The 72,089-nt window shown below is 41.9% G+C and overlaps 1 protein-coding gene across 3 annotated transcripts; it reads left to right on the forward strand.

The window, feature by feature from the left end:
* Positions 1-9,637: 9,637 nt before the first annotated feature.
* On the forward strand, positions 9,638-35,746 carry TFAP2B (transcription factor AP-2 beta). Of its 3 annotated transcripts, XM_042939030.1 has the most exons (8): positions 9,671-9,718; positions 14,159-14,617; positions 19,463-19,545; positions 25,015-25,049; positions 27,542-27,701; positions 29,338-29,456; positions 31,624-31,765; positions 34,601-35,746. In XM_042939030.1, the coding sequence occupies exons 1-8, from the start codon at positions 9,671-9,673 to the stop codon at positions 34,899-34,901; spliced, it is 1,347 nt and encodes a 448-aa protein (XP_042794964.1). In that variant the 3' UTR covers positions 34,902-35,746. The 3 variants fall into 3 exon arrangements, with proteins under 3 accessions (XP_042794962.1, XP_042794964.1, XP_042794963.1); XM_042939028.1 differs by lacking the exon at positions 25,015-25,049 and having other exon boundaries at positions 9,638-9,718; positions 19,463-19,523; positions 27,482-27,701; XM_042939029.1 differs by lacking the exons at positions 9,671-9,718; positions 25,015-25,049 and adding an exon at positions 12,910-12,936 and having other exon boundaries at positions 19,463-19,523; positions 27,482-27,701.
* The last annotated feature ends 36,343 nt before the right edge of the window (positions 35,747-72,089 follow it).

A 72,089-nucleotide genomic window follows, 5' to 3' on the forward strand; every position in this document is an offset into this window, starting at 1 on the left:
AGCTCAGAGTCTGGAGCCTGCTTTGGATTCTGTGTCTCCCTCTCTCTCTGCCCCTCCCCTGCTCACGCTCTGTCTCTGAAAAATGAATAAATCTTAAAAATTTTTTTAAAAAAAGAATTAACATTAAAAAATTAAAAATAAAATAAAATAAAATAAAATAAAATAAAATAAAATAAAACAAAACAAAAGTCTGGGGTGCCTGGGTGGCTCAGTCGGTTGAGCATCTGACTTTGGCTCAGATCATTATCTCATGGTTCTTGAGTTTGAGCTCCATATTGGGCTCTGTGCTGACAGCTCAGAGTCTGGAGCCTGCTTCCGATTCTGTGTCTCCCTCTCTCTGCCCACCCCCAAATCATGCTCTGTCTCTCTCTCAAAAATAAATAAATGTTAAAAAAAATGTAAATAAATAAAATAAAACAAGACTCCTAAACAAAAGAAAAAAAAGTAAAATTTGTCAAAAATAGGACATGTAAATACTAGGTAGAATGTGATAAGTTGCTTAGAAACTTTAACTTAGAAACAAAATACCAATTAATGTATATAGTTTCATAGTTGCGATCAAAAATCCTCATCCATCCCATTTCATTTTCTTTACTAATTCTAAGCAAGTTCCTTCTCTGATTTATCTTTAGATCTACGTAATGCATTACAAAGAAAATAGGTACTTAAAACATATTTATTGAAAGAATGAGCCCCAGAAAAGCATCATATGACTCCAGAAACTGCAATTATGATCTAACTCTAGTCCCCATTTCAATTCCCTGGAAGCTTTCCGGTAGTTTTCACGCTGAAAAGTCCATCTTTCATGTACTGACCAAAATTCTAAAGGAAATCAGTGAGAGAAAAGGGATTAAAAACTGCCCATTCTTAGTTAGGCCTTAAAATATTTTTTTGCATTTTGTTCAGGTCGTAACAGTGGAGTTAATAAAAATAATTAACCATACAGCAGGAAAAGAACATACTTCATAATTTCTTTGTAGATAATAGTGAAAGTTTTATGAAGAATCTTCACATTTCCCTACAGTTAGGAGAAATTTTGGAAAGGATTATTTTTCTATGTATCACGTGTTTATTAAATCACCTAAAGATTTTTTTTGTTGTTATTGCTGTTTTTAAATTATTTATTCTTTTAATATACATTTCCATGAGTTAAGATGACTCAGTGTAACTATAATATGGAGAGCAAATGATTTGTTTATACAAATGAACCCAGAAGTAAAAGTTACTGTACATTGTTTAGAGCAACAAACCTATAATAGTTTAAAGATTTTTGAAAATTGCTCAAAGGGAGTCTGGCTTGGAGTGTGATCATTGGATAAATCTTCAACAAAGGGTTTATTTCTTTTAGGGATCAAACAAATGTTTCTAAAAAGTGATTGCAAATGAAAGCCTAAAAGGCCCTTCATCCATACTCTAAATAAATAAATTTCTTTTTTTTCATTCTATCAAGCCACCCACAGAAACTCTATTAAATATGAGGAAAAAGTGATAATGACAGAAGCAAAACAGAGAATGACAGACCAATGAGGCTATTGAGTATCATTACTGTGATGTTATTTCTACTAATAGAAATCAGATAACATATGCAGTACATGGAAACATGGGCTCAGTAAATGTGTACAATTCCCCAATCAGATAATACTTATACGGATGCAGAAATACTGGGATCTTCCACATATATTTCTCAATGACAGTCCTTTACAATTATTAATCTGCTAAACTTGAAACACAGTATCAAGCTGAGCACATGGAGTAGAATCACAAGATTGTGGCCTTGTAATGGACCTCCCGCCCAGCGCTATACAGGCAGACCTCCTGCCCAGCACTACCCCATCCCTGACAGAGGTCATCCAGGCTCTGTCCAAATCCCTGCAGGGACTGTCAGTTCAACACAATCAAAGCTGCTTTGTCAAGTACTTCCAATTTTTAGAATTTTTTTTTTTTTTTACTCACGCTGAGTTAAATCAGCCTCCTGGAGTAACATCTCTCTGCTGATCTTTGTCCTGTATCATTAGAGGAAGAGAATTATTTCACCTAAAATGCTCTGAGCACATTTGGGCCAGCCACTTTGCTATATGCTGGCTGTATAGCAGTGAACAAGACAAATACCAACTTTCTCCTTTCCCCTCTGTCTACCCCCTCTTCCTCAAGACCAATCCCAAATACTGGAATATAAAGTTTGCATCCTTATGTTTTCTCTGTTCTAAGAGGACTGCCCCAGTTTGCTCAACTCCTTGTTCTATGACCTAGCTTCCAGGACTTTTTAGAATCTGATTGCTTTCTTTTAGAGACCTTTTGATTTATCAGTGACAATCTCAAAGCCAGGCACTTGAGTTGAATCCAATGCCTGAAATGCAGTTTGACCAGGATATAGGGCTGTGGGATTGCAATTTCTCCAGAACTGAACACGTGAACTTTACTAATGCAACCTGGGAGCACTCACTGTCTGTGTTTATCAGTCTCAATAAGTTGTTGGATAGAATTCTGATGTGCTTATTGTGCTCTGGAAACCATAAGGACCCTGAGCAGTGGATAACTATGGCAATTTTCTTACCTTCCTCTGTCAGTTTCTGATTTTCCACTTTACACTTACATTTTTGCCACTTTTACGTTCGTTAAAATTATAGATTTGGGGATTAGCTCCATATTATTGGCCTGTCAAAATATTTTTTATTCCTTATCCTGTAGTCAAATGTATTGACTATTCTCCACCATGTTTAGCACCTGAAAAATAACAAACATGTCTTCTATTTCTTCTTCTAATGCACCAATATATATTTTTTTAATATTAGAATAAGATTAAGGACAAAGTCTCATTGAAACAGCTGCCTCAAATGATTTCAATTAATCAATCAACCACTTTGGAAAGAACTATTCAAACAGCTATAAATCTGTGATGGTAACAGTAGATAGAACATACCAAGTGGTTTCCTTATTCTGGAAGCTGTGATAAATATTTTATATGTATTATCTCATTTAATCATCATGACTACCTCCAGGAAATGGTTATTGCTATGTACATGTTTCATATAATTAATAAGTCTCACATATGGAAGTATGTTTCAAATGTTTCATATAAGGAAATTGAGACTGAGGGAGGTTAAGTAATTTTCCTGCTACCCAAGAGAGTAAGGGGCAGATCTGGAATTCACACACATCTGTCCCACTCCGAACCTCATGTCCTTAGTCAAAAGACAAACTGCTTTCAAATACCATGGCATCGCTCAACTCAGGAGCTAATGAGAAATTTTTGAAATGTCTATGTGAGCTCCAGATACCTTATGTCCTGATACTCTAGTAAACCTATAACCAAAGGAAATGGGAACACATGGATTGATCTGTTCTTCCTGAATCTATCTTGGTTCCTAGGGATTTCCTTTTTCCCTTCCAGAGTACATGACTAACCACTCTGACAACACAAACTGTCATTTCTCTGGGCACACATAGTATGAGTCTCCACCTGTGGTTTCTGGTACCCACCCTTTCCCCTCTTCCTGAAAAATTAAGTGCTTTCCAGCCTCTGCTATTAGGCATTGCTTCCCTTTTGCATATTTTATCAAAGGTTAGTGACCATAATTTCAAGATCAAAACCACAAACTCTTTTTGTACATTAGGATGTAATTCCTCTAGACTTAGATGCTTGACCTCTTTCAAAGTGCCTGTTAGGTACTATTAAAATTATATCCTCTTCCCTAGAGCTGTATTCTTATCCTTTCTTTGCTTTCTCTCTTCTCAGATGATATTCCTAAAAACTGTGTGTGAGTGTATATGTGTGTGTGTAATTAGTATTTATCAAAAGATCTGGGCCAATTCTCTTAACTCTCTATCTCCACCGATAGTTCCAGAGAATTGAGATTTTGCTGTAATGTGTTAAAAAAGGAACACTTTCGGGGCACATGGGTGGTTTAATTGGTTAAGCGCCCCACTCTTGATTTCAATTCAGGTCATGATCTCACAGTTCATGAATTTGAGCCCCGCATTGGGCTCTTCACTGACATCACAGAGCCTGCCTGGGATCCTCTCTCTCCCTTTCCCCCCACTCACACTCTATCTCTCAAAATAAATAAATAAATAAACTTAAAGAAAAGGATCACTTTCATTTTAAACTTTTCATTAATTACTATTAGATGCTTTCATAAATCTCATAAAGTCCATTTCTAAAGAAGAAATTTGAATATCACCCTATAAATTTGTCTCATTTTATAGATAAGAAAACTGAGATCTGGAAAGGTCAAAGGACATGCCCAAGGTGACATGGTAAGTGGAAGAAGCATCTTATGTTAAGGAAATAAAAAGTCATAAAATGAATATCATTTTCTATTTTTATCAAAATGCATAAATGTGAATTTTAGGAAATAGTTCCATGGTAATGTTAATTTCTCCCAAATGTCCCTTGTACTTAAGAGACATTTCAGCCCTGATGTTATACATTGTATGTGTTTATTCATGCTTTAAAGGTTATATTTCTGCTCTACATCTTTCCACGTCTTTATTTGCAAATTTTTACTCACAGATATGTATTGGTCTATTGGTTGCATTTTGAAACCAAATTGTTTAGTGTTCTCACCCTTTCAGATTGCTCCTTCTTAAAGCAATAATATGGAAAATGTCCACAATGATGGAAATACCTGTCCTCCTGCATTAGTCACGCCAGCGAAAGCGCGCACCTCTCACATTTTGTATATGGAATATCCATTGGTATTGGGAACAACTGTGCTGTGTCTATTTGCATCATTTACTCCAACCCCCAACACCCCCTCCCCCGGCCCCACTCCCCACCTTCCATTTCTTAACCTCTTTATCTCCAGGAGATAGAAATTTGAAAACTGTCCCCTCAGCAACTTCATACCCCCACAATTATACAGAAAAACCAAAGAAACTCAGAACATCTAAAATATGTGATGAATTTACTACTACTCCTCAAAAGTCCACGAGAAAGTAGGAGTTTCCACAGCCACAGTTATTTCCATCCTTACAAGTGATTTCAACTAAATATCGCTTTAGAAATTCATAAGAGCACCGCTGACTATTATGATTAAAATAAGAAATGCTATTTCCTTTCCAACGCTTACCTCAGTCTGTATGATCATGAAAAGTCAATCTACAGATAAGTTCATCCTCATTTAATTTTTTAAAACACTTATGGAAGAATTAGCTCCTCCGATTTCGTTTCCTCATACTCAGATCATGGAAACCTATGTGGTATCCAAGTCCTATAAACCAAAGGCAGGTGCTTGAATTGTGTTTTCATACATTTGACAGTAATTTTTCCAAATCGATGTTAAAATATATTATCAAGGTCACCTGGGTGGCTCAGTTGGTTAAGCATTTGACTTCAGCTCAGGTCATGATCTCATGGTTTGTGAGTTTGAGTCCCGAGTGGGGCTCTGTGCTGACAGCTCAGAGCCTGGAGCCTGCTCCAGATTCTGTGTCTCCCTATCTCTCTGCCCCTTCTTCACTCACCTTCTGATTCTCTTCCTCTCAAAAAAAAAAAAAAAAAAAAATATATATATATATATACACACACACACAAAAGCAAGATTCTTGAAAGAATATGATCATGAAAAAACTTCTAGAAACATGTTAGAAAAATAGAGTCAGACTGTCACCAGTGAACAGTGCAACTGTCATGTCTTATTAATCCACTCGGTGGACAATAATGGTTCTGATGGGTAATAAGTGGGGGTAGAATCTGGTATGTCAGAGTAAGTCAATGCTCCCTTTTCTCTTCCTTTGCTTGTTTGTAAATCCAGGACAAGAATAACTGCAAAAACTTAATCCAAAAATAAAGTCTTCTTAATTTCAGAAGGAATGTTGGAAGGAAGGAAGACAGCATCATGGTGCTGTTAGGAAAGTGCTGAGGACATAGTTGAAGACCTGAATTGGGATTCCCACCTCCGCTTTCCAACAGGGAGCTTATGCAAGGCCCCACCACCTAGAATGAGAAGGGTCAGCGTCTTGACTTGAAACAATAATCCTAATTCTACGTCTTTGCTTTTTCCATTTTATTATTTTTTGTGTTTGTGGAAGATAAAAATAAAGGAAACCCAGGCAGCCCATGTAATGTGTAAAAGAAAAAGTAGTCCATCAGGCAGCTGCAAAGGGAGATAGTTTATGAACCTTAAATCATAGGTGTCAAGGTGAGGAATAAGGGAACGAAGGAAGTCTATGAAAATTAGATAATCCATAATTATGTTTTTAGAAAAAATAAAATATGAGAGTATTAATAGTTGATCTTGATTTAATATAATGACGTTTTTCGGTAACATTTAAAAAAAAAAGTTTTAAACCTACTCCGAAAACCGCCAGCAGAGGGCTCTATCCTAGGTGCATTAGCTTTCCCTTAGCGCCTCCCACATTTATGGATAATACTCCCTCCGTTTGAGGCTAAGAGGAGGGCGTTATTAACTGTCCTCTCCGCTGTTATAAACGGAAATAAATATAAGTGAAAGGGTAAAATACGAATATAGCTATTTTGGATGTCTCCAGCAAGCTTTTTACCTAGGCGAGCGTGTACGCGCCCTGAAAAAGAAATATAGGCATAAGGCAAGACGAAATGAAAAGTGAAATGATGAAAATGCATATTTTACTCGTTTATCTCCCATTCCAAACCAGAGTGTTTTGCTTTTACGTTTGCTTTGTTTTGCATTTATTAAAAGGAGATCTTTTCCTACACCATGTGACTGGAAGTTAAAGCGAAATGCAACAGACAGGAGCAAGAAAAGCAGGCTCAAGTAAGGAAAATTGTCTCAGCAGTGATCGCGCTTTCAGTTGTACATTTTTTGAGACGTTTGAACTTTTTAGATCCTGAAACAGTGGTTTCAAAAATTAGTAGATATATTAAGAGTTGAACTTTAAAAATGCTTTAAGCGATAACAGGTTTTCAAGAATGTAAAGAAATCGCTAAAAAAGAAATCGAGCGGCCGCGCAGGATTTGCTTGTATAAAATCCCGACAGAGGGCGCTGTTGCCCGTTCGATGATCTACGGAAGACTCCGAAGGAAAAATTTCCCTTGCAATTTCTAGGATTTTTTGAATAATGCCCATGTTGAAAAATTGACTCGGGTTTTAATTATCGTTATGTACTTCTTTGCGTATCCCTTTATATTTATGCTTCATTCTTTATTATTTATTAAATTTATGCTTCATTCTTAATAAACCAGATTTGGGTTTTTTCAGTTTTCCTAAAGAATTTATATAAATTTTAACCAAATATTTAAAGATGTTCCTAATCTTAAAAATATCTAATATTAGCATAAAATAAAATTACATATGCAAATGTTGAAATTAGACATATATAAGGCTATGAAATACACTAACATATATTTTTAGTAGTTTTGCATATAAAGTATCTTTCTTGGGTTCTTGTTTTGTTTTGTTTTAAGCTATAGAGTTTATTTACTTTAGACTAATCAATGACATACCAAAAAAAATATTTAAAAGGTTTCAGAGGAAAAAATTAAGATTTTTTTTCAAATGCTTTCTATTTGGGTTGAAATGATCTTTAGACTTAAATAGATAATGGAGTTATTGACTTGAAGGAAGAAGACAATTATTCTCATTAATAAATTTGTGTCTAAAGCACCTGAATTTCCAAGTCTATAATATTTGTCTTGCAAAATATTGATCTGGGACTGATTTTAGTTATGGAAAGGGTGGGAAGGAATGGTCAAACCTGTTTCAAGTCCTACCACACAATAAAATTAGAAAGAATGCCTTCCCATGTCCAAACCAGCTCTGGGGGCAAAGAAGAAAATCTTGGCTCATACTCCCAGCGGGAAATCGGTATAGATTTTGTATGGTTTAAGGTGTTAATATTTAAAGTAGAGGAAAAGAAGAAGTAAGGAGGGACGGAAGGAAGAGTAACAGGGTGGAAGGAAAAGAGGAGGGAGGGAGGGAGGGAGGAAAGGAAGGAGGGAGAAAAGGAAAGACCAAACATGAAAATTACAACTGGAAATGAAGAAAGGGTTTATTTCCTGAAGTTCTTTCTGAAGCACCTTTTTTTGGTGTTCCTTTCATTTGACTTATCGTTAAGAAATTAAATTTAAAACCTGCAGAATTGTTGGGTCTGGATTGTATGGAGCTTGTCCTTGGTTTTTATCGAATCCACCGCGGTTGTCCGGAGCCCTCTCCTGGAAGAGCGTCCTTCCCCGCGCGCACACGGTAGCGCTCAGCAGTCGTGAGATTTACAGACAATCGCCCTTTGCAGATTCACTCTTATCAGGTTTAATAACTTCCACCCCAAATTGCCCCGTCCCTCCTCATTCCCTCCTGTCATTTATTTTCTGCCCGGGGGCAGGGATCCTCCACTGGATTTCCCTTCTGGCTGTGGGAATCCTTCCGTACCCTGAGAGGGAGTAGAAAAATAGAGGGGGTGGGAAAAAGGAATGAGGTGAGTATTCGCTTCGGGATGAAATTCGTAAACCTTGTGCCTTTTTAGGGCTCCCGTTTTCAAGGTTTGGTTAACTTTGTTATTGTTGTTGTTTATGTTTTCCTTCTGGAAAAAAAACAAAACTAGACAATTCACCTCACTAAGGAAAAAAAAAACACTCAGAACAAAAACAAACAAAATCCATACATGCTAAAATATTTTTCACTATTTCTTTTAAGAACATCCTGCTTAAATCTTCCAAAGGTTCAGGTGACCATTTGTTGACTGTCCATGATTAAAACCACTTAAAAGTTACAGACAACAGATGCAGATATAATGTCCTGTCTCTACAAAGAAGGCTCGAAATTAAGATTGTGTGAATGTCTGCATGTGTTGTTCCCAACATCTGAAAAAAAAAAAAAAAAACCAAACAAAACTTCATAATGTGGAGACTCTAGCCAAGAAAAGAATGGCACATAGAATTCGTTGAAAATGCACACAAATAACCCTTAAAATGACAAACAAGACAGATTGAGGTGTTCATACAGTATTTAAGTTTCCAAACATGTAGGACAAAATGACCAAAAAATATTAGAAATGGTCACTGTGGTGAGCTGGCTTTTTTGGTTCTATTCGGACAGAGATACAGTTAAAAAAAAAAAAAAAAGTTTGTAGACATCAATACAGAGAAATTGCCCTAAAAAATCCCCAAATCCAGCTTTCAAAATACCCTCCTGCTGAACACACATGAATAGGAGCTTTTGTGTTTAAAAATCTCAGTAATGGTCCCCCTTTTAAAATCTACATAGAAAATGGGGGACTGCTGGTCCCCTGGTTTCTCATTATGAATTGTAAAGACTTTAGTCAGTGGCTACAATGATTCATCATTTTCCATATAGAGGTTTTTAAATGTGTATGTTTCTATTAATCACACTGCACGCCTATCTCTCCTTTAAATGCATGTTTAGAGTCTGTAGACTGAGTGACCCAGGGGTGCTTATATAACTCAATGTGGGTGTCTGGGTGTAAATACGTGTTTATGATTTTTATAATATATATGTCTGTGGGTTGCATCTAACTCCTGTGTGTGTAATAATGTTTTTCCCTCTGCTGAGGCTTACTTCTCCAGCCTATTGTTTGAGACAACAGATATAAGTTGCGATGGGAGAGGAGCGTCGGATTTGGTGTGTATCCCCCATTTCCAATTATAGATGGATCATTACAGACAGCGGAGTCCTGAGAAGCCAGACATCTGCTCCTCACATGAATGCACTCACCTCCTAGAGACCAGGCTGCCATCATGCTCTGGAAGCTCGTGGAGAATGTCAAGTACGAGGATATCTATGAGGTGAGCCGACACCCCCAGATGCATCTTAGAGCTTTGCAGATACAGAATTTGAGCTTCTTGACACCCCAACTGATATATATTTTTCAGCTATTTAGTCGTAGATTTCTGGTCGGTTTTCTCAGCTTTCCCTAACTTTTAGAAAAGCTGGCTGGGGGAGAGACTTCAGTATTCGGAAAAAGGGACTTTAAGGTTGAAATCTGGCTACTTTAAAGTTAGGAAATTTCTCTCTTTTCGTTCTTTTTTTTTTTTTTTCTTTTATTTTTCTTTCTTTCTTCTTCGCCCCCCCCCCTTAGGTTTTGATGGGGAATGTGGTGCTACTCAATGTGGGCAGAGAAAATAGAGACTGATCAAGGCAGAGGCTCTCCTGGGTTTGAGTGTAGGAGAGAATTAGATGTTCAAGCCTCATTCGTAACAGACTCGGGCTTTTAATTTTTATTTTCAGTAATACTTCTGAAATCGGTAACAAACGGATCCAAGTAGAGGACGGAAAATTAGAAGGAGGGAGGTAGATAGCTAGATGGGTGTCGATAGAGCAGAAGCTAAGGAGTCCTAGCAGACCTTTTTTTCTTTTTTTAAAAATCTTTTTCCTTGTGTTTTGCTTTTTTGAGAGTCAGTGCGTCCAACACCCCGTTTGGGGGTATTTTTAACGCAGTGTTCTGCCCTTGTTGAGCGCGCACGGCTCTCCAGCGCTGGGGTTGGCGCAACTCTTCTGGGGCGGGGGAAGTTGCCCGGAGCCCGGCGGGGCCGGGGCCGGGGCCGCGCTCGCCGCTGCCCTGGTCGGCCTCCGGCGCCGGCTGACGCGGCGGCGGGGCGGCTCCGGGGCTGGCGGGCGAGGCGGGCGGCCGGGCGGGGCGCGCGGCGGGACGGGGAGGGGACGGCGGCGGAGGCCCGCGGAGCTCCGCTCCGAGCGGAATGGCCTCGCAGACCCCGACTTGGGTGCCGTGGGGAAGAGGGCAGCGCAGACTCGAGGAGACGTCGAGGGAGGGAGGACGGAAAGAAGCGCTCGGAGGGAGGGCGCCGCACAGTTAGGGAAGGGGGCAGGGGGAAGCTGGCGAGCCGGGCGACCGAGACCGTAAAGCGGAAAAGTTGGAGAGAGGAGGAGGACGGGAAGCCAAGTCCTGGGCGACCGGCGCCAAGTGGCGCTCGCTCGGTCGTACGGAAAGGTCGCGGTGGGACGCACAGAGGTGCCCCGAGCCGGTGGGGGAGAAAATGCCACCCCGGCACTCCGGGAAGATTCTGGAAAGCCCGGCCGGGAGGCGCCTGGCGGATACAGGGAACCGGCCGCGCACAGAGGCGGCCGCTAAGCCCCGACTGACGCCGCGGGCCCAGCCTCACCCCCGCGGACTGGGGCTCCGCGGCCCCACCGCCGCCCGGCCGCCGCGTCCCGTCCCGCAGGCAGCCAGTGCCCCCAGCTCCGGCCGGGCCGGAACCCTAAGAGAGTGTGTGTGTGCGTGTGTGTGTGTGTGTGTGTGTGTGTGTGTGTGTTAGAGAGAGAGACAGAGAGAGAGAGAGAGACAGAGACAGACAGAGACAGACAGAGACAGACACAGAGACACAGAGATGATGAGGGTTTTCCTTTCCTCTTTGTGGCGGTGTATCGACTGTAACGAAGAGCCGCGCCTCCGCCTGGTGGGGCTTGTTTCGGTTCGGCCTCCTTTTCTTTCTTTAACAGGCGGGATAATGGTAAAGTCGAAGGCGCTAGAATTATCTTAAAGAATGTGAGCGCCCGAAGTGAGCATGACACTCACGGAGATGGGGTCATGGTGTGTGTGAACAGCTGGGAATATACATAGAGGGATTTCAGTGGGTTCCCAAAAGTAAGCAGGATAAAACTTGGTCTCTGCTTACGAAAAGTAAACTGGCTAAATGAGATAGGAGGGAGGGACAACAGAAAGAATAGAGGGAAAGAGGAAGAGGGAGGAGTGGAGTGCAAGAAGGGTAGAGAGAGGAGACCAAAATGGGAAGGAGGAGGGAAGAGAGAGAAGAGAGGGGAACTGAGAGCGAGGGAAAGAGAGGGAGGAGAGAGAATATTGCAGGTACCCTTATCTGGCTAAATTTTCTGATCAAAACTATAGGAGAACCAGGAGCCCTGTGGAAGGAACCTTTTTAAGTCCGGAGGAAGGTTGAACTTTAACAGAAATGGCAGTCAGGCCAGTTGAACGGGTTCCTGAAACATCCCAGAAGGTTTTCTGTTGCCCCTGGCTTTGCCTGGAAAGGATACATTTAGTGTACTTGGAGATTGATTGCATATATTTTAAATTGAGGTAAAAATCACAGACTGAGCAGTGAAAAGGGACTGGTCACACAAGGGATGAAAAAAAAAGCCCCATCTCTCTCCAGTCCTTTAATAAATCAGCATAATCTCCAATATTCAGTGCAAATCTGCAAACGTCACTTGTAAACAACCAGGCCCACCGGTTTACTTTTCTCTCCCCTCCAAATGATGAGGCAACGCCTTTCTATTTTGTTTTTCTAATCTGCACACAAAGCACCTAGGGCGATCAGTTCTTCCCATTAGGAAAGTCCCTCTCCAGGAACAAGGACACCTACATTCTGTACAAGCCCCCAGCGATGCTCTCCCTCACTGCCTTGTCCAAAGTAGCAGGGGCTGCCTTACGCGTGTCCCCGGCTCAGTTAATTGAAGTTCTGCCTCTTTCCTGCTAAACTTTTTCCCCAGTCTGCCTTTGCCAGCCCCCTCGTCTGATTACATCTAGTAATTCTCCACTGAATGAACGTCATTTACAATAGTAGGGGAGCTCTGCGCTCGCTGCTGCTTCACGCTCCATTTGTCCTCCATTCTCCCTTTAAAGTACTCGTGTAATATTAATAGTCATGAATATCAATTATTATGAGGCGGTGTAGGCAAGCGGAGGGAGGAAGGGGCGCTGGAGCAGTCTGAGCCCAGCTTCGGGTGGAAGAGGACTGTATCTGGAGCCCCGAAGAGCGGCAGAAGAAAAGAGGCCAAAAAGACAGCAAGAGACCCGATGAACAGCTCTGTCTGTGTGTGACAGGCATCGCCAATCTTGTTTGGGGGTGGGGGGGGATTTTTTTTTTTTTTTTTTGATGGCTTGTCCTGGAAACCCCTCAAGCTCGGCTCCTGTGTCCAGCTCGTTTCTCTGCTGGACTCCTTGATTTTTTTTTTTTTTAAATCACTGTTTGATTTTGAGCAGTAACCAGGCTTTTTTTTCCAGATGTTAGTCCACACCTATTCATCCATGGTGAGTTTGGATTCACGTTGTACCAGAATTGCATGCTCCCCCCTCTCACTGTCTCTCTGTCTCTCCGTCTCTGTGCGTGCGTCTCACTCTCTCTGTCTCTGTCTTCCTTTGAGCGCCTTTGGCTTGGTAATTTAGCACCATAATTGGAGGAGGCTGCAGCTGCTTCTCTCTGCATTGTGTGTTCTCCGTCTGAGCTCCATGAGTCAGCTGGGGAGGGGGGAGGCCGTAGAGAAAAACTTTTTATTTGCCACTGCAGTTTGGAAATTTAGGTGACAATTTCTCCAAAAAAGAATCACGGGGACTTTACCAAGGCACTTCCACAAAGGACAGGGAGAAACTTAAACACCCCTCTCTCACACACACCTCCCCCTTCTCCTTCCACTCAGTTTGCCACTCCAGACAGAACCAACAGTAAGTTGTCTGGGCTTTTTCTTGTTTTTCCCTCCCCAGGTCCTTAATTTTCACACCCTGGAGTATCATAGCATTAGATACAGAAAAGCAACCATAGAAATAACTCCTTCGAACCACGACTCAACTTAAAGGAACGTGGGTTCAGGATGTAATTTCAAATGAGATCCATTTCAATCAAACAGTATTTAAATGATTTAATTCCTCTTGGGGAGGGAGGGGTGACTGGGAACTCAGAGTAGGCAGATTTCTCAGAGCTCCTGGAATTATCAGGTTGTGTGGGGAGCATTTGGTCAGCTGGCTGGGTTGCCAGTGAAGGCAGAAGTTGGTTTGGAACAGGAGCAGCAGCAGAGCAAACAGTATGAAGTTTTATTTGTTATGCTTTGCACCTCTGGAAGAGTTAGAAAAGATAGTTTAAAACACCCAGAAGAGGAAACACTGTACGGGAGGCTCCTATATTTTTAATTAAGGAATTTAGAATTCCCCCCATACATTCAGTTACTTGACCCTTACCCCTTTTGCCTGCTTTGCACTCCCAACAGAAGGCTCAGATGTTGGTTAAGTGGGTGGTGATTCTACCCACTTTTCCCCTCAAAGCCTCGCATTTGGAATTGCTGAAATCATGTGCCCTCTGAGTCAACCTGGGAGTATAAGTTTCAGACTCTTGCTTCCCCTGTCCTGGGAAGAATGTACAGAAGCGGGGCTTCTCCATTAGTCGCTTGTATTTTTTTTTTCTTTCTCTCTCTCTCTGTCTCTCTCTCTCTCTCTCTCTCTCTCTCTGCTTCTGTCTCTCTCTCCTTCTCTCCGCTCCCAGGACCGGCACGATGGCGTCCCGAGCCACAGTTCCAGGCTCTCACAGCTGGGCTCGGTGTCTCAAGGACCTTACTCCAGCGCCCCGCCGCTGTCCCACACCCCGTCGTCAGACTTCCAGCCGCCCTACTTCCCGCCTCCCTACCAGCCGCTCCCCTACCACCAGAGCCAGGACCCCTACTCCCACGTCAACGACCCCTACTCCCTGAACCCACTGCACCAGCCCCAGCAGCATCCCTGGGGGCAACGGCAGCGGCAAGAAGTGGGTTCAGAAGCCGGCTCTCTCCTGCCCCAGCCTCGGGCCGCCTTGCCCCAGCTCTCGGGCCTCGACCCCCGGAGGGACTACCACTCGGTCCGCCGGCCAGACGTGCTGCTGCATTCGGCGCACCACGGCCTGGACGCGGGCATGGGTGACAGCCTCTCGCTGCACGGCCTCGGCCATCCCGGAATGGAAGACGTCCAGGTAACCACAAACAAACAAATGAGAAGGACAATAAATAAATAGTGAGTGCCCCGGGAGATGGGAGGGGTGGGGGAGGGGCACTCTGCATCCTGGTGGGGGGAGTTTCCATCTTTAAAACAGGACTAGCTGGACACGACTTATATAACTGTTTATGTGTTATGCATGTAGTGGCGATTTCTGGAGGTCCAGTTATGAAAGCTGGAACCACTAGAAATGAAATCTTGAAGGAGAAAGAGATGCATGTACGGGCTGATAGTTTAGGGTCATCACAATCAAGGCTAGTTGTTTTTCCTCTTGCCTTAGCTACTTCCTTTTTCTCTTGTACTTTGTGCTAGCAAGCTAGGTACCCTCCCAACCACCACTGCCCCCCGCCATGCACGTTCCATAGTGGGCCTGGCCCCTGACAAGGCAGGTGAAAGCTTGGGCTGCTTAGAGTCTGGGGCTTCAGCATAGAGGTGCAAGGGCCTCTTGGGCTCCAGAGGTTCCTGCTGGATGTTAAGCATGACAATGCACATGGGGCAGAAAAACATGTGCTATGATCATCCAAACCAGGTCCTACTTTGAATGTCCCATAAGCTGCTGAGCCCTTTTTGAAGATAAATGAGTTCCAAAGTCATCTCCGGAGAAATGGAATAATTGTAGGGGTGGGGGTGACCCAGAAAGCCATAATTCTGCCTGGGAGTCCAAGAGGACACATACCATTTTGGAGAATTGCTTTCACCTCTTGGTGCATCAGACGACTATGGAGTAGTATTCTCCACATCCCTCCTCAGTTCTCCGCTCCATTAATACTCTCCTCTCCCCAAAGCCACCATCCCAGTTAGACAGGCATCACGTGTTTGTTTCTTAAAACAAAAGGCTCAAAACACTCCCCCCACCCACTCCCTAACCCATCTGCAACCTACACAATGGAGCCTGATTTGGTTGAGAATACTTGGTTAAACTAAACAAAGAAACATCAAAGAAATGATTTCGAAAAACTGTCTGGGTGATTCTGAGCAGGTCTCCTTTTGCTCCCTAATTTAAATAGTCTGCAGAAAGGATAAATACGGTTGAAAGGTATTTGACACTTTGGTCTCATTGTCATAGTTGTATATATTATGCATCGTTTTAGACGTACCTCTAAAGCAAAGGAAAATGAAATGGGAAAGGGAAAAGTCCTTCTGTTTTACCTTACTGGGGAAAATATACATTTATTTCGGACAGTTAAAGTGTGGTGACAGCGTCAAATGCTGCCTGTGTGTAGCCTGTAATGGTTTATTGTTTTAGAAGAAATTCAGTTATTTATTATTTCCCAAAATAATGGGATCACATGATTTGTGGCTGGATTTACCCATAGTAACATGAACGATAGTTTTGTTGGTTTAATCAAGCTTGATGATCCCTGTCTGGAGATACTGCTCATTTCAGAATACCATACAAGAAGGAAATATTTAATAGCTTTTTAAAAAATGTATTGAGGTAATATGTGTCTGGGAGGGGGCAAGTTTTTAAATTAACCTTTCTGAGTATGGCTCAAAGTGCTAGATAATGAAAGTGGACCAACTCATCACCACTGCTGTTGGCAATGCTAACGCACTGGCCGTGTCACCACCACCCTGCAGGCCCAGTGACTCAGTCATTCTAACCCAGGAATTCTCTCAAAAGAGGGAATAGATTTCTTTGGTCTCAGTTTAGTTTGGTTTTAGTTTAGTTTAGTTTTTTAGTTTTTTTTTTTTTTTTTTTTTTTAAGATAGAATTGTGAGGGGTTTTGGGTGTTTGGTCAAATGCAAAGGACGAGAGAAGCACAGGACCAGTTCAGGGTGTATTGGGGAGAACACCCGCATCAAAGCGTCGCGCGGCAGGCTGAGTTGTTGCGTCGAAACAAGGACTGCGGAGGTGCAGAGAGCCCAGAGGAGAGAAGGTGCAGGCCCCGGCCCACGCATGCTCCCCACCTCTACCGAGTTCCTCCCCCAGAGGCTTCCAAACCCGTCATCTGGCGGGGTGGGGTGGCTCGCAGGACTTTTTCTGGACGACCTTCAGTGCACGGGGTCACGGGGGATACATCCTGCGCTTGTCCCAGGCTGCAGGGAGGATCTCTGTCTCCGCGGCGGCGATGACAGACCTTCTGAGGCAGGGATGCGTTTGACACGACAGGGGGCAGGTGACAAAGAAAGACGGGGGAGAGATGTACCTAGGACCGGGCCCCGAATGCAGGGGCTTCGCCTGAGCTGCTCCATCCCGAAGGATCCACTCCGAGTTGCTGGGGGGGGGGGGGGGGGGGGGTGCGGGTAGGGGTGGGGAGAGGGGGGAGGTGAAGTTACCCGAGCCGGTGGGGATTTCACCGTTTCCTGCAGCTACGGATTGGGTTGGCTGCGCCTGACCAGTCTTTAAAAAGGGACCAGAGGGTGCCTCGGCCTGGACCTCAGTCACTTGTACGAACTCGAAGACCTAGTGTGTGTTCCGGATCCCTCTCCCTGCCCCCTCCCAGCCGCGGACCTGACAGGTCCCCAGGGCGCCGCTGGGCCAGAGGGCCTCACCGCGAGGGGTACTCACCTGGCCGAGGGTTGGTTTGTGGGTATGTCGTGTGACCCAGACACACGCGGAGGGCCACCGCCCCGACCGACCGTGAGAGAAGAGGAGGGGAGCTAATTAACCAAATGCTTCTAATATTTTTTTAAATGAAACTATAAAACCCTGTCAATTTCTATTTCAATTTACTCACAGGGGCTATTAAACTAGCAAATCGCAGTTTGGGCTCTGGGTATGCTACATTTCACCCATTTGCGTGTATGTGTGTTGGGGGGTGTGCACTGTTAAAAAAAAAAAAAAAAACTCCGGAAAAACAGCATCAGAGAGAAAGATGGAGTGAGATGACACCTACTTTGGAGTTTAGTTGTCGTGGAACCCCTCTTTTCTTCTTCCAGTCTTTGCTCCCTAACCTCGCGTCACCTCTACTACCCCTGAGTATAAGCATATAAGGACGTTGTCAAACCCCACCACACACACACACACACACACACACACACACATACACACACCAGTGTCTTAAAGCAACCCCTGGTATCACTTTTAACTAAAGAAGTCTAGTAATTACGAGTCTGAGTTGTTTTTCTGCGCTTCCGCATGCAGTCCTAATTAAATCTTTACGATCCTCCCTGTGACGATTAAGCGCCAGCATGCTGCGTGAATATCCTGTACAAAAACCCAGCAGGCGGCCGTAATTAGATAGAAAATCAGACAAGAGCCTTCTCATTAACTACCACAACTACCCCACGTCGCTGATGAGGCGTATATACATATTTACGTATCTGCGTGAGGGTGAGGTGTGGGGGCGCCCTGGGTCCCGGCCCCCGAGATCCGGGGCCTGCCCGCCCACAGTCACCGACGACTATTTTGGTCTTGAGTGGACGCCTCGCACTGTAGACACGTGAGCATGGCAAGGCGTGAATCGTGTGTGTGTGCGCGCGCGCGCACGCGGGTGTGCAAGGTGGGGGTGTCCTGAGGAGTTCCGAGCAAGTTGTATGAAGTATTTGCTAAAGCGTTTTACTGTTTCTTAATATGGACATGGCATGTTGCAACATGGAAAACGGGTCTTACGGGGAATAACAATTTTCCTCACCTTTCCGACAACTGAAGAGTGACTCTTAAAAACGTAAAGAAACAAATTAACATGCTCCTCCCCCGCTCCTCGTGATTAGATCATCTCGTGTCTAATGTGCTGCTTGTTTGGGGTAGACAGTCTCTTCCTTGTGATGAACACACACCCTGTCTGGGGATGAGGTGTGAGTGGGTGGGAGGTGCTGTGAAAACACAACCTCACTCCCAAGCCGTTTGCTTTTCCTTCTCTGTAGAGTGGGGGACAGATTGGTCCGAACGTAGGTTTCTAAGAATCAAGGAAAGAAAGCAGCGGTACATTTCAGAAAGACCTAGCATTTATTTTTCATTTGTGGGGTGGGGTGGGGAGAGGAGGGAATACAGTGCTTTTGGATGCCCTGGGACGCACAGCCAGAACTTCTGTATTTGTACATCCTGACAGTAAGAAACTCATCCCAACAGCCATTTCCCCTCAGAAGTGCTGCCAACACCCAGGGTTGAAACTCCCCTTTAGGATAAGACTGTGGCACAGAAGATGAATGCTCTTTGCCAGAACCTAGGTGATCACTGGGAAGATCGGGGGCTGTGTGTCTGTGGTTACTGTGGCCCTAACAGGTGTGCTTCTTGCTGGGAAGTAGCAGCAGCAGGATTGGGAGGGGAAGCAAATTGTGCAGGTTCCTCTGAGGGATTATCAGGCAGCAAGAAATTCATAGCACACAAGGACGTGTACGGACTGAAGAGTGTGTGCGGTCCTGCCAGCTTGCAAACGTGTTCCTATGTGTTGCTGTTTGCATTCCATTCCAAATTGCTCAGACTTTAATTAAAATCCCATAATGTAAACTATTATGTATTTGTAAAGTGACTCTGGGGTTAAGATGTGCTGGGATAGAACTGAAAACAGGAATTATCCGTACTTATATTGGTGAAAATCTTTCAGCTGTTGCCAAATTTTCACAATTCATAAGAGCAAGTAATATGAAAGTTTATATGTCTGTGTAACATCTATGTTTAATATAATAACTAAACCAATACTGCATCCCAGATGTCTCTCGCAGTTTCCTTTTTCCTCCTCTTCCATTGGAAGAATTTATAATTTGGGTGACTTTCATTTCTATGTTGATTTGGAGGTAATAATGATAATAATAAAACCTCCCTTTGTGAATTAATATAAATGGAAATAACAGAAACTCCAGTTTGGAATGACATGATTTATGTGTGCAATTCTTTAATATCCAGTCAATTTGAATAGTGATGTTTTTATATTCACAGTCAGTTGAAGATGCCAATAACAGCGGCATGAATCTATTGGACCAGTCTGTCATAAAAAAAGGTATGGATTATTCCTCCCAAAAGTAAGCAAAGTTTTCCTGTGCAGTCATGTCTTTATGAGTTTTCGCTTTGGGGGAATTCGTTATGTTATAAGAGAGAAATGTTTGTGCACAATCACAGGACAAAGGTGTAAAAGGCCTGGGTGTAAAAGGCATGTTGGGAAGAAGGAAACAGGGAGGGGCAAAGACAGAAACCCAGATGAGAGAGACAGAGGGACAGAGACTGTTGCCACTTTCTCATGGTACATTTGGCAGCAATTGTAGACACATCTTAAATAATCGAACTACCATCGTGTGTGGAACTGGTTAGGAAACACTGCTTTCAAAACTGTGCTATAATTATTTCATTTATGACTGGAGTTTGCTGAGCTAAACCCTAACCTAGGTCATTGAGACAGGTCCTTCTCTTGTTTTTGTATTTGATTTTTGTGTGTGGTAATTCTGTTCCCAGTTCTCTTTTATGAGTTCTTTATTATTTTTTTAAAAAAATCCTGCGAAATGTGTTGCTAAATATGCACATCCCGAGAAGTTGAGACAGCCTATGCACATTTCTAAATCTTCCTACATATGCATTCATGATTTAGTGTGACTGTGGAATCACCCCATACTGTTAAAGGGCATGTGATATTAACAAATGTTTGCAGTCTCTTGTACAGCTGTAAGCAAAATAATTAACTAATTAAACTAATTAAATGTAATTACAATAACTCATTTCGGGCGTATTGCAGCTGCTTAATTTTTCCCCCTCTCTTCTGACAGTCACTGAGAGAATGCCTGGCGATTAGTGTGGCTGCCGAAAGGCCCGAATGTCACTCACATGCCACCAATTTAGGAGCTTGAATGTGTAAACAGTGCAATCTTTAATTATCGCTAGAGCTGGTATTTGGAGATACAGTTTTAACTACTGTAACCCTTTCTTATCAATTCTGGAGAAGGCCCGTCCTTATATTTGATGTCAACAATCCCTAGCTTCCGTCAGTTATGATTAATTTGAACCACATGACAGTCACAAAAATAATTAAAGAAAAGGTGCTTTGGAAAGGAATGCAAAGTCAAGCCTGGTACAGTAGAAGGGTTGTGAAGTAAGGATTCCAAACAGGGTGGGGTATTCTAAATTATCTTCCTTTACAAAGACAGAAAAAGAAGGATGGGAGTTGGGGCAGGGGTGGGGGGAGCTGTACTTGAATAATGCCATTTGGCTTTGGAATGTAATATCCTGAAGAAGAATGGTGAGATTTGGGGCAAAACTATTTATTTTGAGTGTTGCTCCAAACATCTCTCCCTATCTTCTTTAGATAGTGTCATTTCAGTTTTTAATGCCAGCTTTTTGGTTTGCTCGGACACCCAGGCTTGGTGCTTAGATTTGCAACTGTGCTGACAGCTCACTTTCACCATTTCCTCTAGGGTCTTCTCTTTTGGTTAACTGCTAGTTGATGGGGGCAAGGCGGGGAGAGTGGGGAGGTACTTCCCCATTGGCTTTTCTGTTTCTTTTTTGTTTTAGCCCTCCCTCCCTTTTCACCAGAGGCTAGAACCCCTTATCTCAGGGTTCTGTATCCTAGAAACAACATTTGGGCTGTCAGTGGGTCATGCCCGACAGATGACCAATCAGAAATGTTATTAATAGGCAGGCCAATAAAAATATTCGGAATTTAGCTTGCTTAACAAAATGGACCTGAAAATATTCTTAGATGTATGCTGCTTTGGTTTCAGGGCTAGTATATGTTTGTCAGCAAAATATGAATATTTATGTATAAGGGTATCTCCAGGAATAAGGAGAATATTGACTAAAGTGGCTGGTTCTGTTCGAAAACATGCAATACTTTTTATGGCCTCTAAAGCCTTTTTAATTTTTTTTTAATGTATAGCTTAAAACATCTAAGTGGCACTCCAGTCACTTTATTGATTTAGGGGGCATGGTATGAATATGAAGTGTTAGGTCAACTCCATTATTTAATACTTCAGGTATTTCCTTTATTAGATGAAGAAAAGATCTGAGTATCATATATTTATCTTTAGAGAGTCATGGGTAAAATAGAAATAAGTGGTTGATTTACTTTTCTAGATAACTGTGAATCATTTAAAATAAGGGTATGGATTTACTTGCTTCTTCCTGGCCCTCTGGTCTCTCGTTTTTGTCCCCTCCCCAACCCTTATGAAGGATATCTCCCAGAGATTAATTTCATAAAAGAGGAGGTGAGACAGTTTTCAGAACTAAGTTTTATACATCTCAACAATGGGCAAGGGACTCGGTTGCTTAATTTATTTTCTAATGGGTTTTTAGAGAGATCTTTAATTTTTATTTTTTGTAGAGGGATTTTTAAAAGTCTACCTCACTAATAAAAGTGCAGCCACTGGCCCAGGTTTCGCTGTCTCTGCTATTATATATACTGAAGCCAGAAGACCTAGGCATAAAAGATAAAGGTCTCTATGTCTGTCACTGTCTCTAATTATGGACTCTCTCCTAAAATTTAACCAATTTTTCACCCGTGTTGATATCACCTCATAGATTATAGGCTAGCTCTCTTGTTATGTTTGCTATCTGGGCTTAGCTGACATTTCTGAAGTAATTTAGTTAAGAGGAAATGAGTTGTTCCCAGTAGAGAGAGCAAACGAGTGGAGTGAAGGTAGCCAGCGTGATAAATGGCTCTTTCATTTGAAGATCTCCAGAGCTCGTTTACGGCTAATTTTCTGTATTGGCCCCCTTTGAGCTATTAATGCAATCGGCAGGGACCGTGGCCCCTCTCCTCTTAGCTGCCCCATTAGAGCTCCCATTAAGCTGCCGAGTCTCAACTCCGTGGCAGGAGTGGAGGGAGTAATGAAAGGTGCTTTTTAAACTCTCCTAATCTAAACCGGCAGAGGGTGGTTAATACGATTTGAAGGGGGCTGGTCAATGAGCAATCAATAAAGTAATAATGAGAAGGATTCGGTACATTAACAGTCTAAAAATCCAACGAGACATTAAAAAATCATTCTTAACTCTCAGTTCCATTAAGATTAGGATTCTGGGCCGGGGAGGGGCTGCGTTGGTGCCCAGCTAATATAAATGATCACTGCCACCATCCTATAGCCTAACTAAAAAAGGCTCACCTGGGCTTTAAGAAGAAGTGTTTGGTGCATTCAGAGGCCAAAATGCAATAGGTTTGACACCTTAGAGAGCAGAAAATATGCTGGGATTTCTTGGAAAGGCTAGTGTGGCTGGAGTCCAAGGTTCAAATGTGACTGTGGGGCATTTTCATTGGTCTTGGGGATATCCTGTTTGGTTAGTTTCAGTTCAACCTCAGTTCTTTCCCACTTTTTTCCCCATTAGTTCTGGCCCCTTCCCCATATAAACACTTTGATTTGGTGTGGATTTTCTTTGGGGGGGGGGAGGTAGGAAGAAATTGCCAATTTCAATTACAATGTTGGGATTCTTCCTTCTGACCTAGAAGGTAAAAAAGCACCGAGAGTTATGTCAGAGCCTCTGAAAGGGTTTGAGTTTCCCCTCAAAGGAAGAGGTTCACATTTCCAGAGCTGACTTGGATCCCAATAGGTATTTATTCAACTCAAGACTCTGAGATACATTCCAGCCACCCAGGGAGTAATCAGAGTTCACAGAATTTTTAAAAATTTTTATTTATTTTTGAGAGAGAGAGAGAGAGTAGGGGAAGGGCAGAAAGAGAAGGAGGTACAAAATCCGAAGCAAGCTCCAGGCTCTGAGTTATTAGCACAGAGCCTGACGCGGGGCTTGAACTCACAAACCCGTGAGATCACGACCTGAGCCAAAGTCAGATGCTTAACTGACTGAACCATCCAGGTGCCCCAAGAGTTCACAGAATTTCAAAGTTGGAAAGCTCAGACACTCTTCTCCAACTCCCACCCTCCACCCCCAGTGGGGAGGGGGGCGGAACTGAGATGGAGAGAAGATAAATGACTTTCCCAAGTTCCCACACACCAAGTAAGTGATGGGACCCATTCAGTTTATAGCCTCTTAGACTTTGCCCCTAAAGGATGCTAACACTGGATGTTCGTAGTTCTTTATATGCCAGCTTTCTTTGTGAGAATCCTTTTATTTTTCTTTCCAGGATTTCAGTGCTCACATTTATAGATGTGTTGTATATCCATGTGAAATAATATTTAGCCCTCAGGTAGATGAGAGACAATGCAAGTATAAAGAAAAGGGTGCTCTGCTGGTAAGAAGTACTTATTTCAAGCAGTATTCAACCTCTTGTTGGCTTCCTGGTGTAGCTTACATATTTAAGTCTGAGTACCTTTCAGAGGGACTCACCTTTGAATCCATTAGATGGGTTCATTTCTTCCTTTCTTCTCCACCAGCGGATCAGACCCACAAAGGGTCTGTTTGCAGTCAAACACAGAGATCTCAAGGCTACGGTTTCATAGTTAAGTTTAAAAAATACACATTAAGAGCTAGTCTATTAACACTTTGGTTCTCTATAGTCCACTAATGAATAATATTTTCTGTAATCAGTTTTCCTTCCTCTCTCCTTAAATAAAACTCCAGTCACTCTAATGAAATACTGATTGGGTTTAAACCTTTTTTCTTCTCCCTAATATAATGCCAGGAAAAAAGGAATGGAGCAAGTTTTGTGGATGTTACGTGCAGAAGTTGGCCATGATATGCAACTGAGAACTGAATAGGAAAAAAAAAAAAACCAACCAGTTTTAATGTATGCACAGAAAATTGTAAACATGTAAAGAACTGAAAGCTTCACGCTGAGTTTTGCTATGCTCCATTTCCTTACCATTTCCTGCTGTCGCTTTAAACCTATCTTAGTCATCTCTGGGTTCCATGAGCAGGAACAGTGTGCTCATAATTACTAACAAATCAACCGGGTCCTGTTGCTCTCTGGGTTTATTGATAAGCTGGAGGAAAGCAGAAGGGAAAAGACAAAGAGAATAAAATATGGGGTTAATCAGCTGAGCTAAGCAGGTGTGAAAGTGGAGGGGAAGGTAGATAACACTGCTAGGGATTTAAAGGAAAGTTAGGACAAGAAATGTGTAGGGTCTAGTCTAAGATACCAAGATTAAGGTCAGAGTGGGAGAGGGTTAGAACCTGAAGATGAGGGAGTAGAGTGTAGGAACATGATTTATACTTAAATTAGAAAATGGAAGGGCACCTGGGTGGTTCAGTTGGTTAAGTGTCCGACTTCAGCTCAAGTTATGATCTCAAGGTTCCTGAGTTCAAGCCCTGTGTTGGGCTCTGTGCTGACAGCTCAGAGCCTGGAGCCTACTTCAGATTCTGTGTCTCCCTCTCTCTCTGCCCTTCTCCCACTCCCACTCTGTCTGTCTCTCTCTCAAAAATAAATAAACATAAAACAATAAATTAGAAAATGGAAATATAACCTGAAGCATATCTGCTCAAATGGCTTGCATCTTTGGGGGGCTGGGGGAACAACAACAAAAGAGGACAACAATGTGTTGACAGAAGCTGACTGGATTGGTGATATTTAGGTGATAATGCATTTGAGGAAAGGTACAGTCCATGGAACGGAAGAGAACACTATACATTCCCCAAAGGAAATGGCTGTTAGGTAAATCAGGCAATTAACAATAGTGAAATTAGAGGGCAGGTTATAAAGTGTCTCTAAAGGCTTGGCTTTTCAAGAGATTTGGCATCTGGGACTCTGAGAAGCAGGTAAAATTCCAATCCTAAGGGATATTGGTTGTTCAGTATGGGAAACAGGAAATGAACTTAGTATTTTCAACTTAGTAAGGTTTTTTCTTCTGTTAAAATATTCTATAGTGAGGTTTATTTTCTGTTAAAATATTCTTTCCAAATAGTATTTAAATATGAAAATATTGCTGATGTCAAAGATGAGATTTTTTTTACAACTTATTTCTATAGTTCATACCATGTTAAAATTACAAAATTATATCTATATTTTGGAGAAAAGTTTCTCCAAGGTTACTTGAAGCTAATTCCCATGATCGTAAATTATTTGTTTATAGATCTTGAATACAAATCTGAAATATGGAAATCAAGAGTGCTGTGAAGAATAAGACAGATCAAATTAGATGTGGATGTTGTGTAAGAGAATTAAATGACAGGGTGTTTCCACCAAAATCACTGTCTTTTAAATGACTTTAACTCCGTATTTTACTCAAATGTAATTAATACTCACACTGTGACTTTTCATTGGTTCACTCTCAAAAGGGAATATGAGAATGTGATGAGGGGAATCAGAAAGAAGAAAACATGTTCTGTAGCCCCCCCGCCCCCAACCAGGACAGTGCAGAAGATCCACTCTGTTACCTAACATCACTCCCTGTTCTGAGACAGGGCCTTGAACTCTGCAGATCCAGAAATACTAAAACATCTAAGGAGTAGCAAAAGGAAATGCTCCAGGACCTCCATCCATTCTCCTAGGAAAATCCTTTTCCATGAGATGTTTGTAAAGGGCCAAACTGCAATTCCTAATAAATAAGAGATTTGGGACCAACCTGGCTTTCAGGAGTCTCCAAACAATCATGGAAGTCTGAATGCTGGAATCTGTAGTAGAGAGAATAAGCTGTTACAAAAATACTCACTGTTGGTTATTCTATACAAGAGAAGTTGTACAACTTGTTTGACATGTAGAGTTTTAGGCTCTGGATGGTGGAAAGAGCATGTCTTCCCCTACCAGGATGATAAGATAAGACATAATCTTTATTAAAGAGAAGGAATGGGAGCCTTCTTTTTCATGCCAGATGCATGTTTCAATAAATCCCCTGAACTGGTGATCAACAAATATTGTTTGAAGATTTGGGGGCTTCATATCCCATCGGAAGAAGCTAAGGTGTAAGGCAAGCCAGGAAAAGTCACCTGCCCTGTGGCTTCTAGAGCCTGCAGAAAGAAAATGAGCTTCAGCAGTGTAGAAGTCCAAAGGAGCAAGACTGCCCGGGAATTGGGAGATTGGCCATTCATTGTTCCTCATTCCCAGCCCTTTGGTTCTACTGAGCCCCGCCTCTTCCTGAGGTGCAGATGACACTGAAACACAATTAAACAGAAATACAGGCTGGAGAGACTGAATGCGCCTGGGTAGCAGTGGCAACCAGCTGTCAGCTCTTATTAACTTCTGCATAAAACATACCTTGAGTGCGGTTTGTTATCAATTACTTGCCGAAATGAAACAACTGGGGCAAGGCAAGACCTCCGCTCACATGAATTAGAGTGATTGGTTGATTGATCAGGGCACCTGTTGTAAATCATAACTGCTCCAAACAATCACCAGCCGGTGCTTTAGTTAATTTGTAAACAAAATTCATGTCACTGTGGAATTGCTTTCACTGGAGAGGAGCATTTGGGTTCATTTCTAAATGAATATGTTGTTATGATGTAGGAAAGAATGAGATCCACTTTTACAGAAATGAGCAGCTCTTTCGAGCCCAAGCTTAATGGTATTACTTGGCTGTTCTTGAGCAGTGTCTGAAAGAGCCCACTCTCCAGTGCTCTCCAGTGATGACCATATATTTGAGTCCAATAAGAAAGGGGGGAGGGGTTCTCATACAGAACATTGGTATTACCATTTTATATCATTGATAATGTAATCACTCCCAGGCTTCAGCACCAAATATGATTATTATCCTTAGGGGATGGATGAGGAATCTAGGATTTAGAGAGGTTCACTGAGATATCTAAGGTCACAAGCTAGCACATGGTGGAATAGGATTTGCCGGGTTTCACAGCATAATTCAAACTCTGGGCTGTCTGTTTTGATTTTGTATAGTAAGTGGGACTGTGGCAAGGGGCACTCATAGCTACACACATGGGGTAAGTTTCCAGAGGAGTGATGGCTTTTCCATTTGTTTGTACACAGTGCTCTGAACGCACCGCAGCCCCATTGGAACAAACACTTCCTCCTCCAGCTTTCCACTTGGCGCCTGTCCTGTGGCCTCGCCCCTGCGCACGCACCGACACATTCTATCAGCCGGTCACCAGGATCGAAACCCGGTCACCTTTATGGCATATTTTTTTTCTCCCTAGTTCCGGTTCCTCCCAAATCTGTGACTTCTCTGATGATGAATAAAGATGGCTTCCTGGGAGGCATGTCCGTCAACACCGGCGAGGTATTTTGCTCGGTCCCGGGCCGTTTGTCTCTGCTCAGTTCAACTTCAAAGTACAAAGTAACTGTGGGAGAAGTTCAGAGACGGCTTTCGCCCCCCGAATGCCTCAATGCGTCTCTCCTCGGCGGCGTCCTCAGAAGGTAAAACCCCCAAATCGGTTATTACGGGGTGAAGGAAGAGGGCGCTCCCGCAAACCAACATATAGCCCGGCGCAGTTGCCTAGCAACCGGGCGTCCAGCGCGCGGCCCCCCTCTTCCCCCCCTCCCCCCCAGCTGCGCGTGCGGAGAGCTAAGGCCGCCACGTGCTGAGGGCAGCGCGCGCAAACGCCGCCGCCCCGGGACCCACGCGCCGTCAGCGCGCGCCGCCTCGCCCTCCCGCTGCGATCGGTGGCTGGAGCCGCCTACTTTCCCTGCCCTGTGCCTGGCGCGGGACTCCTTCCCATCCCCGGGACACTTCGAGGGCGTTCTGTAGCCTGAGTGAAACTCAGAACCGACACACACTTATCTAAAACAGACGTTTCATGGAATAAACCACTTTGTACCGGTAACGTACTGTGATACTTCTCTGGTTTGTTTTAAAGTATGTTTGGCGGCCGACTAAATCGGTCACTAGCCACCAAAGCATTGTTCCCTCGGCTTGAAAAATTCTGCACTAGACTTGCGACCTCTTGTCTTCAGTAAGAACATCGCCAATAATAACAATGGAATATTAACAGTTATCCCGTGGGGGCATTCAAATGGTCCTCAATATTGGAGGACCTTGTGAAAAATGGAGGAAGAGGTGGCTTTTATCTTAAGATTTTAAAGCCTCTCCCCAGATTCTCTGCCAGTGCCTGGACAAAGGACACTTTGGTAGTGTCTCTGATAGGAAGGTGACGCTGTAGGAGACGAACTTTTCAAGCTGGCCTATTTGGGGGGTTGAAAGTCCCTTTCTTTCCTAAAAGTGGCTGTGTGAACTGTACCACCAGAGAGGTCAGAGTAACTGGGTTTTTTCTTGTATTTTTGCCAAGACTTTAGCACATACAGGGAGAGATGAGGGAGGAAGTAAGGGGGTGACTCATGGATTTTTCTCACTTTGAATCCTTTTGCCGTGCTCTCCAAGTGAGTCCTTTGAGTCCTGGAGTGTGGAAGTTTCTTTCATTCACCCCCTGGGCATTGAGTGTGTATAAAACTTGCTATGAGATTAAGTGAGATAATCAATATACAGTGCTTATCGCATAACTAAACTCCCTAAAGTGTTAGTTTAACTGTTATTGCGATTACCATCATCATGTTGGTTTCATGTTTCAGTCTTCCTTCCCCTTTTAACCGAACTCCATCTTACAGCAATTCTTGACCCCTTCCTTCCTCGAAAGGCCCACCTGTTTCAGCTAGTGCCTTCTCTCTGAACCACCCAGTTCTTTCCTTCTTTTTGGCAAGGTAGCGCTTGCCCAGTTTCTACTTACCAACTAGCTCCATTACGAGGAAAGAGCTTGTGTGTTTGCATGTGCAACTTCTACCTTTTCTGGACCCACAACCTACATCCTAATTATTCCCATCTGGTATCATTTTATTTTCTCACGAGATAAAAAAAAGACTCAATTTTTTTATGCTCTGTATTGCAGAAATTAAGCAAACCTCAGCAAACTATCAGCAAATAACCACAAGGAAAGGGGGAAAATGTGCTAACCTCAAGTTAAAACCTCTTCAAGCTCCACTGGGCTTTAGATTGCTAAGTCTAAACTTTGTTTCAGGAATACTCTGAGGTTAATCAGAATGTTAATTCTTGCAATTTCAGAGCCAAATCGAAAAATGGGGGGAGATCTTTGCGAGAAAGGCTAGAAAAAATCGGTTTGAATTTACCCGCGGGCAGGCGCAAAGCAGCAAATGTCACGTTACTCACCTCCCTGGTGGAAGGTAAGCAAGACGTGTGGCCATTTCACGAAGTGGCTGAGTTTAACTGTTGGCTGAAGGCTGACATTTTACACGTTTCATGATTAACTGGAAATCACTGCAATTGTTGTGCCCTTATGAGTCGAATGTCAAGAGGCTGCCTGAGAGAAGTTCAAAGGTCCTTTTACTTAGAGGGAACTGGCAATTGTAGAGAGGCCAAAGGACATGTGCAAGAGTCCCTAAGCTCTGGAGAGTGCTCAGGTCCAGACTCTAAGGCAGTGCAGAGGTCACTTGTACCACCATGTGCAGGAGACAGTGTGTGAAACTCCCTCTGTATGAATTCTCGCAAGAGTAACTCTGTAAGCAGCAATCCATTTTATATTCCTCTCCTTCCCAGGTTCTACCTCTGAATCGTCAGTAGTAGAAAGCACATTGTCTTTTTTCATAAGGAAACTATTATTGCACTCCTGACCCCTAATGGTTATTTTAAAACTCATGCCACTCCCAGGGTTCTATCTCCTGCTGATTACCAGGGACTTATTATTATTATTGAAATATGGCTTAATAAGGCCAATGACGCCTAGGAGAAAACAGGGTGCAGGGAGGTGCTGAGGAAACATGGAGGGGAGTCACGTATGATCTTCAGTGTAGATTCATCAATTGTGAATTAAAGGGCCACAATTATGACAGGCACATTCTAATTTGCTCATCATTTTGGGGTTGGGGATGATATTTATGGTATGTAATAAACAGGAACTTCTACACAGTTGAGAACAAGAGGATCTGCAGTTAATTTGTGGGACGGGGAAGGGATAGGAAATACAGCCAGATGGTCTTAATGAAGGAAGTTATAGAATTTTCTCTAGAGTCTAACATGTTGGTCTTGGTTTTTTCTTCTATTTTTATGGATGTGATATTATGACACTCCTGTGGGGAATTGGTTTTTGGAGGAGATCTTAGAATATGTAAGCAGCAACCATAAAGTCATCACATTTACAGGCATTGCACTTTGCCATCTTTAAGGCAGAGTTGCCTGGCCCAAACTTACCCTCTGGGGAAGCAGTCACCAAATTTCCAGATCACACTGATTAGCAGTTGATTCTCAGCCTGGGGGGTTTAGTTTTTGCCCTTCAGGGATTTGTTAGTATCACAATCCTCATTTTAAAAAGCAGTCAAGGTTATCTCTGCCTAAGACTTGAATTTGGGTGTAGAAGGAAGGAAAACTGTAAAACTACTGAAGTTACAATAGTTAGTTGGCAATTTTCAGTTTTATGGATCTGGATCGTTGTAAGCACCATGCCTGAAGTCTTTTGTTGTTACTATGATAATGATGATTAAAAGTAAGTCATGCTCCTTAAAAATCACATAGCTATGGGATAATTCACCATATCTCTTTACCATGTTCAGGATCTTCCCTGGAACACCTAAGGCTGTGCATGAAGGGCTATTAGTGTTTTATTTGAAAGGTCTTCCACATAAGCTGAGGACTCAGATGTCCAGGTTTTCTATAGTTGCTGTGTCATCTTTCTGCAGTAGAAAGTTCTTGAGTAGGAGAATGATGACAGGAACCTCTGAGGAGAGACCTGAAACCTATCAGGGAACTGACAAAGAATACATATTTCATTGTTGGACAGAAACACTCATTCCTTATATGTTTCTTTAATATATGTGGACATGTTCACACGTGGAATTGTTTGTATATATTTGTTATTAATAAGATATTTTTTCCTAATGCAATCATAGGAAATACAAAATATAACACAAAAGATAGGAATACTTTTAAACTTTATTTAAAGCAGGTATAACAGGTGCTTTTTAAAAAGGGAAGGGGGAAATCTGGCTTGAATGTCTAGCCAACTGTCTAGGTGCAATTGTAAGGTGGCTCCTGAATATATCTGCCCTTAAGTGAAAGCATGGTGTGTAGGAGACCCAAAGCTTTTCAGGGGATGTCTAGCTAGGACTTGGCTAAAAGGATCATCAGAGAGAGGCTGGAAAGAGCAGCAGGAGCAAAGTTTATTCCATCAACTTTATGGCTTGAGAATCCTTTTTATCTGGGCATCAGTCTCACCTTTGGTTTTGCCCCCAACAGCTGGCCTCTTCTATAAATAACAACGGTTGACCAGGGACCGTCTCCTGTCCTAGATGATCAGGGACTAGGTGCTGATTATTACCTCTACTCCCGTCTTTTCAGGAGAAGCTGTTCACTTAGCTCGGGATTTTGGGTATATTTGCGAAACAGAGTTTCCTGCTAAAGCTGTTTCTGAGTATTTGAATCGGCAGCACACGGACCCCAGTGACCTGCACTCCCGAAAGAATATGCTGCTCGCTACAAAGTGAGTATCCCAGACCCTCAGCCCTCCTCTCTGACTCCCACCTTGCTGCCTCCCCTCGCTTGGGAGGACAATGCAGACCTCATTTGTGGGGCTGGGAAGCAACTCAGTGGTCCAAGTAGCTTTTGCAGCCTGTGGATTGCTGGCTAGGATGCCCTCCCAGCTCCACCCTCTCTCTTCTCTCCCCCCACGCAAGTTGATTAAGGGCTGTGGGTTTGTCTTGATCTCCTCTATTACCAAGTTTCTGGGGGGAGAATGGCTTTATTATTATGAATCCAGGCTTTTTACAGTTCTTATCCCCAACCCTGGGGATCCCAGGCAGGAGTTTTCTGGGTCTTTCCTGGATCCAGATCTTCCCTGGATCCCTAGGTGCACATTTCTTCCTGGTTTCACATCTCCCGTCATAGGCACACTCAGGATGTCTATATGTCACCCACGTGTACCCATCTCCACCCGCAGCTCTAATTATTCTCTTTCCAACGTTGCTGTTTGGCATCTTCCACAGACGTAAAATTTACTACAATTCCAGAGGGGAAAATAGTAAATCTCTGGCTAAATTTAGGTCTAGAGCTCATTTGAACTTTTACAGTGGGTTTTCTATTTATTTGATTTACTCCTGTCTTTGGCTTCGGTGTCATATTGTTGGTGTTTTATGGCCGACTCAGGCCTGCAGTGGGCGGCGCTGTGCGCGTCCGCACGTTTCTCTCCAAGGCTCGGCCCAAACAGCGGCGCTCATTTATTTAGTGCTGGAGGACGCAGTTTGTTCCGTTGACAGCGTAATTTAAAGAAATATATGGAAGGCTGAAAAATCATTTGCTCAAATTTGTCCAGATGTTTTTGAGACGTGATTGGAATTTGATTGCCCCTTTCCGCAGGGTCAAAAAATATTAATGTCCCAGAACTTTAATTGCTTACAGACCCTGCTTTGGGCTTTGAAGATTTAGAATGTTTGACTCTGAGCATTTGTTCCCCCCAGTTCAGAATTTCTTTTTTGGCACTTTGGTAATGAGTACAAACTTAAGGACAGACTTTAACCATCTCCTTCTATGATCAAAACTTGGCTCTTGTCCTGTTTTTGAAAGTTTTTCTTCTGATGTACCAGCTAGCAGTATAATGGATCTGTTGCCCTCCTACCCCTTGCCCTGCTGTCTGGTGGTGGGGGACCTGTTGGTGCTTTATAAAAGAGTAAATGTACTTTGGGGGAAAATAAAACTAAAGTGTATAAATTAGATAATAGGATTTCACCCACCAACTCTTATTTCCCGAAGGAATCCTTGTAACTTCCTCCACCCCATCACTCCTTGAAGCCCTGTGGCTTCACTTAGGACAGCACTTCTTAACCTGGGGTGAGTATCAGAATCATCTGGGGAGCTTTTCCAAGGTATTTGTGGACCTAGCCCCAGGCCCTCTGAATTGGAATCATGGGGTAGAGGCATGGATACATGCATCTGAGCCCCACAGGTGCTTCTGAGGTGCCTAAGAACTGCCCTATTTACTTCAGCACCGTCAGCACCGTAACCTATTTCTTCCTGGTTGTGAGGATGTAGATGTGCATTTTGAATGGAGTAACCAGTAGAGAGAGGGTAGAGAGATGCCTGTCAGTATTATCTAACCACCAGCCTTAAAACTAAAACCTTTTCACCTGCTGCAGGTGGGGGTGGGGGACGTAGTCTCTGTCTTGTTTAGTCATTACTCTTCCTGAGAGTAATCCCCCTGGCAAAGGATGCCCCAGGGTCACTGATAAGGGCCTCTGGGTAACTGCCTTGTTTACCTGTTGGCCAGGCCACGTGTTGCCAAGCGTCAGGCCACACTGGAGGTGAGGGTGGGGGGTGGGGAGGGACTGGGACTGGAGTTGTATAGACCCATGGACTGGTGGAAGCAGGTTGACAGGAGAAGTTTGCCAGTCTGTGAAAGGTCGTGGCCTTTGGGAAGCCATGCCACTGGACCTTCTGGGCTAAAACCATCCTATATTAAGCCTCTTGTCCATCTCCTATATTAAAAATTTCTCAAATAAGCTCAATTCGTAGGCACACAGGATTTCTAAGGCTGAGAGTTTCCTCTAAATTGTAGTTGCCCTGAGGAAATAAAAACCTTCAACAAATAAAAGTCTACCCTCCCCAGTGTCTTACCCATCTACCTGTAGGTTTTATTTAAACAGTGTAGGAATCCTTTTATATTGACAACAATCCTGTTGTACAAAGATTTTCAGTAGCCTGTACTTAAAAGAAAGGGAAAGGGGGGAAAATACCTTCCTTCCCAAATACTGCAGGTAAACAGATTTTTGCTTTGAATGGAATCAGCATTCTGTCCTGGAATAAACAGTTGCTTGCCCTGGGCCATGCAAGTCTCTGGCAATCTGCTTCTGTGCCAGGGACGGGCTTGTGGTTTAGGGGCCTAAATCTTTCAGGGCTTTTTGAGTCTGATCATCAAGAGGTTAGAGAGGCAGAGGAGAGGAGGGGGAAAGGGCTTAAAAAAAATCTGCCAGGTAAGAGCCAAAAATGATTGAATAGTAAAGATCAAACGCTAAAGCCTAGCGGATTTCCCAAGCAGGGTTTAGGCGGTCCTGGAATGAAGGAGGAAAGACTGGATGTGGGGAGAAAGGCAAGGCTTTGGGCTGTAAGGGGTGCATAACTTCCCCACCCCCGCTTTCCTTCTCGTCCCAGCTGCTCTAGAAGGGAGAGTGCCGTGAAGGGAAACAGAGCGGAATCGTCCGCATTAGCCTCGCTCTCCGGCTCTATGGTGACCCGGCGCCTCTGGGCTAGTGTGCGCGTCTCCTTTCTAATGCCAATGACAACGACACCGAGAGTGATTTTTTCTTCCTCTCCCACCTCTTTGCAGGCAACTTTGTAAAGAATTTACGGATCTGCTGGCGCAGGACCGGACGCCAATCGGGAACAGCAGACCTAGCCCTATCCTGGAGCCGGGGATCCAGAGCTGCCTCACGCACTTCAGCCTCATCACGCACGGCTTCGGAGCCCCGGCCATTTGCGCCGCACTCACGGCCCTGCAGAACTATCTCACCGAGGCGCTCAAAGGCATGGACAAGATGTTCTTGAACAACACCACCACTAACAGGCACACGTCTGGGGAAGGCCCAGGTAGTAAAACTGGCGACAAGGAGGAGAAACACAGGAAATGAAAAATTAAAAAAAAAAAAAAAAAAAAAAGAAAGAAAGAAAAATGTTTTAAATACAAAAGGAAAACAGAAAAAAATTTAATTTTAGCTTTAAAATGTTGGATTGGCTTTGGAAGAATTAATTATATTAGGTAGAATACACATACAATCAAATTTTAAAAAAAGAGCTAAATAACTTTAAAAAAAAAACTGAGGCTTACAACGGAGCAACAATATCGGTTCTCAGTGTCTATTTCAAGATACACTTGGAGACAAACGTCCGGATTTTCCACTTCGGTTCTTTCGAGCTTAGTAATACTGATAATAAAAGAAAACCATGATTTTCCCCCTTTGGAAAAATAAACATAAGACTAAACATGAGAAAACGCTAACTTATTGGAAGAAAATCGGAGAAACGTTGGTGTCAGTGCTTTGAGAGTTGGTTGACTGAGACGCACGAACTTTTTAATTTTTAATATTTTTTTAGGAAACTCTCGCAGTCCCCGCCCTTCCCCCTCACCTCACCCCTCTCCCAACCACCCTTTTCTATGTTGCCCTCCCTCCCTCAAGCTGTCACGGGAATTTTCCGGGATGAACATGAGTGTGGTTAGCCCCTTTGCGTTTGCCCCTCGGTTACCCCCGCCCCGCTCTGCGCCCTGCGTTGTTAACTCACCGGTGCCCAGCTCCCGTTGGCACCCTTCGGGGAGGGCGAGGGCGGGCGGGGCGGGAGGCCCGCCGTGGTGCCGGCGGTGGCTGCCGCTTGTGTGGGCCCGCCGAGCAGAGAGGCTCCTGCGGCTGAGGAAAATCCGGATCAATAAGTTGATTCAGACTCATCATCAGTTCCTTTCAGAAATGTTACTAATTCCCAGCCTTGCCAGCACCTGCATACAGAGAACCTTGCATTTGTTATGTTTGTGTCATCTACCAATTTTAAGAACAATAGTAAAAAAAAAAAAGCACAATATGAATACGTTGATTAGTATGTAATTCCTTCGGAGGGGTATGTACCATTTCATTCTCTTCTGTTTTCCAAAGCTTTGCCCGCATGGTTTATGAGCTTCTTCAAAGAGGACTTGGGCTTCCTACACAATCTATAAGGTACAGAGAAAAAAAAAATCCGATCCTTTTTTAATCAAAGCCTGTGTGTCAGAATTCTGCAGGTGCACTTCTTTAAAGAAGCTCAAAGGGAATAATTTAGAAAGTGGCCAATAAGAAATTGAAGCAGCTTTGAGTCTAGTTGCTAACAGATACCTCAACACGGAATTCCAGGGGAGGGGGGAGCTGAAAATGAATTTTAGGGGAGAAAAGTAAGGGTTCGTGGAGTCCAAAAGCAATATTGCCCTGCCTTTGAAATAGATTCCATTTCCTTGGGCTCTTTGGTGATTGCTGTTTTAGCGGGTAAGGAAGCAGCTTTTCGAGTGGTCCTGGGCAAGAGGGTGGTGCAAGCTTCCGTGTTTCAGCAACAATTGTTTTCTACAAGATGCTTTCTGAATGAGGCATCACCCCCCCCTCCCCAAGACGTGCACTCGTTTTGGCATATGATGGCAAAATAATGAATGCAAAGTGAAAGGAGATGTATTTCAGCTTTGAATTTTACCGTCTGTATACACTGGGACTATTATTCCCAGTGGATAAAGTTTCATGCATTTACTGTGTCTCATTCTGGCAGCCCAGCTCCTTTCTTGGGCTTCATCTGGGCATTATCGTGAAATAAGATCTGGAACCTATTGTCCCCACTCTCCCAAAAGCAGTGGGGAAATCCACCCCCAGTAGTCTAAATTTAGTGTTGATACACGCACCTCTTTATACAAAGTAGACCTTAGGACCTTTGCAACATCCCTGGAAGTTAAAGATCCAGATGTCTGTTCTTCAGGATTCACAGTTAGAATCCACTGGGACTCTCAGTTCTGCCGCCCCAAAGGGCTTTGGCCTTGGGGGTGGGGGGGGTAGGTTGGAGGATTGGGCTTTAGGCACCTGCTGAGAGCTTTGCGCTGACACTTTCATAGGGAAGGGAGTTAGGGAGCAGGTTTTAGGTCACCTGGAAGGTCCAAGCAACGGTTACTGTCACTCCCCAGCCCAACTACCGCTAGCTCCTTTGGGGTCCTCTGGGTGTGCAGGGCTCAGCCCCAGACCGGGTGAAATACAAAGGCCGGGAACTAACCCCTATGGAGAGTGTAGACACTCCATCTCTCCCCAGCTGAGAAGCCTGCGCCTTTGTCCGAGGGCCTGGCCGCTTGCATTATATGTATTCTGGTTGCAAAAGGCCAGGAGAAACCACACTGAAAACCATCGTCTCCTTTCCTTGCAGGGCAACGCGCCCCACGCGTGTGACGTTCGAGAGACGCGATGGACGCGCCTTGCTCTTACTGTGCAGGTCCTGAGAGCGTGTGGGCCACTGACGCCCAGTCGTGTTGAGGACATAGAATCAGCCGCTGGAGGGGCCGCGGGCCGCGCGGGCCCTTTTCGCTCTCGGTCTCACCCTAAGGGCTAAGGCGACCGAGAAAGCCCCATTCTCCAGTAGGTAATGGGGCGGCGCCACGGGGCAGCAGGCGGGGAGGGGTCTCAGCGCTGCCTATGCCCTTTGCTACCAGCGGCCGCTCCGGGCACTTGCTCCCCGGAGGCAAGTGGCCTAGAAATGTCCAGGGAATCGGAAGCTTCCCCCGCCTTTGCCAGGATGAAAACTCTCCCCCTCCTCACGCTTCTAAAGGCGGGTGATGGGATAGGAATTGTGCTCTTTGGCTATGCAGGCCCCCTTCAACTCCCTCCACCTTCATTTGTGTGTTCCTCCGCGCCCCCGCTAAGTAGAGCCCTTTGCGCCTCCCCTTCCCCCCTCCCCGCGTGGAGAGAGCTCATTGCCCCCTCTCCCTCCCTCCCTTCTCCTTTTTAGGTACGACCCCCACCCCTTTGCTTTCGTTAGCCAGGCCCGCTACGTTTATCTGATAATTGAGTTATTAAAAGATTTGGTTTCCTTGGGCCCATAAATCAATAAACAGTAGGATTAACGCAAGAGTTTGCCTTTTAAGTCAAGGGAAACGTTTAAAACAAGCTCTTCTGAGCTTTGTTTTCAAACCAAACAGGTGAGTTGCAGCTCTTCCTCCACCCCTGCACTTTTTAGACAGCCGCGTGCCCCCCTCCCAAACGCTCAGTCCCAAACCAACATAGCTAAAGATAGAAAACGGAGTCAGGATGTGGCAGCGTTGCCTTCACACTTTCCACTCTGCAAGTTCCTTTGGAGTTTCCAGAGGTCGCCTGACCATTCTCTGTCCGACCCAGCCTCCCCTTACAGGTATTATGGGTCTCAGGGGGAGAAACAAAACAAAACAAACAAAAACAAAAACAAAACAAAACGAACAAAAAAACGGCGGGGGAGCTGTCCAGGAAAGTATTCCACCATCAAAACGATCTTTAATTTTTCCCTTAAACTGGGAAAGTGACTTTCTCTCACCACCCCCACCCCCAAAATTATCTTCCATTTTCTTTCCTTCTCTCTGGCTCCACATCCTTAGCTTTCTCCACCCCCACATAAAGAACCGAAGAGGCTTTCAAAGACCTGGCTGTTTTATTTTCTTTGGCCAAGGAAACCACTTTCTCTCAAGCAATTATTTCATATCCTATGAAAACTTTGGTTGAATGGAAAACCTGAAGCCTCGGACTTATCTACACACTGTTCCTCTGGTACAAAGCCTTACTTAAAAGGGCAACTCCTTCTTACTTAGAGTGTTTATAGAGAATTTGTCATCACATCTGATATCCTGTATGCGTAATACATTATGTGGAAAGGAAATAATAACCTTAAACCATCTGATGTTGCCTCAAGAGCCCAAACAGTGTTTCCCCTCCTGTGCCAATATATGTTAAATTATCGGGGTAAAAAAGAGAAAGAAAGAAAGAAAGAAGAGTAAGAAGAAATATCAAAATTCATTTTTGTTTTCTTTCAAAAGGTGGAATGAACACTATTCTTTAAATGCCAAAATTGACTCCACTGTTGAGTTGGTCTCTAATTCACTAACATTGTTTTTGCCACACAATCGAGAAATATCAACCTATTGGCTCTTCAGAAGAAGAGCTCTGGAGGGTATCCATGTTAAGTTTGTATATATTTATTTATGCTTAATTTAATGGGAATGTGTAAATATGGCAAGTAGTTTGGGATTATTTATCTGTGAATCTATACCTCTGTGAATGGGTGGTTAAAAAAAAAGTAAAAAAAAAAAACCCAAAAAAATAGCTTGCCCCTAGGTAGAATCCTATCTGAATTTTTCTGTTCTTTATAGACGAGCTGTTATGGTAATGGGTAGAAATTGGTTTATTGTCCAGTGTTGATCTGATTTACACAAATAAAAAGACTGTTGTGTTTTTGTTGTGTTTTCATCTTCAGTTTCTTGAATATGGACATTGTTTAATTCTACAGACAGAAAAAGTATAGCCAAGAATTTTTTTTTTCTTTTTGTCCCCTCTCACTTGAAACACAGGCAATGTTTTCGTTACAGCATAAATACAATAAATTTTGCTTCTTAGAAAAACTGACACTTTGTTTTCACTAGGAGGTGTTTTTTATTTTCTTAATTCCAAGTTGACACTCTTCTCTCTTATTTCGAACTAGATTTTCAATAAAAGCTCATGTTAACTGCATCTCTTGGTTTATTTTGCCCTTTAAAAAAATGAGGCGTCAAATTTACTTCCCAGGCAACTAAAACACTCTGTGTCCCAGTAACTAAAGGGCTCTGGTTACAAGTCAAAGATGATGCTCCCCTCCCACTGCTAATGGGATAGCATTCTGGCATGGTGTTCCTTGGAGGAAATGGCGCAGGAGATGCCCACAGGGCCAGGTATGGGCTCCTGCACCCGACACCTTGGGATTTGGAGGAGTTAACTGTCTTATTTCAGGATTGAACCCAACCCTGACCTCACCAGCTGTGCAAAGCCCTCCATAAACAAATGAGGAACAGCTCCTTTGACCCAGAGGAGGAAAAAGGCATAGTTGTCTTAGGAAGTTAGTTCTTACCTTGGGCTCAGAGGCTGCCTAGAGAAGCCAGAGTTTTTCTCATTTGGGTTAATGGGCTGCAGCCCAGCCCTAATGGGCTGCAGTGATCAAACATCTTCTCAATCTGTATTTCATCCCAAGGCTAGGGTGTCTTCCCTAAGGCAAGGAACGTAAAGTCATCCAAGATGTTACACAGTCTGGACAAGTCACTGTTTCTCTTTGGACCTCAAGGTCTTTATCTGAAAAATGTGGGTCTCCCAGGGTCCTTTCCAACATCAATATTGCCTAGTTTAATTACAAAAAGCAGAAACAGTAATGTGTATATACATTTAAGGATAATCAGCAAAGTCAAATCTTGGTAACTCCAGATTATAAGAGTACTTAGCATATAGTTGGTGCTCAGTTAATTAATTAATAATATGCCTCCCATATCAATTTTCTGTTTTTCAGGTGAATCATTCCCAGTTGGACTTCCCTATAGGGAAAGACAGAAGGGACAATGGATCTGCTTTATGTGAGATTTTCCACTTCTTGCCTTCCTTATTAACTAAAGAAAGGTGGGGAGGGTATCATGGCTAGAACTATAAATGACTAAATCAAGACCCCACCCCCCCCCAAAAAAAAAGGAAGGGAAGTAGAAGGATGGAAAGAATTGCAAGGGAAATGTGATTAAGAGGGCATGCAATCCATTTATCTATAATAAACATAGGTGTATGTATTTTTCTCTGGCTCAACTATATTACAGAGTTTCCTTTTCATTTGCTTTTTGGAGAGTGAGAGCTTGGTTACCACTGGGATTATACAAAGTGGGTGGTGAGTAATTTCCCTTTCCTATAGCAAATTTTCCTACAGAAGCGTTACCTCCAACTCTGGAGAAACAGACCTGCCTGCCATCTATTATCCTATAGGTAAATTCAAAACCCTGCCCCCCCCTTCCTACCACCATTTGACAAGGCGAGTATGTATCCCAGACAGTCATCTTTGCTAGGTAAAACTCAGGATCTTGAATGTCTGAAATGCGAAAAAAGAATTAGAAGGCATGGAAGGAAGAACTGGAAAGAGAAGGAAAGGAGTAGGAAGCCTGAGACGGCCTTGTCTAACAAAATGGCCTTGTCACAGCTTCCCACTCCCTTTGTTACTGTTTTACCAAGCTGCGGAGGGAGTATGGCAAGCCGCAGCTGGAACCGCTAGGTCCTGGATCCTGACCACAAGCCCAGCACAGGGACCCTAGGTAACTTGGAGAAAGTGTCCCTGTCCACCCCACCCCTCCCTGCCTGACAGGGGGCAGCCAGCCCATTTGAGCGGCTTAGAGTGCCCCAGAAGCCCACCTGCCCGCCGGTATTAGAGGCTTAAGGGCCCTGATTAAAAATAATGCTAGGAGGAAGACGATTACTTTTTTATGAGGCCACATTCTTTTCCTTCGTTTGCAAATAACAGCCCCGTGGGGTCCCTGCCCTGGGACCCGGGGGCAGCCAGAGCTTAGAGCCACTAGAGAGATGCTGGCCCGAAGGGATGTGTCCCTTCCCGAGGCTGTTCACGACTCCCGACTCAAGCTGCCTTCCATGCTTGGACTTTGAGGGCGGTTGTCTGTCATGTAGAAGCCTCAGAAATTAAACGCGCAGCTCACAAGTCCATTAATTTTAGCTTCCCATTAATCTATTTATAAGTGAGCCAGCGCTGGCTCTATAAATACAGTCCTATAAAATTGAACTCCTTCCCATAAATCTTCCAAGTTGTTTATTTACATGTATTCCCTCGCCATCTAACGAGCCTCGTTTAAACTGGGGGAAGATTCAGGCTGACTTGACCCGCGATGGGGTGTGCTTCTCCGCCCGCCCCAGCTTCCTCGCTGGAATTGTGGGCTCTCGGGGAAGGAAGGAAATGCATAGAGACGGAGGGGGTGGGGTGGAAAAAGGACGGCGAAAACTCATTTTTTCCTTCTTGACTTTGTTTCCTTGTTTCTATCCCAAATTCACGCTCTCCATATTTCCCATCACAAGCTCCACGTTGATTTATATCGTCATAAACAGCATTCTTGAGACTATAGCTTCTTTTATAGCTTGGGGTGAGCTCTTTTTTCACTTCCCTAGCAGCCACTACTTTTAAATCAGGGCTCATAAATAACCCCGTCGCTTCTTTAGGATGAGGTCAGTCAAACGTCTCCTCCGGTCCACTTTCTTGCTTGGATCCCTCCGTGCCCTCCCCCAGCTCACTCTAGTTGGCACACTCCCACCGCCTTTCAGGCACGTTTGCAAAACGCAGCCGCGCACAGCAACGTGGAGGCTGGGCACCACCAGCGCGGTGACACTGACACCCCAGCAAGGTGTCTGCGTAAGCCTGTACCACGCGTGCGCCGCTCCTGCCTCCGCCGAGCCCACGCACACAGAGCGGCTGGCCGAGTCTAGGCAGGCTCTCCCGGTGGCAGGGCAGCGCGTCAAGAAGCGCGCACGCGCGGTTGCACGCGCACGCGCCGCGGCGCCCCAGGGTGTGACTCCAGCCCCAGCTTCTGCCCGGGACAGGGCACAAGCTTGAAAAGGTTTTTGCTGTGAGCCTTTGGAACCGAGGCAGCGAGTTTGCAAAATCGGCTGCAGTGTAGGCAACGGTGTGTGTGTGTCTGTGTGTGTATGTGGTTACGTTCATATGGAGGGAGCAGTTTTGTCACAGAAGTTCAATACGTTCCACGTTGGTCACAAGCTATCAAGGTCAGGCGGCGATTTTTGCCCACCTGTTCGAAACTTATTGGTTCTCACCACCCTGCTTCTTTTCGCTTTTTCTCTGCTGTCTGAAGGGCTGCATCCTTCTGGAACTGATTCAGGCGAGAGGCGTCCAGACCCGAGTAGGGGTCACACCTGCTGCTGGGAGAGGCCTCTGCATAAAAATGCTCTTTAAAAATTTTAAAAAGCAGTACAATAGCCAATGGACTTAGCAAAGCGTGACTTGCCCAGACCGCACGGAGGGCAGCTCCAGCAGTCATCTGTGACTCACCCACCAGCTAACGTCCTGGACGTGCCTGTTAGTGGAGATATTAGCCAACATTTCTAGGATGCGGCTGTCGGATGTCATTAGCCAATGCACTTAGCTGGAGGGGGGGGGGGGGCGGTGTGTGTGTGCATGGCCACGGCTTATAAGTGTGGAAAACTTTTGGGAGATCAGTATGCCCTCTGTAACAGTCAAATGTTGCTTCTTGTAGGGAAATTTATCAAATGACCAGAGAAAAGCTGGCACAAAAACAGTGCGGTATATAGACATGGGAAGGGGAGCTTCTTTGGGAAGGAGACTGGGCGTGAGAATCTTTCTGGGGTGGAAACTTGACCCAGGTCAGACGTGTATACTATGTAGACTGAAGTGCAGGAGGATCTAGTCAACCTAATGAGTTCTAGTGCTCACTATGTGAACCATCGAGTCCTGAGCGCTAGAACCTGGCATCCAGCTGCTCAGTTAGAGCCTGGGCAGCTTGGGAACACCTGATTACGGAAGGGCTGGTGGCTGTTTAAGTGGGAAAAGCAAGTGCGACCCTAATCTGAGTTTCCAAGGATAGGATTTTAGAGTTTCTACACAGCGGTGGTTTTTACTGCTGAAATGTCGACCATTCTAGGTTTGGAGAGGGGCCAGGAGGGGTTATACAAAATGGCTGGGAAAATCACAGTCAAGACAAAGAAAACAAGCATAAAACTCATCCAAACCTCAGTGTTCTATCAGCACCACTACCACAACCCCCACCCCCCAAATGAAGGAGAAGGAGAAACAGAAGAAGAATCAGCAGCAGCCAGCGCTTTGAGATCAAAGTATTAATCTTGGACCAGGATGGATTTTGTGTACATGTTAGCTAACTTTATAAATGATTCTGCAAGGAAACTAGGTAAGAGACCTTTCTTGGGGGGGGGGGGGTAGGGTGGGTTACAGTTAAGACTATTTATAGACACACACACTATTACAATATGGGAATTTCCCAAGAACTGGACTAAAGAAAACAGCCTAAACAAAACAACATTTACCAATGTGAATTTTCTTTGCCATGAGAGTCCCATGTGTTGGAAAGATTTAATCTCATGTCTTAGGTTTTAGGGATGTTGTTTTCAAGATAGAATTTTTTGGTCAGAGATTCCTAAAGATAGGACACTTCCAAAAGTTAAGGCAGAAGCCAATTTATTTTCAATGTGTTGCTTCACACACTTACCCTTTTGTTGTCTTTAAGAAGCAGGGGGCATAGGCCCAAGCCCCATCAACAAAATGGGCCCACTGAGTGATTCGTTCACTTTTATGTTCAATTTAAATATTCTTTTCTTTTTCAAAAAATAAGGGCCTTTGGGGCACCTGGGTGGCTCAGTCAGTTGAGTCTCCGACTTCAGCTCAGGTCATGATCTCACAGTTTGAGCCTTGCATTGGACTCTCTCCTGTCAGAGCAGAGACTGCTTCTGATCCTCTGTCTCCGTCTCTCTACCCCTCCCCTACTTGGGATCTCTCTCTCAAAAATAAAAAAAAAAAATAGAAAAAATAAGGCCCCTTCAAGACAATGGGGCCAATTAATACAAAGAAGGATCAAGCTGATCTGGGTCTCTGTGACCTTTTACCCTTCTTCTAATCCTCAATAGTGAACATCTGTGTTTGGCAGCCAATGTCTGAAAGTAATAAAGACAATTAGAACATTTTATTTTTTCTTGGGGGAGAGGGGTTTGGTTGTCAGTGTGAAGAGGTAAAAACCTTGTCTATGACACTGTTTTGCAGGATAAAACAAGGGGAAATATCAGCCACTAGGCCTTACTGCTCGATAGGCCCTGAGGAAGTGAGCATAGTAATTACCGAAACTGAAGTTATAGGTAATTCATATTTCTCCTTTGTTTCTTAGTTTGTGGGCAATTTTTTATTTTTAAAAATTTTTAAAGTTTATTGATTTATTTTGAGAGAGACAGAAACAGTGTGAGTCAGGGAGGGGCAGAGAGAGAGAAAAGAGAGAATCTCAAGCAGGCTCCACAATGCCAGCGCAGGGCCTGATGTGGGGCTCGAACCCACGAGCCAAGAGGTCATGACCTGAGCCGAAACCAAGAATTAGACACTTAACTGACTGAGCCACCCAGGTGCCCCTGTGGGCAATTTTTAAAGATAATCCTATCGTTTGTCAACTTAGCATGAAAAGAAAATAATGTCCACCTGTCTCTAGCCTTGTTCTGAGTTTACTTCCAGTTGTGAGCACAGTTCAGTTAGGTTCTTGAATGTATACATGCTCCCTCTCCCACCCCTTTTGTGAAGACTCTTCTCTCTCTTCTACCTAAGAACAAACTAGCATAAAGCCAAACCCAAACAGCTCGACAGAACACAAACACCCACCACATGTTAATTAGTTGAAAAGCATTTTAGCTTTTGGTGTGTAAAACTGTGAAATCCACCAATCTTGAGGCCATTAGACAGGGTCAAAAAGTTCTGAAAGAATAAGGTATTCTAGAGATAATCAGAGAAATTTATCTCCAAACAGATGTCAGCAGTGAAAGCAGGTGTTGGTTTTCTTTGTATGAGCTGTCCTCTTGGCATTCTGCTGTGGGTTTTTGATGATCTAAAGGTTGCTTCCTATGAAAGACATATATCTGATCTTGAAGGAGCAAACCTTTTATAGCATCCATGCGTGAAACTACATCACAGTTTAAAACTCTTGGGTGAAGTTGAAGTTCAAAAGTGACTATATTATAGAGTATATTATATATAGACTATTATATATTATATGTCATATACGTGTCTCCTGGAAGCTCAGTTGCAGTGAAGCTTTTTTAAAATGGAGATCATTTGGAAACATTTTTAATGTTCTAAAATTTGTAAAAGGGTGTGTATTTAAGAACCGGAACATGGAACTTTAAAATGAGGGTAGAGTTTTCCTGCATGGCTTCTCTGCATATCATCACTCTGATGTGTACGCAGAAACATGAGTTTGTGGTTGAATTGTTCTACATTTAATCACATATGAGCATAGGCACACACAGAAGACTGTTTTCATTCACCATTTCTCCTTGATGTTAAACATGTGTTGGGAATTTTGGAACTCTGGCTTCTCTAGATCGTATTTGTGACTTTGTTCTTACACATGCAGTTTAGAAACCTACAAGGTGATAACTAGGTTATTCTTCCTCTCTCTCTTTTTTTTGCCGTTAATAACTCCTTCCTTCTTCCTTTTCTCTCCCCCACTGGTTTCACCCCTCCCCAGCATTCTGTCAAGCAATAGGCTGTAAAATAGTTATCCAGACCAGCAGCCAGGCAAGTGCCGTTTGAGAGTAATTTCTGCCCCAAGCATTTAGCCCAGGGCAAAGCAAGCGTGCTCTCTAACTGATCAACCTGGATATTTCATTATTCATTAATTTACTGTTTAACCAAATCCCACTCATTATCAGAGGCAACGCTTGGCAGAGCCCAGCGAACAGTAGCAGTTGGTGTCAGGCGTGGAGAATTGGCCCATTTGATCCTGGGCTGTTTTATTATTCAACACCACTGACTGAGAAAAAGGTCCATGAATAATAAAGAGCCAAAGCGTGTTTGAACTGAGAAGCATGACACAGCCTTACAAAACAGCAGTTAGAAAATTAAAGGCAAGGTGGCCCAGACTTTGCATTTTTTATCTTGGCTGTGGGCACAGACATTTATATCCCTACATTGTTTTCAGTGATTTTTTTTTTTTTAAGTCCTTAAGACAGAGGCATTGGTTTCAGTCAGCCTCACCCTTTCAAAACAGACCATTGAAGAACTCAGGAGCAAACTTACACAGCAAGAAACAAACATGCCTCCAGATGGGAACTTGAAAATGTAATTTCTAACCTTATAATCAGTTAAGTCCTTTGTGGCCTTTCCCAGCTATGGGGAAGATTTGGGTGATTTTAATTCTCCTTTGGACCTGCCATGATTCATACCCTGGTTAGTTTAATAATATAATTCGTGATGCTGATCAAACACATATTAAATTCCTTTTCTGTCCAACTAGTTCCTTGACAAGACTTTGGTTCCATGAGTACCTGGCCACAAAGATCACATAGCAAGGGTTTTAGAGATCCTATAGGTGATATCTAAATTCTTGTTCATATGGGAGAAGGGCCTATGAAATATATAGGGATGAAAGGAAGAGTTTATGCTCCCTCAGAAGCACACTTTTTGAGCTTACAGAGGCAGTAGTGGTCAAGAATTCTTTCAGGCTCTGTTAGGTCTGTAAATGCACAGTTGAATGCACTTGTTGGATCCATTGGTTGTGGCTTAAAAGTATGACTGCCTTTCTCACTACCTGTCCTGTCATACATGTAATCCTTTTTACTCATTGATTTATAGTCTTTGGAAAAGCATGATGAGATCTAAAACAGTCATGATTATAGTAACTTTTGTATGTTATATTAGACTAGTAACCCCTTCACTTCACCCACACACAGCCATTCTTATGCAGTGAAATAGAGCACAGGGGGTGTGGCTCTTCCATTTAGATGAGCAATAGCTGTGTAGGAAAAAGTTTCTTGAGACACGTAAAGTCCATGGTGCTAAGATGACACATAAAAGACTATCCAGAGATGTTGATGGTGAGTCAAACTTTGAGTGATTTTTTTTCTTCTTTAATATTAGAATCAGTAAACAAAGTTTGAAAACACTAGGGGGAGGCTTGGCTTTTTCTTTCCTCAGGATATTCTCTTGCCTGCCTGGGATGCATTTGGGAACTGTTGTTAATATGTTGGATTTAAAGCAGGACAGGATGTTAACATGGAAAAAGTTCTTTTAACATTATCAACCTGAACAATTCATTTTACAGATGTTTAGAGAATGTGACTCATCCAATCTTATATATGTAGCTCCTGGTGGAACCACAATTAGTTCCAAAGTATTTTTCTTGTATAGGAAGTCTTAGGACTTTGGTTTTTTTTTTTTTCTTCTAGATGAGATTGTTGAATTTTTTCTACATGTATTCTAGTACTTTTGAAGAAGAGGCCTTAAAAACATTCTGATCCCATACAACTGAGATATGGTATTTTGAAGAACACATCTCTTACAATGGATGTTCTTTTGGTATTGCAATTTTTGCCATTATTTATAAGAAGAGGGTGAAAATCGTTCTTCCAACTTAGTTGGGATTGGAGGGTCAGGATAATAAGATAAAGAACGACATTGTTTTCCTTCCTAATGTGGTGGACCGGTTGTTCACTTTTAAATGAAAGTGACGTAAGTGTGAACATGATTGAAACTTATGACAAAGTTAATGCCTTGACTTCTCAGATCATACCAGCTCTTGTTAAATCATAAAACCACACACCCTTGAGTATGACCACATATAAAGGCCTCCCCAAGTGAAGAAATTAGGCAATATCAGGCAATTCATCCACTTGAGAATCACAAGTTTCCTGTTCTCCGTTTTCTTTTTTTTTTTTAACGTTTACTTATTTTTGAGACAGAGAGAGACAGAGCATGAACAGGGGAGGGGCAGAGAGAGAGGGAGACACAGAATCTGAAACAGGCTCCAGGCTCTGAGCTGTCAGCACAGAGCCCGATGTGGGGCTCAAACTCACGACCGTGAGATTATGACCTGAGCCGAAGTCTGACACTTAACCGACCAAGCCACCCAGGCGCCCCTCTACCTTTTCTTTCTTGAGATATTGAATCTTACTCTCTAGTGAATTGTATTTAGGACACTTAAGACTCACTGATGCCCCTTTAGGTCCTTGGCATTTAGAACTTCAGAGGGTCTGGAAAAGCAGTCTATGGGAGGAGCTGGTCTTCATAGTCCCTGAAGAGGAGACCCTGTTTGAAATTTGGAAACAGAAGAAATCTTAGCGTTTTTCTGGGCTCAATGGATCATAGGGATAAACAGGCCTGGTATAAATATCACCTTATCTAAGAAAAATTTCTTTCCTAACTCCTTTACCTCCTGTTATAGTCTTCAGCTTCTCTTCCCATGGTTGTTGACCCTGGCTGCACATTAAAGTCACCTAGAGAGAGTTTTTAAAAATACTGATGTCCAAGATCCACCCCCTGATGTATTTGATCTGAGATACTGGCATTGCTTCAGAAGATCTCCAGGTGATTCTAATGTTCAACTAGGATAACAAATCAATGCTTTATGTTCTCAGAGAACTTTCCTCCAAATATGGCACCTACCACATTATCTTATTATAAAAGTTTCTCTCTGCCCACCTTATATTATAGTTTTTAAGTGTAAAGACCATGTAATCAACTTATATAAAACATGGTATACAGTAGTTGCTAAATCATCCAATAGATTTTATTAGGCAGTTATTAAGTTGTAGGATTTGAGGATAAATCAGTAACAAGATAGATCTGGTCTTTTACTTTGTGAAATTTACAGTCTTTTGTTCTTGAAGGCAAGTATGTTGATTCCACATTTGTGAATCTCTCTAGGATTAGCTGATAGCTGGCCAAGAGACATCTTAGTACAGCAGGTTATTGTTGGGTGCCTCCTATGTGCTAGCCATTATGCTAGGTCCTGGCTACATTACAGTAGATGAGCCAGGCTGCAGAGGCTCTTAGTTTAGGCACGCTGTTGTATATTCTCTTTATATTGGCCCATCTTGTGTGTCCTAAACTCTGTATACCTGTAAGATTTTCACTTACCTATATAATGAACCTCAGATTTTTTAAATCTAAAAGAATTCTACAAATTGCTAAAATACCTATGGTTTCAATCCCTAATGCTGCACTGTAGGTGGTAAATAGAATGAGTAGGTGTTTGCGTCAATTCCTTTACTGTAGTTTTGCTCCAAGCCAGGACATAGTATATTTTTCAGATAATAATGAATTTGAACTTTATATCTGGATATCTTAATATGGTTGGTATGCCTCATCAACATTTCCTTCTAAATCAAAGATAAGTATAATTATGTAGATAAAATATTTGTATTTGCATTTATGCAAATGATTCATTTATGAGGTATTTTCATTAATTTAAGTAACAACATTTAATTTGGGTTTGCAACAAGTCTGAGATGTAAGATAGGTACTAAAACACCTCTCTTTGTTTTACAGGTAGGAAACTTAAGCTCAGGTTGAGAAACCAAGCTCACCTTGCAGGAATGTGGCAGAGTGTAAGTTCCATGCTCTTTCTATCATTCCATACTGCCATACTTAATGTAAGCATGTATCCATACATGAAACAGAAGTGCACAAATACTTTTTCATAGTATTTAAAATGCAAAAACAATAAAGCTAGCATATATGTATAATAGCATGATATATATTTTAATAGGTTACTAATTTACATCAACTGGACAAAAATGTGCATACATTTGTAAGAAGTTTGAAATACAGAGTATTTTAAAAGGATGCAGCATTACCTCTTTCAAGTATATAGAAGTGGACCCGCAATAATTAAATCTTCCTTTTAGAAGTCCTTAGAGTGCTAACTTTGATTAATACATAAGATTGCTTTGTAATTATACTCTCAATTATTTGTATGTAAATGGGTGCTCCCTGAGTGCTTGAGGATACTGAAAACAGTGTATTCTCTTAAACAGTTTATATACTCTCTCTGTAATCTTTATTTACACTAGCAATTTGTTCAGCAAGTCTTTTCTCTATTGATATGATAAAGACAAACTTCGCTCAGCCAGATCTTTGTTAGATCAGAAATTCTGATTTAAGTGAGTCTGAATTAATAAGTTTTACTTTATTTGCAATGTAATAAGTTTTCTACCATGTATCCGCCTTTACATACATGTATAACCTTATTAATATGTTTTTATACATTTAAAAATATTCTCAGAGTTAATGCCTTGATTTATCAATGAACCTGAGATGTTTCAAATTATTTTATAGCTTCTTAGTATAGATTTGCCTTAGTCCATCTGTAGTAGTGGAGGAAAAATTCTGTTTCCTTAAGTCCTTTTATGAGGGTGCCAAAAGGTATAAAAATATGAAGCCATTTAATAGCCAGCCTCTTTGAAAGTACCAAGCACACACAGTGTGCATGCTAAGTTTAATCATACTGATGGATTTACATGTAATGTCTCAATTCCAGACGCCCTCATTAGTGCAGTCAATCTTGAAGTTCTCCCCGGTGAGTGAGGGGTGAAGGTGACTTCAACACCCTGTGAGAAGTTGGCGGGATGTTGCCAACACCCAGAAAAAGACAGTGGGAAAAAGCTCTACCATATGAGGCTATAATCCTAGCTGTGGTCAATGTGTTGAAAGCTTTATATTTCCTGACCACAGGATCTTTCTATAAAATGAACAGGGAGGAGGGATATTCCCAGGATTAGCCAGCTGGCTATTTCTATATGCTTATTAAAATTTCTGGAAGAAATGGTGGTGCCTTTTAACTCTTTAAAAATATATCTGCTTGGGAAATCATAAGCTTCTCCCTCATCCAAACTATGTAGTACAAGAGGATTGGATAAAATAGCTTCAAACTTAAATTTTGCAGCAAAAAAAAAAAAAATGAGAATATAGAAAATGGTGGTAAAAACAGCAGTAGTAGCAGAAGCAGGGAGAGAATCCAGATGTCACCTTCATAGGAAATCTTTTTCTGCTCTAAGGACCCGCAGGTCAGGCTTTTTAATTTTGGACAAAACACAGTTTCATTCTGTCCCATGCAGGGTGCAGGGATAGCCTCATCTTTTAGAGGCTGCATTTGGAACCTGCTGCCTCTTTGTATTCAATATCCACATGCTATTCCTCTAGCTTGCTGAGCGAATCCCTGCACAATAGTGGCATTAAGGAAAGCAAAGCACAGGCAATGCATTTGGCTCTTTCTTTGAGAAGAAAAACAAGCAACTTAACACTTAACATTCATTAAAAGACACTGGGTCATCATGTATACTATTGAAGTAGCAGGACAGTTGAGTCCATTGTATAAGAAGTCCTCAGAGTTTTTAGTCAGAACTGTGTGACCAAGGGGTATTCTATATTATAGTTCTTCCTCTTCCTCTTCCTCCTTTTCCTTCTCTTCCTCCTCTTTTCTCCCTGTCCTGCTCCTCCTTCTTCTTTGAGAGAGACTTAGTAAATAAAGCCAAGATGTGCTGTCCCTCTCCCTTTCTTTTCCTTCCTCCCCAACTTTATATATAGATATAAATATACATGAAAATAGATACATAGATACAGGTATATAAAATGCTCTTCTCCATTTCATTCTTCCTCTTCTCCTTTAAATAGAATCACTGAGCTAACTAAATCTTCATTTTCACTTGTAGGGATCCCAAGATATACGTAGAGGAAACCCAATGTACTCCTAGTATCTTGAAATTTTATTATTCCAGTTGAGACACTTTTTCTTCTAACCTTCAGAACCAATGCATAACCATGGCTATTAGATTGGGACTTTAAACAAACTCAAAGACAAATCTTCTGTTGAAAAGAATAATGAAAACAATAGTTTATGTTTGTTTAGCTTTTTACACTTTATAGTGGGCCTTCACCTATTCTGTTTTACTCAATCTCACCCAATTTCTCTGAAATATTATGGAACTCATAGACTTGGTTGAATAAAGGGAGGTTGGAAAGTTAATAGGTTTGTCCAGTAACAAGCAATGAAGAGATTCTCAGCTGATTCTTTGGAAGTCTTCTAACTGGCAACAGATATCCTGCTACACTAGAGTCTTCTAAATTGTAACAGAAAATACACACATAAATTTGACTATAATAATTTAGGTGAATAGTGAAATAATGAATTAGATGACTTGTAAGTGTGTGTGTGTGTGTGTGTGTGTGTGTGTGTGTGTGTGTGTTTGCACTTATCTAGTTCCTAAGGCGGGCATTGTATGTTGGGTCAAGAGTAGAAGTACAGGAGAAAGAGAGGCACTGATTTTTGAGAAATATTTGCTTTTTGGCATGTAACCATTACAAGTTTGGAGCATAGGAAGACAAGAGTAGATTAAATGATTATCCAGGGAAGGAGTGAATGATGGGTAGAAAGGAAAGCAAGATAGAAAGAAAGAAGAAATAAAGAATGGATTAAGGAACGGGCAAGTGAAATGGCTACTAATGCCATTGTTCTTTCTTACCAAAAGTCTGGATGTTTAAGACCCTAAAATGTTATGTGTACATTAGAGTTAGTCAGACATTTATTACGACTGACATGAGAGAAGTCTTCCTTCTTCCTTCCTCCTTCCTTCTTCCTTCCTTTTTCCTACGTCTTCTACTTGATTTTTGATGCCAGAAATGTTCTTTTTTTCTTTTTTTTAAATTTTTTTAACGTTTATTTATTTTTGAGACAGAGAGAGACAGAGCATGAACGGGGGAGGGTCAAAGAGAGAGAGACACAGAATCTGAAACAGGCTCCAGGCTCTGAGCTGTCAGCACAGAGCCCGACGCGGGGCTCGAACTCACGGACCACGAGATCATGACCTGAGCTGAAGTCTGCCGCTTAACCGACTGAGCCACCCAGGCGCCCCTGCCAGAAATTTTCTTAACAAAGTTTTTCAATTCTCTATTATAAATTAAAGATTTTAAAACAAATACACCAGTAAAACAGTTCATAGCATGAATGGTTTTTAATCAAAGTATAAAGGATGATTTCAACTTTTTTACTGTTTGGATACAGGAGTATTCTCTTTGTTTATGTTTATTTATTTTGGGGGAGAAAGAGAGAGTGTGTGAGCGAGGGAGGGTCGGAGAGAGAGAGAGAGAGAGAGACAGAGGATTTGAAGCAGCTCTATGCTGAGAGCCAAGAGCCTGATGTGGGCCTCTAACTCAGGAACCACGAGATCATGACCCGAACTGAAGTCAGACACTTAAACTACTGAGCCACCCAGATGCCCCTAGGAGAAGTATTCTTAATAATATATTCTTTGTGCCTTGGACAATGAGATAGAGCTGTCATTGAACTGAAAAATAAATGGATAAAGTCAGTGGAGACTCATCACATATCAGTGGAGAAACCTGGTTAGCACCATTTTAAACCAGTGCTATGTGCCTCCTAATGTGATACACTTAGAAATGTCACTTACATTGTCACTATGCCTTTTGACATCCAGCAAAAAAAATGTGCATAATCTGAATTTGATAACAAGGAAACATCATATAAATCCAAATGTAGGGGTCATGCATATAAGAAGTGGTATGTGCTCTTCAAAAGTATCAGTGTCATGAAAGATAAGGAATGGCCAAGGACCTCTTTCAGATTGGAGAAGACTAAAGAGACATGCAACCAAATGCAAATTATGATCCCATATTAGGATGTGGATTAAAGAAAAATTTGCTACAAGGATTTATTGAGGAAACTGATGAAATATAAACATGGTTACTGTATTAGAAAATAGTATTGCATCAATGTTAAGTTTTGTGACTTTGTAATTGTACTATGAGATTGGGTTGTGGTATGTGCAACTCATTCTCAAGTAGTTCAGGAGAGAAAGAGAGAAGGAGAGAGGGAGGGAGGAAGGTGACAAATGCAGTAAAACTGAATCTAGGTGAATACAGAAGTTCTTTGTTCTATTTTTGCAATATTAGTGTAAGTTTGATAGTATTTCTACATAAAATTTTTTAAAGTAGAGAAGGCATTTTCTTTTCAGAGAAAGCTCCTTCTGTTGGTGAGGAAATTAACTTTTGCATTTGGGCTGTGTTTCTACAACTAACAACTTAGCAGCTCTTACTGGTGAATAAGAGCAACACACTTAGATATTGTCATATTTCTGGGGGTAAAGCTCAGTGGTACAGCATTTGACTGCAGATAATGTCATATTTCTTCATGTTAAATTCAAATAGACAATTTTGAAGATTCAGGTTGGTCAGACAACATAGCTCACACATTTGTAATATGTTAACTAATAGTATGTCCTCTGCATAAAGTTATAAGATATATTCACACAGAGCTAGACCTGGATCAGACATCATTTTGTTTAAAATGGTTACCTGGGTATAAAGAGCTTGATTGAAAACCTAATTTGGGATATTTTAGTAGAGTTTACTCTCTTTAAAATGATGCAATGTTTATAGCAACACTATCTACAATAGCCAAATTATGGAAAAAGCCCAAATGTCCATTGACTGACAGATGAATAAAGAAGATGTGGTAATATAATGGAATATTACTCAGCAATCAAAAAACATGAAATCTTGCCATTTGCGACAACATGGATGGAACTAGAGTGTATTATACTAAGCAAAATAAGTCAGATAAAGATAAATATCATATGATTTCACTCATATGTCGCATTTAAGAAACAAAACAGATGAACATAGGAGAAGGGAAGGAAAAAAAAAGATAAACACAGAGAGGGAGGCAAACCATAAGAGACTCTTAAATACAGAGAACAAACTGAGGTTTGCTGGAGGGGAGTTGGGTGTGGGGATGGGCTAAATGGGTGATGCACATTAAGGAGGGCACTGGTTGGGATGAGCACTGAGTATCATATGTAACTGATGAATCACTAGATTCTACTCCTGAAACCATTATTACACTATATGTTAGCTAACTTGGATTTAAATAAAATTAAAAAAAAATTAAATATGATCAAATGGAGTTAAAGTATTTTAAAATATTTTATTTTATATATATATATATATATTTTTTTTAAATTTTTTTAATGTTTATTTATTTTTGGAACAGAGAGAGACAGAGCATGAATGGGGGAGGGGCAGAGAGAGAGGGAGACACAGAATCGGAAGCAGGCTCCAGGCTCTGAGCCATCAGCCCAGAGCCCGACGCGGGGCTCGAACTCACAGACTGTGAGATCGTGACCTGAGCTGAAGTCGGACGCTTAACCGACTGAGCCACCCAGGCGCCCCTATTTTTTATATTTGAGAGAGAAAGAGAGACAGAGAGACAGAGAGTGAGCAGGGAAGGGCAGAGAGGCAGAGACAGAATCTGAAGCAGGCTCCAGGCTCTGAACTGTCAGCACAGAGCATGATGCGGGGCTTGAACTCACGAACAGTGAGATCATGACCTGAGCCAAGGTTGGACACTTGACGGACTAAGCCATCCTGGCACCCCTATTCAAAGTATTTATAAAGATTGTTTATAAGTATTATAATAATTAAGGCAATTCAATGCTCATAATAGAACGAAATAGATGTGTTTACTAAGTCATGAATATAAATATGACCTGTAGATAAAAACAAACTCTGTTATATTTGGAAATATATTGTACTTTTGTGTTATCTCTCAATTTCTTCTCACCAAATCCATGAGAAGCAGCAGACATGGCTAGGAAAACATCTCTGACCTGGTTTAGGTCCAGCCATTATTTTGTTTTTGTTTTTGTTTTTGTGTTTTGTTTTGTTTTATTTTTTTAATCACCTGCTGTCCCATTGATTATCGGTGATGTATTCCATTTTATAGTTGCCAATATAGACACAATATATATGTGTCAGGGCTGATATACAAATTATAGAAAATTCTTAGTCTCTCAATCTGCCACGACAAAGTTTTTTATTACTATTTGTTTTAGTATTTGAAGTGCAAACTCCTTATGTACTGATTTTCATGACTTTAGCTAATTACTTCCTATCTCTTACTATATGGATTCATGTTAATGCTGGAAATGTGATTATCTTCTGGTTTGGTACTTGTTTAGTTATTTCATAGCTGCCTGGGCAAAAATATCTAACCTTTGTAATAGCAAGGAAGAGGTTTTGAGGGGTGGGAAATGGAACAAGCTTCAGGATGAGCACTAGTTAAAAAATCGTCTCCACCACCACTTAGAAGTCATTTACTTTATTGTTGCTTCTTGTGTTTTGCTATCAACGACCACCACCCTCCCTCCCCCCACTCCCCCCCCCCCCCCCGGCCCCATGACATCAGCAGCCTTTGATTAAAAGCTGTTCACTGGCTGCCTTCACAGGCTTTTGCTGTTTAACTGTTTCATGGCTACTTAAATATGTCATATATACATGCTTCCCAGTGATTTCAGTGGGTTTCCCATGACATAGGTCCTAGGTCTGGATTAAAATCTGTAAAGACATGGATGTTTTTAAAACTAGGAGGTTTTGAGTTGAGCTATAGGAAAAAAAGTAGCAAATGCACAGAAGCTGTGGGACTCTCACAGTAAATTTTTTTACAGTCAAATTTCCATCATAATATGGGACACAGCTGGATAGTCCAATGACAGTGGGGATTTGGGGTCTGGGAAAGGGGAAAATGGGGTGTTTCTGCTTCTGTATACTCATCCCAATCCCTGCTTTGTACCTGGGGAATTAAAGGTTGTACAGCTATCCAAGCCTCTACCCAAGAATGATTTCCACTGTATATGAGTTAGCTTTGTACCAGCATCAGTCAGAACACAGCCATTAGCAGGAGCTGTCACAAATGTGGGGGCAGCAACACAGTGAGAGAGATTCTCCCTTTAGCAGTAGCAGTTCCTTGGGGTCTCTACAAACATAACCTCCTATCAGGTTGGTTTACAGATTGCTATAGTGTTTACAGATTGTCCTGAAAATGAGATGTCATGTGAGGGGATCCCGGGGTGCAGCTCTTGAAATGAATTCAATATGAAAAATTAAAGTGATGTGGGATCTTATTATGAGTCAAAAAACCTATGCAGAATTGTAGATGAAAGGAAGTTAGTACTGTAAATTATGTTATCATGGATGGGGAACATTTATATCAATCATCAGGGCTGGAGGATGTATTAATATAGGGGTAATTGATGAGTCACATTAAAAAAAAACTAATGTAGATAATAAGTGAGTAGAGAATAATACCCCTGGTGTTTGGGCCTGAAGCTGTCCTTTGGGTCACAGTAGCTAACAGTCAAGAAATTATTTTTAACTGTGTATATAAGAAAATGCTGAGTACCTTTTCCTTTAGACATCCCTGAACATCCTCAGTCATTACAGGTGCCAGAGCCATGTAAGGATTTTAAAGCATTACTTCCAGATTCCACAAGAGAAATCCTGTGTGGTCTGTTTTACTGCAAGCACAGTAAAAATTAGTGGGCCCTATTTATTCATTACTAATCTGGTGGCAGAGATGTATCTTAATTCCTCATGTGCTTTAAGTGCTGCTGTTATTATTTGCTGGGAAATTTTCCCTTTTTTTTTTTCCTATTAAATCTTCATCCCAGGAGTTGTGTTTATTTGGCACTAAGTTAAAAGGAGAGGATGTCGTTAAAGGAAGGGACCACTTTACTGTTCCTATTAACACAGCATCTCACTCCCTACTGCTACTAAAATCCAATTGATTCAGTCTCTGAAGTCTATCATCAAAGGGTAATTTGCAAACTATTAGAATTCACAGATATCATTTTTAATTTAAATATCATGGTAAAATTTGTACAACATATTTTTTTCTAGGTTTTGGGAATATGATATTAGCCATATCATATTTAATTTTATTGTTTTGCTATGGTATTCATAGAATACTTTAGAATTTCTGTCCTAGAGGTACAAATGAGGTAAAACAAGAGAAAAAGAAGAACTTTTATTGATAAAGAGTTCTAGGTACACTGACATGTACAAGTAAGAGTATTTCAAATTGGACAGATGATGGGTAACATCTGAAGTGTCGAAAGATTAAAGTGGATAATAAGGATGTGTCTGGCCATGTTTTAAAACAGAAGTAAACAGCATGAACAAACATTTAATGAAATCCAAAGAAATACTAAATAGTACATTTTCTTCCCAAAGAGTGATAATTTATTTCCTGAAATTCCCCTTTCAAAGAACTTAAGTGACTACTCAGGTTATGTTTATTTGTAGTACTTTAAACTTCATATGACATAGGCATAAGTGAGGGAACTCTCCCTCCAGATTCATATGTTGAAACATGACCCGCCTCCCCAGATGATATTATCAGGAGGTGGAGTGTTGGGGAGGTAATTAGGATTCAAGGCGGTCATGAGAGTGGAGCCCTTTTGAACTGGGGGATTAGCACCCTTGTGAGAGTCATGAGAAAGATTGCTTTCCCTTTCTGCTCTCTGCCGTGTGAGGATATAAGGAAGAGTCAGCAGTCTGCACCCTGGAAGAGCGTCTCACCAGAACCTGACTGTGCTGCTATCATGATCTTGGATTTCCAGTCTCCAGAACTATGAGAAATGAATTTCTGTTGTTTGTAAGCCATGCAGTCCATGCTATTTTTGTTATGGCAGGCCGACCTAACACAGTCCCTGAGATAACCCTACTTTTACTTTTTAAACCTAGAGTGCAAATTGATGTTTCCTTCTACTACGGGCAAATTTACACCTAGAACATTGTATCTCACCAGTCCCTACCTAACTCCCCTGCTCAGTTAAGGGTCTCAGAAAGACCCCTTATAGTACTGGCCTATTTTGTTTTGTTTTTTTTTTTATTATAATTTATTGTCAAATTGGTTTCCATACAACACCGAGTGCTCATCCCAACAAGTGCCCTCCTCCATGCCCATCACCCACTTTCCTCTCTCCCCCACCCCCCCCCATCAACCCTCAGTTTGTTCTCTCTTAAGAGTCTCTTATGGTTTGCCTCCCTTCTTCTCTGTACCTCCCCCCACCCCCCACCTTCCTGTCCCCCATGGTATTCTGTTAAGTTTCCCAAGATCCACATATGAGTCAAAATGTATCGTATCTGTCTCTGACTTATTTCACTTAGTCTAATACCCTCCAGTTCCATCCACATTGCTGCAAATGGCCAGATTTCATTCTTTCTCATTGCTAAGTAGTATTCCATTGTATAGACAAACCACATCTTCTTTATCCATTTGTCAGTTGATGGACATTTGGGCTCTTTCCATAATTTGACTATTGTTGAAAGTGCTGCTATAAACATTGGGGTACAAGTGCCCCTATGCATCAGCACTCCTGTATCCCTTGGGTAAATTCCTAGCAGTGCTATTGCTGGGTCATAGGGTAGATCTATTTTTAATTTTTTGAGGAACCTCCACACTGTTTTCCAGAGTGAATGCACAAGTTTGCATTCACACCAACAGTGCAAGAGGGTTCCTGTTTCTCCACATCCTCGCCAGCATCTATAGTCTCCTGATTTGTTCATTTTAGCCACTCTGACTGGTGTGAGGTGGTATCTCAGTGTGATTTTGATTTGTATTTCCCTGATGAGGAGTGACGTTGAACATCTTTTCATGTGTCTGTTGAGTACTGGCCTACTGTGATCTCAACCTGAGTTTCATCTGAAATGATAATAACCACATAACTGTATAAACTATATAAAAATAGAAACTATTATAAAACTATATAACCAGTTTCAACTGGTACTATTTTTGAAGGTACTTGACAGAGTCAGGTGAGTACTGGGGTTTGTTGGCTTCTCCCTCTGGTCACAGGCCTTCTGGAGGTAGGGAGCAATGGCCACTCAATGTGCCCTGGAAAACTCAGGGTAAGGAGCCATTTTATGTTTATCTAGGGTAAAAAGTTATTTTTGACTTATGTTGGGGATGCAATATACATTGATTTGGCTGCCAGCCCTTTCCTTTTCCTTGCAAGGGCTTTCAATGACCGTGCAAAACAGTATAACTTGTCCCAGATAGTAGTTTTCCTTTCACTTAACCATCTTCATTTTGTTTTTTTCCTGGTTCATATGAAATGGGCTCCCCAACTTGGGCTGCTCTGAGGCTTGATGTAGAGGCTGCTGAACTCTCATGGCTACTCCAAAGACTTTCATGGCACTGTGTCTGCCCCCTCCTATCTATTCTGATGTTCATACATTCAAGAGATGTTCAGACATTCTTGGATATAAGTCTTTATTTTTTGTTGCTCAGCAAGGAAGTCTTGTATAAGAATTCAATTTATTTTAATAGGAAAGGAATGCCTGTTACAGGTCAAGGATTATGCACAAAAATGAAGACATGATAAAAGAGGAAACATGCTGCATCCATGAGATACTAAGAGAGCAATATGAAGCAATGAAAACTAGTGCTGTTATGGTCCAATATGTAGTTTCATTTCCTTAATGTGCAAATTTGGGAGAGAGCATAGACTAAGCCTTATGATTATGATGCCAGCATTTCCTCATCAAGAAAATGGGCCAGTTGTCCCATCGCTTTCTGGCAGTGATGACCTACCCAGGAGAATATCCTTCTCACAGAGGATCTCCTTCATCTTCTTTCAGAAAAGAAGAGGAAACACAGGAAATGCCTGGTGCAGAACACCGATTCCTACTTCATGGATGTGAAACACCCACAATGCCATAGAATCACCGCTCCATAGCCATGCACAAGTAGCAGTTTTGTGTGTTTCCTGCCCCACCATCCTCTGCCAGCCTACAGAAGGAAATGCAAGACGTAGAGAAGAACAGTACTTCTAGAAGCAGCACTAAAAGCCCCCTGTATGACGATGACTGGGAAACCATCCCAATAAGTACTTTTCAAATAAAATAGAAAAAAAGGGAATGGGACCGTACACAAATATTTTAGTGACATTACGGTTGCTTCAGTGGATATCTGAAAGACCAATGATATGTGATCAACTGGCATAACTAAGCTCTTGAGAAAAAATAATTCATTATGTTAAATTTAAAAACTATGAGAATAATGGAATAGCATATTAGAGATTACTTTTGTCAGTGTGAGAAGAAACCTAGATCAGTGGTCAAGATACTTGAGCACCGGTGCCAGCTCCATCATTATGTAGCCATATGACCTGTACAGCTCCCCTGACTTTCGTGGGCCTTAGTTTCTCCACCTGTAAAAGGAGAGAGCTAAGGTAGACCAATTGGATTTCATAGGCCCTTTTAGTTCTCTGACGCTATGCCTTACAAAGGCATTTTAAGAAATAATGATCATTTGGCCTTCTTTTATTTTATTATTCTCCTGTTGGGGTATGTACCCAGGTGACAGCTGGGGGCTCTGTTCAGTCAACTTATTAATGAAAATATTACTGAGTTTGTTCAGGAGATCTACAGATATGCTAATTGGCAGCTGCTCCAATCTTCTCAGGGAGTGATTCCAAGTGAAATATTTGGAATTGGGTTTGAAATACTTCTTCCTTATTTCTGCCTGGGGGATTTATGTAAAAGAATAAAAAATTTACCCTAAGTCAGAAGATTCTCTGGTCTGATCCACCTCTTCTAGGACTTTATGAGCAGGAGGGAAGGTTATGGCAGTTTTTCATTTTCTACGAGAATGTCAGAGCTTGGAACAATAATGGAGTCTGGAATTGCTCTTCATAAAAGTGTATGAAATTATCAGCAGAATGGAAGGGAAATGCGGCAGGTGAGATCAGAGATATAAAAATAATTTTCCTATTACAAAGTAGTTTTCTTTCTTTAAATGGCATGCAGGGCTAATCCACCCTGATATCCATGCTGGGTATTTATCTGGTAATATATTTCTTTGCAAATAACTTCATACTATATTATTATTGTGATAAATTCTCCACTATCTGGAGTTTTCCCAAGTGGTGTAACACCCTAAGCAAAGTTGCTTCTGTCAATGAGGCAGGTAACTATGTACATTCTAGAACTCCAGAGCAAGAATGAGTACTCTGTGAAACACAACATCCAAAAGGCTAATAAAAATCATGAACTTTGAAAGTCTTGACTAAGTTTGCAAGAGGAATGGGGATAAAGCAACTCATGTATGCCAGGACAAGCCAACCACAATGCCCAAGAGGAACTGGCATTCATGTAACCCTAAGAATGTAAATTGAATAATAATTTTGTAGATTTTCAAGCCACAGAAGATGCCTGGGGTTTCCTGCCCCATTCCTGCCCAAATGCAGGAAAAAAGATTCTGTGCTTAAAATTCTGTTATAGAAACTTGAAGACTTTGTCAGATTTTCAAGTTTTCCTCTATACGGAAAAAAACATTCTGTTGAGCACATGCATGATACATTATACATGCAGACATTCTAGGGGTTTGTGGGTGGTGGTTGAGGGAGCAGTTATGGACTACTGTTCAGAGAAAAGGAAAGGGGAAAGGCAGAACTGCATTTTAATGTCACAAATATTTCAAAGACAAGCTGAGACATTTTTAGAAAGGGAAGAAGCTGAGCAGGAAGATGCAGACCTGTCTCCAAAGAGATTTTCTCAGAGTAGAGAGCCCTCCAGATCACTCTCTGGAGAGTGGTCTTATAGTTAGAAAGAATCACTGAAAACCTTGGGCTTAAATTTAATTCCCTGCTCAGTCTCTGCCTGGAAATGATGCTTTCTGTGTTTTCTTTCTTTCTCTCTCTCTCTCTCTCTCTTTCTTTCTTCCTTTCTTTCTCTTTCTTTCTTTCTTTCTTTCTTTCTTTCTTTCTTTCTTTCTTTCTTTCTTTCTTTCTTTCTTTCTTTCTTTCAAACATACCAGCCCTGCTTATTGTTTCCTCTTCAAAGCATTTAATTTATAAAATTAAAAGTTTAATTCTCTAATTCCAAATTCTTTGTATTCAAAAATTGGTAAGTCAGGCCTGTTCCAGTCAATTTCTATACAATTCAATTCAATTCAATTCAGAAACACAGCTACATTTCTAAATGTAGGTGTCAATATTGGAACATAGATTTGTTCTTGGTACCTAGCTAGTTAGCGAGCTAGGTAGCTGCCACATGTAACACGCCTGGCATTCTTGTAGAGAAAACAGTTTACTTCACCATGGATGAAAATTGTGAGGCAGTTGAGAAGTTTGGCAATAATTTGCTCTGATGCAAACAAAAAGAAAGATGAGCAGCCTTGTACAGTGAAAAAGAACTGCAACTCTAGAGCTAGACAGGCCTATTTTGCTCTACGCCTTACGAATTGCTTTGTCTTGGTGAAAGCTGCTTAAGACCTAAGCCTCAGCTTTCTCACCTGCAGAATGGGTTTATAATATTTATAGCAGTATTTTGAATGGTCGGATGATTAGGGAATATAAATCACTCAGCGCAATGCTTGGCAAGTTACATAATTCAAGTCAATATTTGTTTAGGAAATCCCCCCTACTCCAATCCCTCCCAATAAAAACTGTGCTCACATTAAAGGAGATGTGTTCTAGGAATTATGTGCTTAGCAATGGTTGAGTTGAGGAGTGTATTAGCAGTGCATTGTATTGGGCTCCAATTTGTGGCATTTCCATCTCGGTGGGTAGAATTCCTAACATTTTCCACCTTTTTGTTTCTTTTTAGCACCTGCCCCTTCTGGTTTTCTTCCTCAGACCACAGATCTCTGTCCTGAGCAGTGTAAACTAATTCAACTCCTGTTGGTTATGGCTTATAAATACTTTTTCAAGGCGCCTTCAGTTAGTGGTTCAGAGGTAACACAGAACCCACTACCTGCTGAACTTTATCCTTTTGTGTATTTTTTCTGTATTTAAACTTCAAGATTACTTCTTCACTCTGTTGTCTAACTCATTTAATTAAAGACTTTATTAGTCTTTTATACAATTTTGATATTAATTATAACAATATAAAACTATATGCAAACTATTATATTTATAGAATCATATTGCTATCAGTTTTTTTCCAGTTACATATCTTGTTTACTCTATTTAAACATAGGCCCCTGGCTAGGGATTTTGTTTGATAATAGGTAGGAAAGATGACACCTCACTGAGGCCAAACTAATGCCACTTATGATAAGACTTTTCACTTTGGTCAACAGGTTACCCCTAACAACTGAAAACTGGAGGCCTTCAGTATACATCTGGCTTATGTAACTCGATTATAAAATGAAACAGTTTGAGTGTGGCACCAATGCTGTGCTTGGAATGTAAGTGTGATTTTTGCTATCTGTGGCATCTTGCTATATATTTTAAAAGAATTGTGACACTTGATGGGCCTGGTCATTTTAGAGCTCCATCCAATTGTCTAACAGGCTGACCCTCTGGTACAGTCTGAGGCCAAGACCTGTGTTTGTTGTAGTCCAATCTGCTGACAGGCATTTTCTTAGTCTAGATTCCTCCATAAAGAGGCTGAGTGAGAAAAGGGCTTGGTTGGGTCATTTATCCTGGGAAGCAAACCCAAGGAAAAGGAGTGAGGAACTGCAGGTGCGAAACCAGGAAGGAGGGAAGGCCAATGGAAAGGTGCGTTATGGAATCGATCACACGTGTGCACAATGAAGAAGAGACAGGGAGCGCGCATCCTCCTGCTCCCGACCTCACAGTTCCTGAGAGGCTATCACCTGGTCCCTCCAGGTGTGCGCGTGCGTGGGCGTGGGCGTGGGCGTGGCTGCGTGCCTCCTGGGCGCCCTGGGGTGGAAGCCGCCTGGCCTGGCGGAAAGGGAACAGAGCGCATGCTGAGGAAGCGGCTCTTCTGGACGCCTGGGGCACGCCGGGAGGTCACAACATGTCCCCAAAGGTATAAGAAGTATCAAATCCAGAAGTGCTTTTTCCCTTCCAGTCTGTGGAAGAAGGACCTAGTTTTCTTGGGGACCACCTGTCTGCTTTGGTGAGAAACCGGAAACTTTTTACTTTACTCTGTAGTCAGGGTCCACAGGCTTCAACCACTTTAGGGCACTGTCTTAGCTGGGTTCCCCAGAGAGAAGAGCCAGTGACAGAGTTTGGATGGAGGTAGTTTATTTGGAGTTTTCATCTCAGGGACCCGGAATTCAGGAGAGGGGTTGACACTAGGAACGGGGACAGCCAAAGATGCAATGGGCCGCAGTATTGTTTGGCCACACGGGGGGCGACTCGGGCTTGATCCTGCCAAGACTTTTCAGGAGCTGTGTGAAATATGCCTGTTTCATTGCCCCCTAGGCTTAGGGAAGTTAAGTACATCTCTTTTGATCACAGGGCCAATAAATGGCAAAAGATGGATTTTCATCCATGTCTGTGTGATTCCCAAAGCCTTCTACTTAACTACCAGGCTGTAGTATTTGCCTACATTGCAGATTTTCTTTGCGATAGTCTCATGCCTATTCAAAACCACCAATCCAGAAGATAGAAGAGGGTAGGTGAAAGCAAAATCATCACAGGTGCTTGGTTGTCAGACATGGGTTTGATCTCTGGTGGAACTTTTTGTAAACATGATCATATCACTGTCTATTCAGTTCTATCCATCATTAGACTGTTACCAGAATTTAAGATGATAAGAAATAGATTTTCCTGCCACTGGTCATTCCCGGACTGGTAGACATCAGATTTAACAGTTAAGGACTCTTGAAGAAAGCATTACTTGTTATACCCATTGTCATTGTTTTCATTTGTTTACTTTGAAAGCAACCAGGGAATCTGTTCCTTAGGGATATATGTGTCACTAAAATAACTTACCAGCATATGAGATATTATACACCTTTATGTTTTTTTGGTAATGAGAATGAATACAGCTGTCAAAATAATATTTCGGTCAGGCATAACTTTGCTGATATTTTTGAGCTTGTCCGAATGTGTCTGTGGCTTCGTTGTTTATGTTGTAGGCAAGCTTAATCATCTGTAGATGGTATTTTTTGATGTTAGTGGGGAAGTTGTTTATCTGTCTCTACAATTGGTTAGGACCCTCCTAACCAAAATTACAAAGGAGCAATGTGTGTCTTTAATGTCTTAAGCTTCTTTTTGGGTGCTGGTTTTCCCTTTCTCCACACACTGAGATATCAAGTTCATCTATTCTGTCAAGAAAAGCTTTGTTATTCCATCATATGTATAGTTTGGTATGGGCTTAAATCCATGTGTTGGTGGTACTCTGTCGTCCTTGTCTCCTTATTCTCCAATAACCTCGAGTTATCTATAGTAGCTTAAACACAGCATGCTTGCTCTGTTTTTTGCTTTACTTACAAGGCCCCCTTTGTAAGACTGTCCTCCCTTTTTCTGGATTGTCTTCTGCTCATGCTTTGGGACTCAGCTCGGGGATAACCACTTTAAGAAGTCACCCCTGACACTCTTGTCCTTTCTAGAAGTTTGGGAAACCCTCTTTTCTGGTCCTATAATGTTCTGTATAGAACTCTATTGCTATACTTATCACAATGTTTTGTAGCTGTTGTTTCTATTACATAGTGATCATCTTGAGGGCAATAATTGTGTTTTATTCATATTTGTCAACTCAGCACCTGGTAAGTAGTAGGCACTTCATGTATATTTGCTAAATTGAATTTGAACTAAATTTAATATTTTGTGGGCAGGAGTTCTTTCTCTCAAAATAATAAAATAAAAAAATGACTTCTTCCACTTTTCCTGGTGGAATATCAATATTTCCATTCTATAATGTCTTGCATTCAGGATTTATAATTTGGTGAAAAGTTAAACTTGATCTACCTAGTTTAATTTGATTAAAATAATTTTACATAATAGTGTGTGTGTGTGTGGGGGGGGGGTAGAATGAGGTTGGCATGGAGTAGTGAATATGTTTCTGAATTTTAACTGACACAAGAAACCAATTTTCAAACCAAAAGCATATCCTTTGGTTTTAGTGATGTTGGCCTCAGAATAGCTATGCAATTCTGAGTCATTGCATAGCTAACCAGAAGCTTTCAACTATTTTCAAAAATGTACATGCTGTGTAGATGGTGGAATGTCCAGAGTGTTATAACCTTGAACTTCTGTACTCAACTGCTTCTTTCCCTGCTCCTTGCAATTCTTTCATATATAGGATGATTACCATATATATGTAATCGTTTATATTTGAATGTTTGAATCTAGTGCTTAGGCAACCTACATAATTCTAAATTTTAAAGACTGCATTAATACATGCTCATGGATATTAAGGGAATTTTCAATTCCCATTTCATACATAATCATGCCATGCATTCTAAAAGCATAGTGTTGGGGGAAAATCACAAACCAAAGTCATTTATATCTAATACCATTAGTGAGAAAACTTTAATATTAAAATGGTAAACATCAATTATTGCTATCATTGTGACAGTGTGGAAGAGTGAACTAAAAGATTGGGAACATAGACAGATGCATGTTTTGTAGCATTTTAATTATTTGGAACTCTGTTCAGATATATATGTGGATATACATATAGTAGTACACTGTTTACTTGTCCTGCCACTATTTCAGAAGTATTTTTCTCATTTTGTTTTGCACTGTTATCACTACCAGTTTACATTCAAAATTCACTTGATGATGTTTTTTCAAAATTTTTTCTTTCCACAAGTCCATGACTTCTAGTGGCTTACTTTTATACTTTTTCACCTCTGTAATTCAGCATTTGTTTATCCAGTTTATCCTGCATATATTCCTATGCATATAATATATTGTCTTAGTTTTAATGTCTTAGGTTTATTCATTGGTATTAACTAGGCACCCAAATGTGAGTTTATATGTATGTGTGGGTATGTTATACCTGATCTAGTTTCAAAAAGAAGAGATGGTTCTTTCTACTTACTGTGTGAATTGGTCAGGTTCAACCAGAGAAGTAAAATTAGTAGGATGGGTAGATGTGTGTATGTGTGTAAAACAAAGACTGACATGATTGTGGCTGACATGATTGTGAGGGGTTGTCTTAAGCAAGTTCAAAATCTGCAGGGCAGGCTAGAACTCCCTTTCCTGGGCACCTGCCAAGGTGGTTGTCCACAGGCAGAATCTCTCTGACTCTTTCTCTGAATCTTCATTTCTTCTTTTTTTTTTTTTTAATTTAAAATGTGTTTGTTTTATTTTTGAGAGTGAGACAGTGTGTGAGTGGGGGAGGGGCAGAGAGGAAGACAGAATCCAAAGCAGGCTCCAGGCTCTAAGCTGTTAGCGCAGTACCTGATGTGGGGATTGAACTCACGGACTGTGATATCATGACCTGAGCCAAAGTCAGCTGACCAACCAACTAAGCCACCCAGGTGCCCCAGTTCTTCTTTTAAGCCCTCCCAGTTGAGTTAATTCAGGATCATCTCAATTATCCAGGACACTTTCCTGTACCTAAACTCAATTGATTAGGGCCTCCAGATTCATCTGCAGAATTTCTTTACAGCAACTCCTAGATTAGCATTTGAATAACTGGAAACTGTAGCCTAGTAAAATTGACACCTCAAAAAGCAATCACATGACTTTTAGACTTTGATGCGTGTAGTTGGGGGTGGGGAGGGTAGATAAGGTATGCATTAATGAGGCAACTGAGCCAGAGGATAATTCCCAACTTGCAAGTGCTGTTGGAATTCAGAGGATTTGAAAGTTTATTGTTTACTGAAGTTAATCTGGGAATGCTTCAAGCTAGGTCTTGAGCTAGATTTGAGTATCTTAGTTGATCTGGAAAAGAGACTATGGATAATGTTTCACATTGAGAAGGATAAGTACAGGCAGATAGTAAGGGACAGGAATGAGATTAGGCTAACTGGCAGAAGTTGTAAACTCAAATGTCTATGAGCTAGATGGGTGATATAAATGAAGTTGGCAGGAATGGAAGGAGTGGTGGGACTGACTTGAAGAGTTGTGCCCAGTTTAAAGTTATTCACATTAAAACAAACATTAAAAAATGCTGTTTGAAATATACTGGGGGCATTGCTATAGAGTGGAAGCTTGTACTCCCCTCAAAATTCATATGTTGAAACCTACCCCCCAGTGTGATGGTATTTGGAAGTGGAGCCTTTGAGAGGTGTTTTGGTCATGAAGGTGGAACCTAAATGAGTGGGATTAACACTCTTCTAAAAGAGACTCCAGAGAACTCCCTTGTCCTCTTCTGCCTTGGGAGTTTACAGCTAGAAGACAGCCATCTATGAATCAGGAATCCAGTTATCACCAGACACTGAATTTGCCAGTACCTTGATCTTGGACTTCCCAACCTCCAGAACTGTGAGAAATAAACTTCTGTTGTTTATAAGCCACCCTGTCTATGGTTGAAATATTGTGATTTATAAAACATGTATATCTGGTCATTCAGATGACCAGATGTGTATTTCTAATATATATTTGGTCTTTGTCCACAGTTCTGTGTTCACAGCTCTCAAAATTCTTGAAATTTCCTGTCATAAGAGCAATAAATGTGTCCTTTGTTATGTTAATGAGGTGACTTTTGGAAGTCCCTTTGGTAACCAAAAGATGGGGGCTGGTTGCCAAGGGAACCAACCTTGTGATTGAAACTTGCAATCCTACCCTTGACTTCCAGAGAGGGGCTGGAGACTAGATCAGTTGCCAATGGCCTTGGATTTTATCAGTCACTGTAATGAAGCCTCCATAAAAACGCAAAAGGACTGGGTTCAGAGAGCTTCCTGGTTGGTGAACACATGAAGATGTGGGGAAAGTGGGGTGCCTGGAGAGGGCATGGAAGGACTGTGCCCTTTCCCTATACCTTGCCCTATGCAGCTCTTCCAATCTGGCTATTCCTGAGTTATATCATTCTATAATAAAATGCTAATCTAGTAAGTAAAATATTTCTCTTAGTTCTGTGAGCTGCTCTAGCAAATTAATTGAACCCAAGGAGGAGGTTGTGGGAACCTCCATTCTGTAGCAGTTTGGTCAGAAGCACAGGTAACAACTTGGGCTTATGACTGGTATCTGAAGTAGGGGTTTGGGGGAGCAGTCTTATAGGACTGAGCCTATAACCTGTGGAATCTGATGCTAATGTCAGAACTGAGTGGAATTGAATTGAGTTCTTGGACACCCTACTGTTGTCTGTTGAATTGCTTGTTGGTGTGGGAACCCCCCCCCCCCCCCCCCCCGCTTTGCCCCCACTGAAATTAGTCTCAGAATCTATGTAATGGTATTTTATTACTGCAGCCTGAGCTGATTAATACAGGTATCAATTAGAGATATTTACATAGAGAATGTGACTTACTAGCTCTGTGACCTTGTGTAAATTATTTCATTTCTCTGTTCCTCAGTTTTCTCATTTGTGAACTAGGAATAGCAGTAGTACTAACCTGATAGGGTAAAAAAAAAAAAAAAAAAAAGGCGTATAAAAGTTCTCCAAAAAAGAACATGGCACATGGTATGCATTAGTTGTTATTGATCTTAATGTATACATCTATAATGAACTAATTTCATAAACCAAGTTTAATTGGTAGGAATATGAATAGAAAACGTTTCTTCACCCTCCACCATTGTCTTCAAACAGGCTTTGATAAATCTCACTCCTTTATACCTTATCTGCATCTCCAGTGGATCCCATTCCTTTCCCAGTTATTCACATATATTAAAACATCCAAATATTCAGGTACTGAAGAGTGTAGTCCAGTCCAGAACATCAGCCTCTCGTCCAGTTCAGACTTTCCCTGCCTCCCAATTCAGGGCCTGATCCATGTATACAGACCAGAAATTGAGTTTTCTTCTACTGTTTCTCTACCTTACTTACCCATTTCTGTTCCCCTCTCATTAAGCTGCTTTCTGACTTTTGCAGAGCAGCGAGAAAAATGCTAGGAAGGGGGCAAATGTCTTTTAATTCACTTGTGTGTTTACAGATTCTCTTGGCTGCTGAATACCCTGTGGCACTTTAAGAGTCTAATGCAGTCATTCTCATATGGGGGGCCTGTAGGTCCACTGAAGAGTCCCTGCAGGGTCACTCTGTTGGTACCCCTTTAAGACTGACCTTACCCTACAGCTACATACCTCTATAGTCTACTAGATAGCCATCTTGGGCAGAGTTCTTTCAAGATGTTTCAGGTCTTTTACTTTCAGCAGCATTAAAGACTCTGGCTAGATTAGGAATTAGAATTAGTTTCTACTTCCAGATGTATTTAGAATTGAATCTTTCTCACCACCACTACTGATATTACTTTGGTCCCAGGCACAGCATCTTTTACCTGAATTACTGCAATGGCCTTCTCTGGCTGCCTACATTTACCCTTGTTGCTCTAAGGTTTGTTTTCAGCACAGCAGTCAGGGTGGCTCTTTTGAAATATAAGTTAGATAATGATCCTTCTCTGCTCTAAACTTTTCAGTGGCTCTATTTCGTAGTGAAGGACAAAATTCTTAGAGTGGCTTGCAAAGCATTACAGTTGACCTTTGAACAACATGGGGATGGGGGTGCTAGCCCTCAGCACACTCAAAAATCCATCTGTGACTTTTTGACCTCCCCAGAGCCTAACTACTCATAGTCTGCTGTTGACTAGAAGAAGCCTTACCAATAACAGCCAATTAACACATGTTTTACATGTTATGTATATTATATACTATATGCTTACAATAAAGTAATCTAGGGAAAAATGTAACTAAGAAAATCATAAGAGAAAAATATATTTACAATACTTTATTTCAGAGAAAGAGAGCATGTGAGTGGGGAGAGGGATGGGGAGAGGGAGAGAGGGAGAGGGAGAGAGAGAGAGAGAGAGAGAGAGAATATCAATCCCAAGCAAATGTGGGACTCAGTCCCATGACCCTGGCATCGTAACCTGCTCAACCACCTGATGCTCAACACCTGAGCCACCCAGGCACCCTGTATTGTGTTTATTAAAAACAAATCTGCATATAAGTGAACTTGCACAGTTCAAACCCATGTTTTTTTTAAGGGTCATGTGCACATGGTTGGTTTCGCCTTTCTTTGCCCTTCTGACTTCATCTCTTTCTACTTCTTTAATCACCTGATCCCTCCTTTTTGTGGAATCAATCATGACAGGCAAGTAGCCTCCTTAGGACCTTTGCACTGGCTTT

Source organism: Panthera leo, chromosome B2, assembly GCF_018350215.1.
Source record: "Panthera leo isolate Ple1 chromosome B2, P.leo_Ple1_pat1.1, whole genome shotgun sequence".
In the NCBI taxonomy this organism is placed as follows: Eukaryota; Metazoa; Chordata; class Mammalia; order Carnivora; family Felidae; genus Panthera; species Panthera leo.

Excerpts from the sequence above, each read along its gene's own strand:
- TFAP2B (XM_042939028.1), top strand. The coding sequence starts at position 9,638 with ATGCACTCACCTCCTAGAGACCAGGCTGCCATCATGCTCTGGAAGCTC. Across the intron at positions 9,719-14,158 it reads AGTACGAGGATATCTATGAG|GACCGGCACGATGGCGTCCC; the intron begins GTGAGCCGACAC and ends CTCCGCTCCCAG. Across the intron at positions 31,766-34,600 it reads AATATGCTGCTCGCTACAAA|GCAACTTTGTAAAGAATTTA; the intron begins GTGAGTATCCCA and ends ACCTCTTTGCAG.